General features: G+C 43.2%; 1 protein-coding gene across 1 annotated transcript; it reads left to right on the plus strand.

Moving 5' to 3' along the window:
• Window positions 1–3,085: 3,085 nt before the first annotated feature.
• Window positions 3,086–49,747, plus strand: nkd1 (NKD inhibitor of WNT signaling pathway 1). Its single transcript, XM_061711124.1, has 10 exons — window positions 3,086–3,273; window positions 3,404–3,436; window positions 3,655–3,800; window positions 32,265–32,322; window positions 40,010–40,110; window positions 41,375–41,470; window positions 43,348–43,495; window positions 44,362–44,443; window positions 46,140–46,267; window positions 48,233–49,747. The coding sequence occupies exons 1-10, from the start codon at window positions 3,249–3,251 to the stop codon at window positions 48,766–48,768; spliced, it is 1,353 nt and encodes a 450-aa protein (XP_061567108.1). The 5' UTR covers window positions 3,086–3,248; the 3' UTR covers window positions 48,769–49,747.
• Window positions 49,748–72,089: the final 22,342 nt, after the last annotated feature.

A 72,089-nucleotide genomic window follows, 5' to 3' on the forward strand; every position in this document is an offset into this window, starting at 1 on the left:
AAGATTGTCTCTGAAAATGTTAAAGTCCAGGCCAGGGTTTCTAGGAGACAAATATCAGCTTTAATTCTATGATTTAAAGTTTTTGTAATACTGAATGAATGAATGAATCCTGACACGATCTTAGACTGACTACTATGCTGTGCAATTTTTAATACTGGATTAATTCAACCATGAATGTTTGAATAAAAGAGAGATTGTCAAGAAAAAGAACAAGAAGAGAAAGAGAGGGTATACAAAACAAGTATACAAAACCAAATTTAAGTGGAATCGTCTGAATGTTAAATAGTTTAGATCGACATGATCAGTTGGTAACATGATGCTGGTATTGAGAAGTGGCACCCAATTGTACTCTGTAAAATATAACTTTTATTAAGACAAATTTACAAGTAGCTTGCAATAAAATCAAAGGTATTAGGGAAGGTACGCTGGGGCGTCTCCAAATATGTCAAATGGACTTCTGTCACCGTTAAAGGTTCTGTGATATTCTGATGAATGTCTTTAGGTCCGACAGGAAGACGTATGAAATCCAGTTGTGTTCTGTGATAGCCATTAACAGAACAAGTCGGCTCTGCCAGCAAAAACACACCCAGAAACCTCTCCTCCCTGTTTCTTCTGTCTTCTCCACCTACCTTGTGCTACCTCACAAAATCCTCATGAGTTCCTCCCGGTTGCATGTAAAAGCTGTCTGGCTTTGTCTCAGAGGCTGTAGGTGGTGCTCCGCTGATCATAAATAATAAAACAAAAAACTCTCCACCATACAGCACCGATGGCTCATTTTGCACGATGTGTATTTTAACAATTAAATAACTTCTAATGAACTTGTTGAACAAAATTAAATCCGATTTTAACCTTTTTGATTCAGAGAAGATTTTCTTTTGACAAAATTGTCTGCATTTAAGTAAAAAAAACACACACTCAGACTGCTGTGAGATACTGCTCATTTATACCATTTAATTAGTGCAAATGCTGTAAAACTATTCATCTTTTCTTCTCGGGTTCCTGTTTGATCTGCTATAAAAATTAACTTATCAAAGAAGGACAAGTGATTATTTAACTTGCTTAAGAATTGCTGTTTTTTGTTCCTGTGCAACAAAATGAAATAAAAAAGGCAAATTTTCCATGTCATGTGTAAAACTAAAGCCGTGTTTTGCTCTCTTTAAGAGATAGAAATGATCAGTTATCAGTTACAGATTTAATGTGGGAGAATTATTTTGAAAATCTGAGCCGATCTGGAGCTACAGCCTTGTTTTCTAGCAAACGTTTGGAAACCCCTGGATGTTATATTACTGAGAAGTGGGACAGTGACGTTTACACTATCTGAAGACATCAAAACCATCTTAACATGCTTTCATCTGCTTCCTCAGTCCAGGAAGACCCTTATTCTTGTGTTGGAGACCCCAGATGGGGTGTGTAGTGGGCATACAGACTCAGTTTCACTGTGACAGCAGGAGGCTCCTCTAAAGGAGGAACATTGTTGTCGTAGCATGGCCTCTTACTAATAAAAACATGATTACATAAAGGTGTACAAAGTACAAAGGAATCCACCTTAGTTTGTGTTTTGCCACAGGTACTAATTCCACATGAATTATTTAATAAATTAATAAATAAAAACTAAAATCCTTTAGATTAAAGGCTACTAGATAACACAAGTGGGTAGACATTGTTGTCGTAGCATGGTCTGTAACTAATATAAACATAATTAGATAAAGGTTTACAAGGTGCAAAGGAATCCACCTTAGTTTGTGCTTGTGTGTTTTGCCACAGGTATTAATTCCATGTGTTTTATTTAATAAATAAAAACTAAAATCCTTTAGATTAAAGGCTGCTATAGATAACACAAACAAGTTAATGGTCCAGGGGAAACGTTCTTCAACTTTGTTCTGGCAAAGTTCTACTTGCGCAGAAAACGTGACGAACTGCACGTTTAGATTTGGACTAACTGGAGGGGGGATATGTGGCCCCAAAGCTGGGGGGCCACCCCTGCAGATATGTGAATAACACGGCTTTAACGCACTCTTGCTGTGGCTGAGGGGGTCGTGTGTAAATACTGACGCTTGAAATGAACATTTTGTTGCCACCTCTTGTGCGCTCTTGACGAGACACTGGAGCGGGGAAAAGTTGAACAAATGCCATCAAGTTACACTTTGTGAGGCGCTTTCACACCGGAAGTAGCGTGATTTTATAACATTGTCTCCTTTAACCGAAAAGAATACGAGAGGATAATGAAGGGTTAGTAATATTGAAGGATAAGGTTTGAATATTTTATTTATTTTATTTTTTATTTATTTATTTCAGATCCCCATTAGTTGCTGCCTCAGCAGCAACTATTCTTCCTGGGGTCCAACAGTACAAATATACATTTCTAAAAAACTTTTACAGTACAATATAAAATGTTAGTTAAACAGAATAAAACAAAGTAGATAACAAGTACAAAGAACAACAACTAAAAAGAAAAACAAGACAAAAAACAAAAACTAATAAAAACTAGAGATAGCCTAATAAGAAGCAGAACAACGAAAAAAAAGAAAAATGAAAAAACGAAAATGAAAAAAACAAATAACAACCAAAAACAGATAGATTAAAGATAAATCCAAGTACAACTAAAGATAAATAAGTGCATACTAAATGAGGCAAATACAAAAACAAAAAAACGGCTAAAACCATTAGACACGATCTAAAACAATCAGTTTCTTTTGAACTTCCTTTCTTAGTTTCCTCTTGAAGCCAACTCTGCCACTAGTTGAAATAAGATTTTCTGGAAGTCTATTCCAGTAAGTAACTGCCCTGTAAATTACTGTTCTTTTTAGTGCCTCGGTTTTAGGTTTGGGCAGGGTGAAATTAATAAAAAGTGTTTTTTATTTATTTGTAGTTAAATTATTGGACCTTTTATTAGGGTCAGGTGTTTTATTTTGAAAGGTCAGAGCGGAAGTCATCCCGTCATTTACAGATCAAAGGATCTCTTGGCTCCTTGTTGCACGGTTCACACACACACACACACACACACACACACACACACACACACACACACACACACACACACACACACACACACACACACACACACACACACACACACACACACACACACACACACACACACACACACACACACTGGCGGTCCCGTGTAGAGAGTAGTCTGCTGCCGGTCTCCACGGACGCGTCTCCTGTCTGGATATCGCTGTCAGCCTCCTTTATTTCTCTGGATTATCTCCGTCGGATGGTTTTCAACTCCAACTCGATGCATAGAAATGGGTAAACTGCACTCGAAACATGGTGAGACGTCTTATTCCTGAGAGAAATGATCTTATTCCATCAGTGCGATACTTTCTAGTAACACATACATCGCCTCTTTTCTTTCTTTCTGTCTTTCTCCCGTCCTTCCTCTCATTCTTTTCCTCCAAAGCCGCTATTTGTAAACCGAGGGAGAGTCCAGAAGGTAAGCACACTTTAGTCTCTATAGTTTTCTCCTTCTTTTTTAGTGTTTTTTGTGTGAACATTTGGTTCAGTTTTGAGGGTTGCACGGCCGGGGAGTCCCGACTCTGGGAAGCGAGAGACCCCCTTTTGGGGAAAAAGAAAAAGAAAAGAAAAGAAAAACAAAATATTGGCTGAGAAAATGCCGTTTCCAGCGGTTGATAATGCGCTTATTTGTTGCAGGCGACAGTTTTGTAGTGAATGCCTGTGTGGCCAGGAAGGGCATCGACGACTGGCTGCTGAAGCAGAAGTACTACTGCTCCGGCTCCGGCTCCGGCCCCGGCCCGGAGCGGCGCGCCTGTCACCTGAAGAGCGGCTGCGCTGCGCGGGTGAGTGGCGCCCCGGCTGGTACCGGCATCAAGTGCTGCCTGCTTTGGAAGTGTCTCTTCAACTTATTATCCAGTTTCTTTGAGCGCTTTTATTTCGCCAAGGAGGCGGTTTTTCTTGACCTCAGCACGAGGCTGCGTTCACAACCCCGCGTCTCAATGCGCTCAAACTTTCCCGAACCCAGGCTGGTTATTATTGGGATGCATTCTCATATCAGTCTTAAGAAGTGAACGCGGGCGGGTTTATTGTCCATAAAAGGCTGTTAAAGGATCGTTTTTCATTTAAATCTCTTCATTTTAAAACTCCTGAGGTGACGCACCAAGACAGCTCAGCTCGTTTGTGCGTCTTTTGCAGCCTCAATAGTCCATGGGCCAGAGCCCAAAATTTCACTTGTCAGTACCACTCAAGGTGACCAAACTTGCTTATAATTTTTGAAAATATCCATGTCTATAGATGATATTTTGGTATGATAACCCTTCCTGAGTGGCAGCTGTATCATAGTTATCAGCTCATGAAGTTACCCACCCCCTTCAGAAAATTACATTTTAGATGCTGCTGCATATCCTGGTTTAGACTCATGATATCTGTCAATATTTCACAATATTGTAAAAGCATTCATTCAAGCTAAGATGTGATACATTTCCCGAATCCTTATGCTCCTATGAGTATTCCAATTTTTGTATTTTGTGTTTCAGTTGTTCCTAGATGACACAGGGATAGAAAAATACTATATCATTTAGGCAAAAATTGTGTAAAAATGTGTGTTGTATCTAGTTTAAAGAGCTGCAGTGACCTCTATGTTGGTCAGAAATATTCTTAGCTTGAATGAATGCTTAAAATTATACCAAAGACAATATTGTGAAACATTTACAGATATCCTGAGTCTAAACCAGGATATGCACCAGCATCTAAAATGTAATTTTCTGAACTTCATGAGCTGATAACTATGATCCAGCTGCCACTCAGGAAGGGTTATCATACCAAAATATCATCTATAGAAATAGATATTTTCAAAAATTATAAGCAAGTTTTGTCACCTTGAATGGTGCTGATATCTGGCCTGGCCCTTGGACTACAAGCCTAAATCATGGTTCCGCGTTAAATCGACGCAGACCCTACGCCGTAGGTTACGGTGTAGGGTACGCGGCGACGCGCAGGGTACGGTGCGCGTCGCCGCGTACCCTACGCCATGGGCTCTGCGTCGGTGTAACGCGGAACCATAAATCAGCCTTCACTTGTGTTGCTACGGCAAACATCTTTTGTTATCAGCCTATTTTTTCCCACTGATCTGAGGTTGTTTTGTTCTGTAATTTAGGTATCAATAGATCCAGTCAGAGTTGAAAGCATTCTCCGAGTGACAGTCTGGTGACAAGTGTGCATTGTAAAAGCTGTGGAGAAATGTTGGAGGGCATGCTTGTGTTGTGTTTTGGCAGGGAGGTAAACAGTGTGCTGTTGTTGTCAAGTGGGGAAATCCTTTGGAATTGCTTCAGAGGAGCATTTAAGCCTCTTTGGTTAGAGATGCCTTCCTCAAAGGCAACATGTTTGAGGAATTGAAGCCCATCAAGAGAAAACGGGAAATCACTCCTCCAGCCATGAATGATCCAGACATCTTGAGCAGGAACGGATCTTTTTATTGAAAGCAGCCCAAAGTTCGGGATCTGCTGGATTTTGAAAACACTGAATCTGCTGTACTATTCTGTTTTGATGCATCATTTTCCCTTAAAATTACTTGACATTTCCTTCGGTTTCCTGAACGACACCCTGCATGCTGCTTGATGCAGTCAACTGATTTTTATTATATCTCCTCTTTACTGTCTCTTTATTTATTATGAAATCCACACACTTGCAGCACATAGCAGTTCTTGAGTAAAGGTCATGTAAGACCCAAATACACATTTAAACTGATTAACATGCAAGCAAGGCACAAGTGCACGTAATTGGTTGATAAAACTGTTAAGATAATGGCTCACTGGAAAGGTGGCAGACATGGAAATTGAGGACCGCTTAAGGAACATACATTTGGTGCTTACATTGTCTGATCAAGGTTCAGATGTAAATTGATTATATGCATTGTTGTGGAAAAAAGTATCTAATACCTCTGTATAAACACATTTAACCACTCAAAGTGACTGCAATACCTGGAATAACTCAAAGACCAGATGAGTCTGCACTCTCTGAGCTCATACGGGAGGTCATAACGGCTAAGACTGATACTTGCATCACATGCATGTTTGGGGACGCTACGTCTGCAGCTGCGGTAAAGCTACTCCGTCCACATTTGTGCTCATGTGTCATTTGTGCGGTTCAAACGTTCTGGGTGATATAAGCATTCAAAACCATGTTAATAAATGATTAACACAAAGAGAAGCATTCAACACTTTGTTTGGCAACATTTTCACATGTTTCCTTTCTTAACAAGGGTGGCGTGTAAAATGTTTTGCATCGGGATGGAGCGAGAGGACGCTTGTGAACAGTTTGGTCTGAATGAATAATTTGAATCTTAGTGGCTGAATCTTCTATATTAATATGTCTTTTATAGCTTATAGTGTTTTTATAAAGTGAATACTTTAACTGCCTTTATTGCACTTTTGATAAATTCTCAGTCAGTTTATTCTTGTGACCAGTCCGATCTCATACGGTTTACAAAAAGCATTGACATATTATGTTTGGAAGGGTTATTCTAAATGAGCTGATATTTTAAGTTTGAGGCATCAAAGGTCACGACATTACCTGAGCATTGAGTGAGTAACCATGAGATGTGAAACCCAGTTTTTCTTTTTTGAATCTATCCAAGTGATCCTGAATCTTGAGCTATGAATTATTATTTAAATGAAATCCACTTTCCTTTCAGGTTATTATATGCTTTTAGTGTGAGTTCAAAAGCCTGATCCCACTGTGCTTTCAAACACTGAAGCTAAGATCTCACGTGAGAGAAAACAAGAAGACTCTTAGCTTTTAAAGTCGTCTCTGCTGTATAGAATACCTGGGGAGAGAGTTATTCATGGCCGTTGTTCTTTAAGCTCCCCTCCCAGCTGAACCGGGCTCCAGGAGAATATGGGTCGGGTGTCAGCGGCGGGGAGTCCACGCTTGAAATTCTTTTGATCCGATCTCGGCCACACAAATTCCTGATCGGGAAAAGGCATGTTTTTAAAGAAGTCATTTGCTGGGTTAGCAGTTGAGCGTCACGACCGGTTCTGAGTAGGTTTCCAGTTGTTTGCACGCCGCCCGTCTGTCGTCGGATGCTCGGTGGACGTTGAGCGAGTGGATCTGCAGAACTCGGGTCATGTGAGTCTCTGCACACTTTCCCCTCAGTGTTCACGTCCACCCATACATTTGATATGTTGCTTAACTCTCTAGAAAAATGTTTTGGCCGTTCTTAGACGAGGACACGGGGGAACCTTTTCACAGGTTTTGACTTTTCAGCTGGAGCTGCTGGGAGCTGATTTACTGGGTGGCGTCCTTTGGCTTAGAAATGATATATTGTAATGACTCTTCTCACAAGTCGTCCTTTCAATTCAGCCCCTCTCCCCATCCCCACCACCTCTTTTGGTCCTGTCCTTTCTTCCTTCCTGCCCTCCATCTGTTTGTCGCGTTTACCCCGTGGCCTTGTGCAGCTTGCGGTTGATGAAATGAGGCTGCATCTGAAGTGGGCCGTGCAGGGAGGTGTTTGTGGTGGCCGTGATGGCCCCGCCCCCTCCAGCGAGGCCCTGCCCCCCTGACCAGTCAGAGCGACCCCCTCCACCTCCGGTCCTTTCTAGCGGCTGCCTTTATAATTCCCAAGCTTCAATTTTTATCTTCAACTGTGAGGGATGTGGACAAAAAAAAAAAAAAAAGAAAAAGACACCAAGAGGTAAATCTGACCACACAATGCAACTCAAAAGTGAATCGTGGAGAAAGTTATCCCCACGTCACCCCTGTCTCACAGCGGGCAGCGTGGTCTTTTATTTCTTTTTGTATTTAGTATTTTCTTATTTTGAAAGAGGCCTCCAGCCTTTGAACACACTTCCTCGGCCTCCAGGTCTGATAGAAAGACATGGCAGGTTTTGTTGCCGCCTTCGTTTTTCCTCTTCTGCTGTTGTGCTCTTTCTTTTCTCGGTCAATTTTCACAAAGACAGGGAGCTTTGCTGGAAGCTTAGAGCACCTTTCAAACACATACTCCTCTTCCTCCCCTTCTCTCCTCCTTCTGTCCTCTCTCCCCGCGCGAGTTCCTTTCCCACCGGCTGGCCTCTTGTGCATGCTGTGTGACGTATGCCCTTCTCCCACCGGGCTCTGCCCCCTCTGTGGTCCCGAGGGATCCGGGGCCTGTTGTCGCTCTTTGAAGAGTCTGGGAGAAAAAGTTTGGAGCCACACTCTAAAGAGAAGAAAAGAGCCGGCCTTTGGGAGGAGGGGTAGCACCTGGCCATTGAGAGGCTCTGCGAGCTGCTTTTTTTCTTCTCATGAGAAGATGCGGTGGACGCCTTTGGGTTGACATCAGCGTAGCTGGCAGACTGGGAGGTTCCAGTTTGTGGAGGTGGCTTTAATGTCACAGCGAGGGTTGTGTGTCAGATAGATCACTAAATGCTGGAGGACTTACTCAAGTGTCACAAATCAGAGCGGATAACAATCAGTTGTTGTGAATGTTGCCCTCTGGTCAAGCTTCTCGGTTGACGGATGGTCGTTTGGATTAAAACAAAGTAGTAACAATGTGACATTTGATCATAACTGTCCACCTTTCTTTTTTAGTTATAGCTCCTTTTCTGCTTCCCGTGCATTTCATATTAGTTATTATGTCCAAAATACCAATTTCTAAAGAAATTCCAAAGGAATTTGAGGGAAGTTTCGCAGCACAAGTATCTGAACACGCTTTAGTTTGTGGAGGGAGTGATCAGCTGTCACTGTAGACGCCCTGAGAAATAAAAGCATATCTGGCGTATTAATAGTCTGAGTGGAATGCTTTTGTTTGTGCAGATCTGTTCATGCGTGTGCATGCAAGTGTGCAGTGTGTCTGGAGTCAGCTGTCCGGATGCACTCCCGAGATCAAAAGCTTCTCCGGGAATGTGCTCTGAATCTCAGGGGATTAGCAGTTGAGGTTGTGCTTTGTTTCCCCAAATGTATGCTCCGTTTGGAGCAACAGATAGCTGTTGATCAAAGTGTGTCTCTTGGTTGGAGCGTTTCGTTTCACACTTGAAGGAGACGCTCATTTCACAACTGCAGAACAACAGATACATTTAAGAGATGCTCTGCTCTGCCACGCTGAAACGGGACCTCATTCTGATGTGTGCATTTCACTTTCCTTTACTGGAAATGTTACGTGAAATGTGAAGTAGTTAAAGTGAGAGATAATTGCACATTTGTTGCAGGCAGTGTGATTGATCAAGATCTTTTTGGAGCTCAAAAAGGCCACATATAGGTCATTTCCACTTGTACCTGAAAATGCAGCGTCACCAGGCTGCAGGCCACTGATTGGCCAGAGATTAACGTCTCTCAACTCCTTCAAACCCGCCATATTTAAAACCCCCAGCGGCCGCGATATTTACTTCACAACTAAACTTTGGAGCTGCCACAAATGCAAACGGTCTCCGTGGTGCGATGAGGGTTTCTGCACGTTTCTGTGCCTCTTCCCCAGCTGTCCGGACCGCCTTTCGTTGAGGTTGTACTGAACTGCAATTGAAAACGAATGAGACCGAGGCGAGTCGACAACTCTATAAACGAAAAGTTGCTTTAAACCCGTTAACATCTGTCTTTTGTCCACAGTGTGAGCGGACAACAGTGCAATCGTCATTAAATTACAGCTGAAGGCCTCAGTGGCAGTCTTTGGTGTGTGTGTATGAGCTGCAGCTCTGATTGGCAATGATAGAAACATGACATGCTTCTTTTTTCTTTTGAAGTGTGATCATAGGAGCTGTGGGGGCAGTTTTTATCTCTGAACAATCGGTACGACTCAGAAAATAACTTCCGTCGCTCTCTGTTCGAGCTTCTAACATTGTTCAGCTGCTGATTGAACTGATTTTGTAAAGTGATGAAGGGTAAAACTGCAGCTGCTTTCCGCTGCTTCCTCTCCCTCTTTTCTGGTTTCTCTTCCAAGATCCATCGTGACGTAAACAAATGTATCTGCTGCTAATGAAATGGCTGTTTTTTTAGTTTTTTTTAGCGCACATTTACAAAAACCGTCTTTCATGCAATATTTCTGATGTGAAAGTATAGATCAGACCACAGTTTTCAGCTGAGTGTTACGTTAGTAGATATCTTGATGACACGGCATAGTAATTCGCGACCCCATACCATCTCTACCCAGACCTTTGTAAATAAGATAGAAATACTGGAATAGAAAAAGCACGTGTATAAGATGAGGTGGTCATAGATCAGTGACAGAGGAGGCTGTGTGTGGGTCGGTCTGGGAGAAACTGGAGGTGACTGGGGCCCTTGTGGTTGTTCTGGGCTTTCTGTGGGAGCTCAGCGCTCAGTTTAATCACCCACTTAAAAGGCCCTGCTGAAGTGGGTGTTTAAGTGTTTAAACCCCGAATAATTCTCTGTTGTTTGTTTGTCGGGTTCCCCTGTGGGTAGCGCGCCGGCCGATGCAATAAATACGGCATAATTTGACTGAGCACTCAAAGTGGCTCTCAAAGAGGACAAGATCAAAATCTGCATATAACTGCTTTCAAGTTCTCGTGAGACTGTGCACGTGCAGGGGGAGCGTGCATACCGTGAAACGCCGGCACTCTCACATATACATGCACACATTACCCTAATATGTGAATTCATTTATGGCTGTTAACAGAGTCCCAGTGTGAATCCCTTCGTTTGTTTGTTTGTTTGACGTACCGGATCGAGGGGGAAACTGGAGCGGCGGTCTCCGCAGTAGGGGTGGGTATTGGGAAGGACCTCAGGATACGATACGCATCACGATACTTGAGCCACGATACGATACACATTGCGATATCCCGATTATGCGATATCCCTATTATTATATTCTACATAGTTCACCGAAAAATGTAAAAATGCATTACACATCTTAAAATCCAAGTTGTATATATGTACATCAGATAATAGTGATGGATCTTAAAATCCAAGTTGCACGTTCATCAGATTATAGTGACAATTCATGGGACAAACTGAGTCAAAACAATGTTTTATTATAACTATACAAGCTAAAGTTACAACATATTTGTATATGTTTTTCATATAATTTACATCATATGAAATTAACATTAAATTTAGTATTAGGTTGCTTTAATTATGTGGCAAATGATAATAAACACAAGAAAGATGGGTACTAAAACCAAGGACAGGCACAGTGATCAGTCAGTATAGATATAAATCCATAAATAAATAAACCTCTGTCCATTATTTTTCATTTTTTAAGGACAGGCAATTGTGTTATATAAAAAATAAATTATAAAATGAAATAAAACGTGAAATAAAACCTGAGCTCAGTGCAGGGCCCTCCCAGGGTTGATAGAGAGTGGCAATGCCCAGGACTGTCACTTATAAAAAAATAAATAAATAAAAAAAAAAAAAAAATCGATATTCAAATTTTGAATATCGATATTGAATCGGCTGGAAAAGTATCGCGATATATTGCCATATCGATATTTTTGCCCACCCCTGCTCCGCAGCGCCCGTGAGCCGCGCCGGTGTGTTTATCCTCCCCGTGTTTGCGTGCCTCGGTGACCGGGGCGCTGAAGGCCACCTGAGGTGGAGGGGATGGAGGAAGTGGATTTAGGTAAACAGAGATCGGAGAGCATTGTGCCGCTCCCTGACGGAGGTTTCCAGGGCCGCCGGGCTCTTCCTGTGGCGCCGGCCCAGAGGAGGTCTGGATTGTCTGTTAGGGGATGTTTTCAGTGGAGGGCAAGCTAAACAGAAGGTCGGCCCCACTGAAAGGAAAGCTGTCCTCCCCTGGTGTGTTTATGCTCCACAGGTGCCACAACCCAAAGAGGACCTCATCCTGTAGGTCCTCAATGGAGCCGACCGAAGCTCTGCCCCCCTGAAGGGCCATTTGCCTCGTCCGTCAAACCCACAACTCCTCGCCTCAAATGTTAATACTCAGCCAGATGTTTTGGGACTTTAGGACTTTAGTGTCACCTTGGAAGTCTCTTAAAGCCCACAAACCCGTCTGAAATCTGACGGCTTGCTTAGTTTTGCTTCTAGGTCAGTTCAACATATGTCTGTCTTGTGTTTCACTTGAAGTGAATTGAATACTCCTTTAGTCATCTTCAAAAGAAAGTCATATTTTCTTTGGGTTATAATAGCCTGCGAATGCCTGAGATGCTGACGTCACGCGCAGCATCCGCAGGTAACACCGGTGGAATTGTGGTAGAGGGCGTCATTGAAACGCTGTCCTCTTCACTTCTTCAACTTTTAGTTGGCTTTTTTCTGTTTCTGAACTTTTAATTAACCCCCCCCCCTCCCACCGTTTCTGTCAATGCGGTGCTTCCTCTCTGCTGATAGGACGACTAAATCGCTGGACAAATAGACAGTGCAGCTGATGGTGTCAAGAGAAGGTTAGGCACTCTTTAATTATCTTAAAGTTTTGACACTAAACGGCCAGAACCACAGCTTTTTTCACGAATACGGTTTTCTGTACTTCTTCAAGCGTATTCTGGATTGTAATATCTGACCGTTGCTTGCAGAATTTGGTTGCCTTCTCCAACTCTGCTGCAAGTTCATTATGGTGAGCAGTGACACAAGCCACTAATTCCAGTCAGCTATGAATAGAAATGCGCCTCTGGCACCGGCACACTTGTATCTAGTAGTTGAAGTGTCTATTTCTGCTGCTATGTTTACTTGCTAAGTTGAAACACTCTCTGTAATTATAGAGATTTTAAGTCCACAGTTAAAAGTTCAGATGTGAGTGATGTTTTGAGGCAGTGGCTTGTGGCCTGCAGGACGTCTGCTCCAAACATGGTGTGTGTGTGTGTGTGTGTGTGTGTGTGTGTGTGTGTGTGTGTTTGTGTGTGTGTGTATGGATCTGTGTGTGTGAGTGCAGGCATTTGTGTGTGCCTAGGAAGCTGGGAAGAATGTGACCACCTTGGTGTGTAGGCCAGTCCCATCTGGACAGCATGCACACGTCAGAGGTTTTCATGACTGCCACCTACTACTTGGAGCCCCACGTTTGATTGCAGCACTGCAGTTAAGTAAGTTCCTTTGAACCAATGTTATCGCCAGCTGTCATTCAGATCGGTTCAACCGATCTGATTGTGAAGATCTGATTTACTGCCTTCTTCTCATCCTCACTTTCATGTGAACAGTGGCTGGATTGAGCTTAAACTGCATGCATAAGACACTGCTTACACTGCAGAAAACTGATTTGGCAGATCAGATAAAAGCGAAAAAAGAAAAAAAAAGGATCTATTTCATGCATTCTAGATTTACATCTAAAATGCTGGAGATGAGATAATAAAACCCAGATAAAAGAGAAGGCTACGGTCCTATACTGTGATGTCCTCCTTCAAAAACACTACAAGCGTTCTTACAGTGCATGTAGGAAAATAATCGTATTAAAACAGGATAGAGCACAGTATCAGAGTATAAGCTAGTGGAGATAGAGGCCCTGTTGTTGCTGCTCACATATCAAGTCAAAGAGATGTATCTTCCAGCTTTCGGTTAAAGGTTGCAGAGCCTATCATTTACCTGCTGCCCTCGAGGCAAAGCTTCAGACTAATGGCGCTTTTATACTAGTACCTACTCAGTACCGACTCGCCGTGGGTGGAGGCGTGTCGAGTAGATACTTTTTCTGTATCTATCCTGCCGAGGTTCTAAGCGTGCTGAGTCGGCTGTATCTGATGTCATCACACTACACGCCACCGATTGGCCAGGGGGCGGGGCGTCAGACGTCTGAGTCCCGAGGCAGAAATCAGCGAAAGAGCGACTCGCGGCTTCTTCCTCTTATTCGACCAGCAATGGGAGCGCAAAAGTCTGTTTGGTGATCCAACTCTGAGGTGCAGATGTTCATAAACCGGGTGGCTGAGGAGAGAATTATAAAGGAATCTAGACGGGCGATAAGGAACGACCAGATCTACCATGAGCTCAGTCACTTCATAGCTGCTCGTGGCTCCAGCTGACTTTTCAGCAGCGCCGAGACAAACAAACAAAAAAAAAAGAAGCGTTGCAGCTTGAAGCTTCTTTCAATCTAATTTTTAACTTGATATCGAACACAAGTCACAGACCCAGCAGCACATATATATCATCTCCTCCAGGTTCTACATCTTTAGTGTTGTTATCTTCTTCGTTTACATCACACAATCAAATACGTCACAGCAGCTTCACTCCAACCCGCCTACTTCTCATCTGGGTGTCTGAAAAGAAACGAGGGCAAGGCGAGTGGAGGCGAGTGGAGGCGTGGCCAGTCGAGTCGAGTCGCGTTGAGTAGGTACTAGTATAAAAGCGCCATAAAACACTGTTGTACTGAAGGACTGCCCTTTTAAAAGAGCTTTTGGCGCCTTTCTACTGGCGGGAGTTCTGGGTAGATTTTTGATGTGTGTCTTCGTCACCAGGAACGACCCTGCAAAAGTGGCTTTCAGGAACTATTGCGGGGCAAAAAAATTGTTCTTGTAGTAGGTAGGTACTCTGGTTGGCCTAAAGGATCCTCCTGGAGGATGTTCAGCACTCTACGTGAACATAAATCACATAAACACAACTCATCTGAAACTGTTCGACCAGAAACATTTTGTGGCAAGTTGATGGATAAGAAAAAACGACAGATGGGCCGACGAGTCGGTCCGACGGGGCGGTGAGGGGGGTTCTCTTTGTCAATCGCGATCCACTGGATCCACTGGAATAAAATATTTTTCCTCGCTGCATAAGTAAGAATACAATACAGCCTCCTATTCTGTTTTGATGTTAGGTGTTGTCTTGGGAGGCCCAATACGAGAGATACGGGGTCCACCTCCAGTTTTAAACCCAATATATTTTCTATTTCAGATAGCACATTAGACCAATACATTTGCAGTTTACAACATGACCAAAAACAATGAGTTAGGGTACCAATTTCTATCTTGCATTTAAGGCACGTGGGTGAGAGAGTAGGATTGAAGTGATGTCCACGGTTGGGGGATATGTGCATTCTGTGTATAATTTTTAACTGTATTGCTTCGGCACGATTGCAAACTGAAATTGATTTAGCATGTCTCCAGACATCCTTGTATTCTTCATCATCAATTACGATGTTTAGCTCCTTCTCCCATGTGCCTTTAAGCTTGTCACTGCGGTAGGGCTGAGCGATATGGACCAAAAGTCATATCTCGATATTTTCTAGCTGAATGGCGATACTCGATATATATCGATATTTTCTCTGTGCCATAATTGGGGTTTCCCCCAAAGCATTATAGCATAGCATCTCTGTTAGCTTCATTTTTTCTGAGGCAAACCCTTAAAAAAACAGTCAGTTTTAATACAAAGCCTCGTGCCAAATGTCACACAGGTTCCTTTATTAACAGAGGCCTGCACAATATCAAAATGTATAAAACAAATGAAATAAAAATAAACTGCCTGCATATATAGAATAAAAATGCTTCTTGAATAAAATAAAACAAATATCCCTTTCCTGCATAACAATTAAATTAAAATACACTGTGCAATTAATACAATGTAGACAGTAACAGGCAGACTTTTCCACTGAGGTTGACAGTTGTGCAAATAACAAAACATTTGTGCAAATCTCAAATAAAACATTCAAGTCAATTTGTCACAAAATAAGCTATGTCAAAATCATAAAAAAAATGTAAAAAAAAAAAGAAAAAGCTATATCGATATAAACGATATTGTCTCGTACCATATCGCGTTTGAAAATATATCGATATATATTAAAATCTCGATATATCGCCCAGCCCTACACTGCGGCGTATGTTGAAAAAGCAAACAAAACCCAAGTAGCATCCCTTGTTAACATGATTCTTCTTCTCTTCTTTTGTTGCATTCTGCTTTTTTTTGTCTCCTTTTATCCTGCCTTACCGCCAGTCTACCCAGAACCCCCACTAGTGTAACACATCTTTTCTAGTGATTTCTAAGACTATCTGAACCAGTGGTTCTGAAACTTTTCGTGCCCCCCCCCAACTGTACAAGCACTGTGTGTTTCGATGGAGCTGAAAATCATCATCCTCACGTCTCTAATATCATGCATCTGTTTTGATTAATTAAGATATGAAGATATATTTACAGTATTTACAACTGATGAATACAGCTGCACATGTATGATGAGGAGACCAAATCTCCTAAATCCATTTCCGACTATGTAAGAAAACTTTTCACAAGTTTAACCAATAGAAAACAAAGTACATTAAAGCTGTTTCCCAATAAAGGATGATCATATTATTCCTTTTTAAATTGCATAGTGAAGCTCAGTAGGAAACAATCCCAGTGTCAAAATATGTAGGAGCTGCTACCTACCTGCAATACACACCTGAACTAGAAAACAAAACGCCACCACCAGTAGGGCCAAGTTGTGCTGTGCTACACCGTGTAATGGAAAAGGATAATTAGACTCTTGATCCTGACGCCTCGTATCCTCCCTCTTGACTTTTTCTGGTGAGGTACAGCTTTGATAAACTGTGTGATAAATGTTAATCACAGTGGTTACATATTTTACAAAAGCTAATAAAGGCTGTTACCTTGAGTCCCAGGTAGGGCTCGGTGCCCGGGGGACTCTCGGAGTTGTAAAAGCTTATCGTTGCAGGTGTAAAAGTTTTGTAAATGGGTCATTAAAGTGTTGGCCAACTTCACACATGAAACACAAAAAAGCGAGAGGGGGAGGGAGATTACCTCAGATCAGCATGTTTCTGAGGCTAGGAGATGAAGGCTGTAAATCTCTGCTAATATTCCACTGAGCCTTTCAGAAGGCAGCCTTTGATGTGAGTGAGGTAATGTGACCAGCAGTGTATGCAATGTTAATCTGACGTGCAGAAATGACGGGTGGCTGTATGCTATCTCTCTACAAAGGAAAGAAGGCGTCCAATTCCAGCTCATGCTGATCCTTCAAAAAAAAAAAAAAAACAATTCAAAGAGAAAACAACTGGTTCATTTCTGTTATTTCCACCGCTTCTTCTGCAGTGATTCTGGGTTCAATTTTTACAAACATGTAATCTTACTCGATATACGTAGCGTACACAGCCCAAAAGCGTGCTGAGCCACTCCGTCTCCTCCTCCTCCGTGTGTTTTGGGCGTGTATGTATGAGTGTCTGCGTGACCTGTGTCGTGGGCTAGCATTAACACGGTAAACCCCTCGGGGCCGGTGCAGCCTCCTCAGACCTCTCAGCTTTGTGTGTTGCTGACCGTGCACGCTTTAATCATAGAGCTGCTTCCTCCAACCTGCTCGCTGATGGATCCTAAACGCCACGGCTATAATTTCCTTCCTGGGGTGCAGGAAGAGGGGCGGGTGTGCCGTGACTGAAGGGTGTCAGGGATGGGGCCGCTGAGTCTGCAGGGAAGGTGTCCGTCTTTGAAGCTCAGACGTCAAATTATACATTAGCCGTCATTATTCGACAGAGTTTAAGGATATTAAACCATCCCATTAATTATGTAGCTTGTTATCCATTTAATTTAAGTGCTGCACTTAGAGGCGGACAAGTGGTAAAAAAAAAAAATCTATGAAAGTGATTAGAAAAATGTTGGCGTTTTAGCTCCTTTTCCCATCTTTTCCCCTCCGATTAAGCCCTTTTGTCTCACTTCTTTAGCATTTAACTGATGATTCTTCACGTGAAAAAAGGTCCACAGGATAGTTCGTGTTTTGGTTGCAGGGCGCAAGTGAGTGGCTCAACATCAAAAGATTTACGACGCGCGACCTCTAGATACTTTCTTATCTGAGGCGTAAAAATGCATTGTAAAAGAAATGAGATAGGATTTTCTCTCGGCAGTTCAAACTGTTCATAAAAGAACCAATTGGGGGGGTCGGAGGATGGGGGGATGGCTGGAAGGGGTTGGGGGGGGTTTTGCATTTGTTTGATTTGTTGCAAAGTTCTGACATCTTTTTGACATTTTTCAAAAGCATAGGAGCGGCTTCAACAAAGTGCCCGAATGCATGATTTCACGATGAGCTTTGTAGTCGCCCTTTTGAAAAAAAAGAAGGGTAGAAAAATAGATTTATCTTGTTTTTAGGGCAAGAAAAGGCAGAGACACTCACTTGCCATGACTCCCAGTGTGAACATGTTGCCTGAAAATTGTCACCGTCTCTCATTCCTCCGTAAATGGGAGCGTCTCGCGTCAGCTTTGCTATGCCATATGATTATCTGAGATCTTTATTTCATGTGTGAAAACCGATCCCCTTTGAAGCCTCATGGCTCAGAGGCGGCGCGGCGCTCCGCTACCTCGCATCAACACGCTCTATCTCGGCTCCATCTCGGGGCGTCATGTTTTAATGCTGCGTGTTGCTTTGAATGGGGCCGTTAAATGTTGCTGGAAGGTGAGGACCACTCCAGCATACAGACCCCCCCCCACCCCCGCCTGGAGCCAGGTCTAATGTGCTGCTCCGTGATAACCGCTGGTCCGTTTAGCACACTTTGCAGGGTAGGAGGCACCGCTCCAGATTCCAGGAGTTGTGCAGCTCAGTCCTTTGAAAATTGCCTCTGGTGTATCTCAGTTTACTCTTTGGGATGGTGCAGAGGGGGGTTGGGGGGGTGGGCACTTCCTCTCACGAGGACTTCTGCGAGTAACACTATACCTATAAACTAATTCCCACCTCCAAAACTAAAAAGAAGCCGTATATTTCTTTTGTTTTTGGGGCTATAGTTTTAGGCCTCTGAGCTTTGGAGGGGTTTCCTTGAATTACAAGAGTTTTCTTTTTCCTATTAACGATTCCTAAACTTTTGCTAATGGCTCTTATTTATTTTAATTGCCTTGCCACAGTGCACTTGATTTATAGGACGAAGGAGGATGAGAGCCTCTTTGTATCTAAGCTCGCACGACACCTTCAACCGAAGCATCAAATGCTTTGCACATCTATGCATTTGACTGTAATGTTTGTGGTCTCCAGCCTGCATACGTTTCGTTATTGGACATGCTGTGGCTGTGAACATGACAGAGTAATCCCCTCTCACTTTCTGTAAAGCTTTTTCACCCTCTGGAGTGCTGGATGGCTTTTATGTGAATGTCAGCGACCTCAGCCAACCCCTTTCAGAGGTTCGATGGAAGCAGACGTACTTTGAGAGGAATTGCTGCTATTCTCACATGCTGCCTCGCCTCCGTTAGCGCTCCCCGCCTTCCGTCCGTGTGTGCTGCTTCCCATTTTTTTTTTTGCGGGTACCATCACAGATCCTGGAGGTGTTTTCTCGCACCGGGGTGCAGGACAGAGCACTCTGCGAGGCGGCCGCAGCCTTAATGAGATTTTTCCCGGGTTTTGATGGGCTGCCAGCAGTGCTGCCGCTGCTCTCCGGGCCTGCCTCCACTGAGCCCTGGCGCGCGATCAGGGAGAGCTGTCGTCGGCCGCATAAATTGTCAGCCTGTGTGGTGGGTCAGGAAGGCAGACAGCATAGAGACTTAGAGGCCTTGTGGGACTTTCCCACAATCACACACAAGTACATATTACTTGCACTTTAATGTACCCTTTTCCTTCAGTCACAGACTGAGAGAGAAAAAACTTGGCCCAGTGGGTCCCCGTCTGCAGTGGCAGAGTAAGAATGACGCTAGAGGCAATTTTCTGTCTCAACTCAGTAAGTCAGCACTGTGCCAGCATTCGCTCACCGTCTTCCTCACTTTCTCTTTCCCCAACCGCCCTGTGCAGGCGGATAACATAGAAATATTACAAGTTGCAAAGTCAAATGGCAGGTGCTTTTTTATCAGACCTTTTATTAACTACAAAACTACTACTTTATCTAGTACTGGCTGGCTGTAGCGCTGTTGGATTTAGGGTGAAAATATTATCGCGATTATTTTAGTCAATATTGAAATCACGATTTTTGAAATGATTATTTCTTAGGAACATGATGCATTTATTCAGTATTTGACTCTTGCTGCCTGAAGTGACTTCCAAGGCTGCGCTCTTGCGAGTAATTAACGTGGTATTAACACCCTTACATACCAAAAGATACTGAGCAAGAAAGTCACATCTGTAGTTTACCTTAGTACCCAGTCTGCTGTGTAGGTGGAGACATACATCTGTCGTATATTTGCCAATTAAAAATAAATACTTTTAAAGAATAAACAGAAGGTTTTAGCTGCCGCTAAAGGAGAGGATATAGAGGAAACATTGGCGTACATTTACATACATTTTAGAATATGAAAAAACAGTAGGTCTACAATTAAACTTCACTAATTTTCACATGGCTAATCGCTACTCACCTGTGGCCAGGTGGAGTCTGTGCCTGAAACATTGGAGCCTCAGCCATCCATTGATTTCTGCCCACAGCTTTATGTTAGCGGCATCATCAGTGCTGATGCAGACCAGCTTTCCTTCACCCAGACCCCGTTCCACCAGAGCTTTCCTCAGTCCATGGACGATGTTTTGCCCGGTTTGTTTTTTCAGGCATGAACGCGGTTTGGAGACACTTCACTTTCAAGTTAAACTCTTCGTCGATGTCGTGCAACGTCAGGCTTATGTGTGGCTCTGCTGTGCGACTGTACCAAAGATCTGTCATCGCCCCGAAGTGATACGCTTTCAACACTTCTTTTTTAACTTCTTCCCGACACTGACGATACAAGTTTGGCAGAACCATTCTGCTGAAATGCTTCCAGGAAAGCAACATATAACATCCATCGAAAGCACGGAGCATCTTTTTGAAACCATTGCCCTCAACAGTACTGATAGGTTGCATGTCTTTAGCTAAAAAGTACCCAGTGGTAGCTGTTAAAGTCTTGTTCCTCTCCCAACTTGTTGGATGAGGAATGATTTGTGGGTCTGCGTCTGGCTGGTTGTGGCACTGGCTTTGTGTTTCTGCGTCTTTAATAATTTGTTGTGAGGGACTTTGTGCTTTTGTTTCAAGTGATTAAAAAGGTTTGTTGTATTGCCAGGAGGCGCGGATACTACCTTGTAGCACATCTTGCACATTATGGTTCCTGCTCGTCATCGGATTCCTCGAAGCCAAACTGTTCCCTTGCAAGAGAACTTATTATGCCCTTTTTTTCAACCGACTCTCTCCTCCCTCTGCCATCTTTTAAACCTCACTCACTCAAAATTAAATCAATTGAACAGCCTTAGTTGGCTGCTCTGAGTGATATTTCTTGGAAATTTGTGTTTTAGCACAACTACATCATATAAATGAGGCCAAAAACAGCTGGAAACTAGATTTTGACGGCTTTAAATAGATCAATTATGTTACATCCAGTGATGGCAGAGATGTACAAATGTGAAAAAAGTGTTTCCATTACACATTTGCGATAACCTGAATTATTGACACGTCTATAAAAATCATCTTGTGAGTTCATAACAAGGTTTATGCTATAGTTAACTGTTATTGTGTAATTATAGGTGTCTCCATTACAGGTTTTCCTTTGCGTTATTTAGTTTTGCCTCAAATCTAGGTGTAGTGGAAATGCTCTGACGATTCGACATTTGAAGTCATCTCAGTTTTGGATAAAATACAGTTTGGGCATCTGTGTGGTTGTAAAGCTTTTCCGGGGGAACCGAGATGAACATGGAAAATGTGCTAATATGAAGGTTTTTATTAAATTGATCCAAATATATGTCATCTCACACTCACTTTACTAATAAGAATATGAAGTCAGATCTACAATTTTTCCATAACCAACATGGAAAGTCACAATGCCTTTTTAGTTTTTGGTACAACTTCTGTATTAAGCACCTTTTTATGCCAATGTTAAGGTTTGTAATTCTCTCAATTATATCCAGATTTATAGTATTGTGCTGCGTTAGGTTGAAATAAACACTTAAATACATTAAAACCTTTCAGAAAGTTTGCCTAGTTCTGCTTAAACCGTTGCTCTTTAGGCAAAGTGCTTTCCATAATGTAAACAACATACAGTAAGTAAGTAAAGGGGAAAAAAAGATTATGAGTTACAGTTCAATGTCATAGCAAAGAAAGGTTAGACTTAAGCTAGAGTTACAGTGAAGTACTGAAATTAACATTGTTTAAAACGAGAAGATTTTCAAGGTTTACATCTTAAATTACTCGGATAAAATCAGTTTACTAGTAAAGTGCAACACTAGGATGAGCGAGCCTTGCTGGGTGTGAGAGTTGATATTGTTAAATCACACAGGATACAAGGGATTTTTAGTGTTAACAAAACCCCCCATATATGATGTTAGAGTAAATATCGCTCTTAAATATTGTTATTTGTCTTGGGTACATCCATATTTATAAAGTTTACCATCTATGAGATTTCCCAACACCTATGGCAGCCAAGCTAAACAGGCCTTCAGGCCAAAGAGCAATATAGATGGGATGTTGTAATGGTGCCGGCACACTATGTTCTGTGTTGTAGTCGGGTAATAAATCACCTTCGGTGAAGGGAATTCCACAACTTTAAAAACACACAGAGGCCACGCAATCCCATGTCCTGAAGGCCCCGAAGAATCTCTGAAGGACTTGGCTGCTTTTGAAAGCAAAGCGCTTCATGCTCTGGTTTCCACGGAGCAGTAAACGTCATGTCTGGAAAATTGTTTTTGCGGGTCCCAAGTGGAGTAGAAAAATGCTTGTTTATACCCTGGACATTGAACCTCTGACCAACGTGACTCCCCGCCTGGAGCTTTCATTTGACTCTGGTTCTCCACCGCGGCGAGGATCAAATGGACCAACCGCAGCAGCACCTAGTTTTTAACCGAGCCGATCGGTGTCGTGTTCATGCACATGTGCACATACCCGTTTCAGTTGTTTAAGCTGTGCTTGTGGCGCCAGCGCTTGGAGAGTGAGGAGGCTTCTCCTCGTCAAAGTGCACTCTTACAGTGACCTCCGACCTCTTAGCTGAGCCTGAACCCAGCAGAAGCCCATCACCGGCCCCTGGCGTGACTCGCAAGACTGATGGCTCTTTTATGGTTATCATTTTACACCCATATAGCTGTCCAGATTGTTGTGAGTACTCACTATGCATGCAAAAGTCTTTTCAGAAACATAGACAGAAAGGGTTGTTTCAGCTTACATTAGGAGTGATGAAACACATTATTGGAAATAAAGTCCAACATTTAAACTCATTAAATGTTTTGTAAGGGATGCACAGTGACTTTTATTATGGTTTTGACCAATCCAAGCTGTTTAACAAACTGGACGATTCTTTATGTTTTGTCATACATATGTAATAAAGCAAGTTTAGGCATCAATTATGTCCAATTCAAAAGATATTCAGTCTTTTGCTGCTTGTTATTAGTCAAACCTTGTCTAATTTTTTTTTTTTTTTTTGCCAAAATTGGAAAAGAAAAGGCGACCTTTCACTTACTCAATTACTGTAAACATGGAGGGTTTAGTAGACAGAACGGGAGATTTAAGCTTCTGTATGTCCTCATTTATACATTTTTATTTTAAAATGTAAAACTTTTGCTGAAGTTACACCTAACATCCAAACAAGCCCAGTGAATTTGACCCCAAAAATACAACAAAATCTTGATATGCTTGCAGATGCTGTTTCAGTTTGTAAAAACAACCATTGCAGTTTCATGCCGATGAGAGCGATCTTAAAGACAAGTGGAAATAATGGGGTACAATGGGATCATTCTTTGAGGAAATGATCTAACCTTCCCTTGGCCAAGCCTGTACCATGTGGCACACCTGAAGCAATGTGGAGAATAAGCAGTCTTAATGTGTGTTTCCATTAGCGGGGATTCAGAGTAAACCCACCAGTTTTTTTTTTTTTTTTTAACATACACTGCTGTGGTGGTGATGGGATTAAAAGAAAACCCACCTCCGGACCTCCACTCGGGCATAAATCGCCAACAAGGCCTGAACTGACTTGCCCGGTCCAGCTATTGTTTTTTTTCTTCTTTCTAGTAATCTCCATCTTCATCACAGGTACTTGCAGCAAAGTGGTTCTGGTCCAATATGTTCAAATGAGTTGTGTTCACATGAGTTTTGGTCACATGAGAGTGTTATACCATTTTGAATTCCCTGACAGGTAGCTAATCTGGGTACCTCTCCTACTTCAGGAACGTTTTTCACCCCGTAAATGGTCATGAAGGCCACTTTTGCAGGACCAATCCTTGTAATGGAAACACGTGTCAACGATACGGCCCCTAAAAACTACCTGGAACTCCTGCTAGTGGAGACGCACCTTTAGTTCGGTTTTGTACCCAGTCCAAGTTTCGCTTTGGTTTTAAACATATGTCACAATCTGGAAAGCACCTGAAAGACCAAAACTTCCCGTTGAGTGGTCTTTGGACCCTGGCTCCGTCGCATTTGTGTTTATAATTCCCGTATCAAAGCGCAGTTCTTTGTTTTTCCTCATTTAATATACTTTGTACTTTCAATTTGCTTTTGATGGCTCTTCATATGGCTGTAATGACAGCACTGACGATGCACAGGTGTTGCTCACCACCCACAGTTGGAGAGTATGCAAACTATTCGTGCAAACTTCTTTGAAATACCGGCAGAAAATGTAACCCATGTTTTTATCAACTGACCGTTATTTATCAAGGAAATCAAGGATGACCTGGAATCTGTAACCAGAGGGACTTTGCTCAGGCAATACCCGCAACAGCAAAACATTTTGCAACTTTTAATGACTTGTTTTTAACTGTTTTAGTTTAGTTTAGTTTTCTTATTCTCTCCTTTTTTTGATCCTAAATGGAAACACCATTTAGGGACATGATCTTTCACATTTTCACCTTCACTGTCGCTGCGTTGAGAGTAATATAACATTACTAAATGGCAGAGGCTGTCACATGCTTTCAGTGTTTAGTATAACAGCTGTTTACAGCTGTTTACAGCTGTCCAGCGGAGGACAGTGGACTGCTGTGACACAAGGCTGTTAGAGAAGTCCAAAAGGTTTTACTCATTATGGTTATATGGCTTCAGGTTCGACTTTAATGACAGTGTTTAATACCAAACCATAAATAGCAGTTAAACTGAAGATTACCCGTGTAGCACTAGTGGAGGATTTAATACAGATGAGCTGGATGTGTCATAGTTTATGCATAAGCACAGTTGTAGGACATTACCCACAGAAACAAACACACCTGTCCTCCCTGTTTATGATTCATGACCACATAATCATTTGGACAGGGTAGTAATTATGTTGGTGTATTCAGATAAGGAGAAGGAATTATGTAAATCCTTGAATCTGAAAGGGAATTTGAGAAGATTAACCTTTAGAGAAAAGTCAGAACAGAGGTGTTACTTCAGCTATGAAAAAGGTTTTAACCTTCTTTTTTTTGCATTCCAAGACATGTCATGAGTGAAGTTAGCCATCAAGTTAAGCTGGTTGCTTTCAGCCTGCAGAATAACATCTACAATCTCTTGAGAATAGAGAGTATGATGTGTAAACTGACACTTGTGGAGTGGTGTTTTATACCTAATTTTCATGCGCTGAGAGGAACTGATGAAATGGAAGACTAGTGCAAGGTACAAGGACACATGATTGCAGGTGAGGAGGACGGCAGAAACAAGGAGGAGAAGCTGCGTGGCGTGTTTTTGATCTGGTTTCAAAGATGGCAGACTTGACACGTTCCATTTATAGCTGTCACAGCTCAAAATGAGGCGCTGTAATCCTTTGTGTCTTCACTAAAGATGTTAAACTACAACAGAACAACGTTCAGTTTATTTGGAGACATCACAGCGTTCCATCAAAAATACCAAAGAGGACAAGTCTCTGCGGTTTTCGTGCATTTCAAATTTAGCCCAAATACAGCTGGGTTCTGCCACTGAACCAATAAAAAAAGATAATGCCATTTCAGATTTTTCTCTGGAGCAACATCAGGACGACAAGCTGGTTTGTTCATCAGCCTGCTTGTGAATAACTGCTGAACTGGGACTTTGACACCTCTGCAAACTCAGAAAATGGCTTAATTGTTCTTGTGACCAAATGGTTGGCGAGGAAGCAGGAAACTTCTTGAACCCTAGAAAAATGTTTGAAAGTAAGATGTTTTCGTTAACATGCGACATCCTCACAATGTGTCACAAGAAAAATACACTTCCGCAAACATGTATTTGTGGGGCATGGGCTTTTCAAATGAGGAGGAAGTGTGTGGGCATGCCTTTGTGTGTAAGTGGGGAAAGAAAGGCCCTTTTTTTAAGACCAACCAAAACAAACCCTGAGAGTGACCTCAACTTACTTATAATACAGTTCTCATCCATCAGCACAGACAACAACCAATTAGTAAATTCCTCTCCCTGCTTTGTTTCATGTTGCTGGCAAATCCCTAAATAAGCGGAGATCAGTCATCAAAAAACAAGACTTCAGAACCACAGAATACAACAAGTATTTATGTATTGTAGGTACAATTTAGGCCACTGCTAATAAACCCATGCAACAGTAATTAGACTTAGATTATTTCATATATATAGAACCTGCTCGTTTGAAAAAAAGAAAGTGAGAGATGCGATTAGAGGCAATTTTAGCTAAAGTAGACCAAAGAAATCTTCTTTTGTCAAAGAAATCTTTAAATTTTGCTGTTTTAGGAGGCTGCGGGTGTTCGACCAGCGAGGTAAAGGGCTGGAAAGAGGTGACTAATGCAGGTGATGCGAAAATGGTTTGATAATAATGTTGGAATTAAAAAAATAAAAACAAATCAGCAGAACTCTCTGCTGCAGACAGTTGCATTGTCTGTATAATTGGAGACCTCTTTATCAGGATTCATACCTGATTGAAACAGCAGCATACTTGTTATATTATGTGTTATATCACTTTGCACTGTGGCAGCCAGTGAATCTGTTGCTTTCTCAGATTTTAAGAAACAAGCGGTCAGAGCAACATTTATAGCCCATTCATTTCCTTCATCCTGGGTTATTTAAAGTTTGTTGGCCCACAAATGTTGTTTTCTTTCTGTAACTCAAATGCATCAGTTTGCAGGCAGATGTAACTCCGGAAACATTCAAATTAAAATAAACGGCTTCGATTTGGGGAATTTATTTCCGTGTTTAAACAGCGTGTCTGCATATTGTGAACAGATGAAACCATATAATGCTTTAACATTATAAACTCACGGGCAATATTCATGCAGACTCTGCATGATTGGACGCAGGAAAGGATTTTATTTGCATCTATGGACTTTTCATGGGTAGCTCAGCTCTGCTAACATTTTCTAAAATGCCAAAACATGCACATATTTCTCTTTACTCACAGTTTACACATTAATTCATTCTTCTCTCGTTTCAGGAATGAGGCCAATTGTATTTTAAAAAAGCTTAAAAAATGTTAAAAGAGAGAAATATAAAACAAACTTGTAGATGTATTGTTTGGTGCGTTCTTCTTACAGCAGCCCTGTAGAAAATCATTAGAGGTGGTTTATTATGCGTTTCACATTTCGGCAAATAAAAGGAAATGAACAAATTAGATATAATTGTAGATAAAATGGTAAGAGAATAATCAATAAACCATGACCTGTTTGAATATAAGCAGAAGACTGCATTAATGTCTTCTAACATAAACTTCATACAGACTTTCTTTACTAAAAAAAATGCATAAAGTTAAATTATTATTAAATTAATGTAATTCTAGTAATTATACTAGATATCAAATAATGACATTCTGCATAACTTTACTTTGACTTTTATCCATCACAATCTTCCAAATAGGAGCCTTGACCCCCACCCATAACACTTTCAAGGCGGGATACTCGAGTCAGTATTTCACTCTGTGGGATGCCTCGGTTCTTACCTGGGATGTTGTGCACAGAAGGGCTGTGCTCTGATGAGGAAATGAGAAAAAAGGAGGAGAAAAACATCCAACAGCATCAACATGTTTTCCTAACCAGCCCGTCTAGACCAGTGGTTCTTGGTCCAGGGCTTTGCAGTTGCATGTGTGACATGTTTGCTAGCTGCAAAACACTTGTTTGAAGTTAAAAAGTTGGAACACAATCATACAGATCTTGATGATGACCCATTCATTTAAATATGTATACTAGGAGTAATTGCGATTAATCAATTACAGGCATATTTAGCACGTTATGTTTTTTAATCGATTAATCTATTTTTTAATCTCTAACTTTACTTTTTCTGTTCGCGAGTTGCCTTTATATTGAAATCTGTTTGTGCGGTGGGCTTCTTGTGCTTGAGTTGTGGGTGGAAAACAACGGTGAGTCCCACCTTGAAGTGGACATTGATTGGTTGTCCCTGTGTCTTGTGTTTAGCAGAGGCTGGTAGGGTCCCATTGTAGCTGGACAGCCATGGGGGGAGGGCGGTGAGTAGCGGAGAAGAGAAGTGAAAATGGAGGTCCATGTCAAAGTTGTCGGTCCAGTGAATGGGGAATTTACATTTCTAAATCGCCCCGACAAGTTTAGCCGCATAAACGCAAAGCACCCGGTCGCGAGCGCAGCCACAGCTAACGTTAGCAGCAATGATGTTAGCAATTCATCAAGCCACAGCAACGCTCTTCTCCAAACAAAACTCGAGAACATCACCTCGCGCATGCGCATGTCTGCGACAGAGGCTGGCGAATGATCTTGCCAAGTGGATTTAAATGGCTACAGCATGTGTTCAAGTCTGTTAAAAAAAAAATTATTACACATAATAGTGTAATTAATTTAAAAGAAAACACTTCCAGTCGAAAGCTTTTTCTCAGCAATTTTTAGGTGAGATTAAAAAAGAGATTAATTAGATTAATTAATTCCAGATTTTAATTAATTAATCGCTAAATTTCTTAAATTGCTTGACAGCACTAATGTATACGTATATATATATGTGTACCGCAATCCAGAACAGACTGTACACAGCCAATCTCTGGTTTCACATGGCTGCCCGTTACCACTGATGTCAGCAACACTTGCACTGGAACCTGAGCGTTGAGTCCAGATTCTGCCTATGGCAGTTGGATTGTAGGGTCAAAGTGTAAGGAACACTATACTGATTGCTGCCCTGACAGAGTAACATCTTTTGGTGGAGGCAGTGTGATGGTGTGGGGCAGCGTCACCCTCTCTGGAAAGATGAGGCTCTTCATCACTGGAGGCAATTTAAATGCAGAGAGATATGGAGATTGTACAACCAGTGGCAATCCCATCACAGTCTGGGACCAAACTCTTTCCTCCAAGATGGCATCGTTCCCCCCCACAGAGCAGGTTTATCAGAGAGTACTTCCAGAATCTGGGAGTGGAGAGGATGGAATGGCCTGTCAGCAGTCCTGACCTCAACCCCCCTGAACACGTGTGGGATCAGCTTGTTTGTGCCAGAGTGACCAACACAATCGGACTTGCTGACTTAGGACAAATGCTGTGGCATGCCATCCCATGACCAGCATGAGGAGGAGGTGCCAGGCTGTTGTGGCTGTGTTTGGTTCCTCCACACGCTGTCTGTTAAATAGATACATTGTTAAATTACCAATTGGTGTTGTTTCTTCAAACTTTAATCATCCAATCCACCAAGCACCAAACAAGAGTCAAAGTTGTTTGGCATTGGCAGAGAAGATCTGGCATTTCTTTCATGGGCGCAGCCCTCATACTCAGCTCTGCTGCTCCTCCCTCAAATGCATGTTTCATACAAATGTGGCACCATTTAAAAGGGAAATAAACAGGCTTTCCAACGGTCTAAGATTTATTGCCAAGAAGCATTGTTAAAACAAAGAAATAATCTACCAAACACAAATGTCTTTACTTTCTGTGCTAAATTTATATTCATATTCTTTCTCAGCTGCTATTTCTCAACATGAATATAACTAATTGAGCTGTTGAACATTTTTCTCTCCTAATAATTCCCAACTATACTGTACTGTACATACGGATATTAAAAATGAATGCATTACTTCATGGCATCAGTCGACAAAATGAAGAGAAAACCCTAATTACTAACTTACCACAGTTAATGATGAATTTGCAAATCAAGAGGTTTCTGTAATTTAGCCCCAGGTTTCTTATTTCTGCATTCTCGTTGCTAAAGATCTGCCCTGTTCCTCTTCGGTCCAGAAGCCATCATGGAAAGCAGTCTTGACACCTAAGCTGTGAAGTTTCAGATGTGCATTAAAAGCACAGGAGCAGGGCTGTAAAGCCGTGATACCTTATACCGACAACAAGCACAACTCAATCCCTGCAAGTCCCGGCTTTAGTATATCAGTCCATCTGCAACAGTTATGGCCATCGCCATCGTCAGAGCTGCGGCACAGCTCTGTCACCAGCGTTAGACGTAGGAGGGAAGGGTCATACATCTGACCTTCTTTCTCCCTGGATTACACCAACATTTCCTCTCGTACGGTAACACACTCAGCGAGCGTAAACTAGCTACGCATGCTCTGTTTATGGACGTTTAGGGACACAAGTTAACGATTAGCTATCACTTGTCAAAGTTAGATTTCACCAGTGATAAGTCTGCTGTAAATACTTTTAGTCACGGCTGGTGATTGAGACGATTGTTCTATTGTTGGAATAATAACTTGCATGAACATCTTTGTCATAGATTGATGTTATTATTGTTTTGTGGCATTAGCGTCCAATTATTCCAAAAGCATTTACTATTGACATTATTTATCATTCATCAAATGTTCATATTCTGCATTTGCCATTAAGAAACCACCTTGTTCAACCACTAGAATGCATCCAGTTTGTAGGCCGATGACAAAGTTGTTGGTAGGTCTTTGCATGTGTGCTGGGAAATGTGCACGTTTATGGGCTTGTCATCCTTTGAGTAATGGTTTTTCTGCCAAATTAATGCAATGCCACATGGATACCTAAGCCAGGCATTTTCCATCGGAAAGCCTGGGGATCGCATGTCGCTCCAGTCTCTGTGGTATGCACCAACAGGCCAGAGAGGGGTCCCGGGTGAAAAGGGCCCTGGGTAAAAACAATCCCCTGAATGTATCCCTGTGGTGGTAGCGCACTAAAATAGCCATACCACCAACCCGCTTTCTCGAAATTCATCGCATGACTGTCAGCAAACATTTGACCTCCTACGACGTTGTGCATTTTTTTAGATATTAGATACTAGACAACAAAACTACCATCCTTGTGTTCAGTGTGCTTCAATTCTAAGATCAACTAATTACTCAGTTTATCAGCTAAAGTCATACATTTTCACTGAAGGGATCTTACCGTTGTGGAAAAACACGTGAAAAAAAACGACTTAGTTGTAAACTTTTATTGACATCATGCAATAACAGTGAACTGTGCAAATACAGTAAATGTTATTCATTTAATGGTCTAAAGGATCAAAGGATTGTGATAAAAAGTAAGTGTAATAACTAGAAGAAAAGTGAACAAACAAATAATTAAACACAAAAATGAAATAAGCATTAATGGTCCTCTAAACTGTATTTAGCAGAAAATGACAAGAATACTCAGCTGGATGTCAGAAGAGAGCAGTTTAATAAAATCCAAATTTGAAAATTTGACAATTGATCAATTAAGAAAAAATGGGCGAAATTTAACTCACATCCTTCTATCGACTAATTTGTGACATCAGCCCAAAATCATTTGCAGAGGTGCGGTCCGGTTGAGCCGAGCCGCTGCGCAGACTCTGCCGATGGAGGTGAAAGTGTCTCCAGGAACCGTCTGGCTGGAGGAGGCTGGTTGCCGGCAGGCGAGAGGCAGAAGTGCTCAGCCCCAGGACTCAGCTGTTTATCTCCAGGAGACTTCGGAGGGAACCTTTGAAAAAAAAATAATAATAAGGCAAATGATTTGTGAGCTGAGCAAAAATTCTTCAGAATATCAATATCATAATGAAATTGGTAAAAATTCCAGGCAAAAGCCAAAAATTGCTCTGGAAGACGATTATTCAGCTAACGATTCTTTGTTGACTTCCACGATTTCTCATGACTGAACTGAACTAAGTGAAAAAGCTGAACTGACCTGGTGAAAAACCTGTACTCGAAAGAACGAAAGAACTCACACAGTTTTATTAGTGGGCTCTGGGCAAGAGCCAATCAGAGTTTGACATCATATATTCAAAAGGGCTGGCTCCGCCCTCTCTTGTGAGGTATATTTATTTCATGAGGATTGTAATAAGACCATGGGATCAAACTTTAAGAGTAACATTTAGGTTTCACAAAAATGAAGACGTTAACTCCACGTGAAGGAATATCAATCTGCATTTCAAGAAACTTCATTCAGATTAAAAGATACCTATTCAATAAACTTATAATTAACCTTATGAAGAAAGTTGACCCGTATTGACCAACTAATAAGTCAGCATAGCTTGTGTCTGCAACAAAAGGAATGTGGATAAAAATTTGAGACTGTGTTTCTCTAGAGCCCCTATATGACTGGGTTGCCATGACAACGCTAAATTCTGGCTTTTAGGGAGTCATATATCCTCCTTTTTGGGTTTCACGTGTCCTTTGTTTAGCAGACGTGATGGTCACAGGCTGGTACCGAAAGAAACACGGTATTCTGGACACCTGGATGTTGTTTTTGTTTTTATGAAAATGAATGTCACGTGAAGGTTCCAGACCTCACGTTCACCACCGTTCTGTGCAACAAAAACTTTTCCTCTTACATGATGAGTAATATGGCTCCTCTTTTCTTGTGTCGTTCTTTGCAGGACTCCATGGCTGATGCCTGCGCAGAAGGGATAGGTGATGAGCACTACCGCCTGGAAGGTAAGCCTCCCCGGGATCAACTCATTTCCCTGATTCGGTTTCCTTTTCTGGTGAAGTTACAGTCTTGAGTTTGATTTGAGGGAAAAACCTGCAGAAACACCAGGTGGAATTGCTCTTTTAGGAACTTGTGTGGCTCTTTGATTCGGCGCTTCATCCTTTCCCCTCTGCTCCACACCCACTCTCTAAGCCCTAGCAATGTGCTGATGATGTCCCCCTTTTACCTTCCCTCCCTCCTCTCCACCTCCTCCGGCTCTCATCCGCCCCTCCCCGCCGGTGCTCTGCAAAGTGCTTCCATGCCTCCAGGTTTTTTTTTTTCTTCCCCCCAATGTGATGTGATCCTGGATTAAGAGCTCTGGGAGGAGAAAGTCTCTCCCTCACATTTAAAGACAGTATCAGACGTGAGGTGCAGGCAGATATGCAGAGTTGAACGAGACAAGCCCGAGAATTTGGAGCCGCCAGTTCACTTTTATTTCAGTTGCACTGCGATAAGAGCGGTAAAGCAGATGGAGTCTAAAGCGATTTGCACTTATTGGGCCTGTTATTGGCCAAACTTGTCCTGCTCTCAAGACAGATGTTGCCATTCAAATCATGCAGCTTTGTTAATTCGTCCAGATTTGCAGACATAGTTCAAGATAACGTGCAAAAAAAAGCACTTTTTGAACGCACAAATTAAAATTGAACAATTTATAAATGTTGCCCGGCTTTCAATGTTTCCTTAAATGTCTTTTAACTCGGGTGCACCCTTACAAAAATTGCAAATCCTTCTCAAATGGAAAGGGAAATTCGTCACTTCTATGATCCTCTGAAAATAACATGCTTTAATGAAAGTTTTCACTGTTTATGTGAGCATATTCCTAAATGTCCCCTAACAATGCCGGACTTTGTCCTAACATTGCAGAGAGCAAAGGATCAAGAAATTTCACAACGCATGAAATTTAAAGGGATAAATTCAGGTTTGCAAAAGCAGAAATTAAAGATGTTTGATACACCCACGTCCTGCACTTTCACGCAGCGAGCCTTTGCACACTTCCTCGTGCTCTTGATAGAAACGGTCGTGACGGACTCATCACCCCTGCATGAACTGAACTGCACTTTGGTTCAGTGATCTCACAAAATGGAAAAAGGTAAAAATGAGAGCAGAAACTGAGATCACAGCACAACAGGACAAGTGAACACATGAAAGACTTCTTTATTCGGGGTGTAAGGAAGCACGTCCAGGGAAAGTTTTGTGGGGATTAAAACAAGGAGACAGACTAACTCAGTGATGAAAGAGTCCCGGGGATGCGGAATATCGCTCCGGCCGGTTTCTTTTAACCTTTTGTTTGCAAAAAGAAGAGAGGAAAGGAAAAAAGGGAAAAGTTAAGTTGTCGACAAAGCCCTATCGCATCCTCGGGATCCTTTGCAGAACTTTGCCATGTTTGTGTGTGCAATGAGTAGAGCGGTACTCTGGCTAAGCCGGCTGTGATTGGTCGCAGTCGGTGGCGGCGCGCCCAAACCTGCCGGCATTTGTGTGTGTGTGTGTGTGTGTGTGTGTGTGTGTGTGTGTGTGTGTGTGTGTGTGTGTGTGTGTGTGAAGCGTATTCGTGTGATGCCGGTCGCGGGAAGACGCCTGGCAAGGCGGCTGCCAGCCTCGACTGCACTTGTCTTGCCCCTCGGATCTTGACGCGCAGCCAATCCTACGACGGCAGCTTCACTCATAAAGAGCCGGTTTATGTCTGACGAGGAAGGGGTCGGAATGGGGGGGGGGGGTGTGGGGGCGATAGCAGATTACTGTTACTCCTCCCGGAATTTCATTAGCTGGGAGATAAGCATCGCACCACCATATTGAGCCTGCTACCAAACAGATTTGCCCTTGCTCACAATGCTCCCTTTGAGCACCTCGGATGATCAAACAGTAGGACACCAAATGCTGCTCCTCTTCAGAAAGTTGGTAAAAGCTCCCTGGGATGATGCCTTTCATTTCTGGCATTTTCCCCTGCCCAGGGATGAGACAGGTCTGCTTTGATCTGTGTTGGATCAGGAGGAAAGAAATTGGGCTGTTGTGTCTGCTCTGTTGGCGGGCAAACAAACAGTGTTTCTGATTTGACTTGGCTTAATTAATTAGTGATTCTGTTTTACAGCTGGTCTGATCCTCATCCAAAAGGTTGGAGAATAGAACTTCAAAGTGAGGAGGAAAGAGGGTGGAGACGGGGGTGTGGCCTGCGCGGCTGCATGGGTGTGTGCAGCCGCCGCGTGTTTGATCAAAGTTAAATGACCCGAGGAGATCAAGATTCTGGGGGGAGGGGGTATCCTGCAAAGCTGTCTACTAACTGCGTTAATACAATTAAAAAGCTTAAATTAATAAATTCTTGTCTTTGTAGCGCACGTACACAAATCGTCATGGCATGAAATTTTAGCTGAGATGAATATTTCTTCAAAATTGGCCGCAAACCTGTTTTGTTAATTGTAAGTTTGGCGTTTTTGTTATTACCTCCAGTAGTTTTGTTACAAATTTAAAGGGGACCTATTATGGCATCTAATACCTATTTTAAACAGACCTTGAATGTCTTAAAAACAAGCTTTTGATTGTTTTTGCTAAAATTAAAAAATTCAGCCTCTGATCCATGTCTTTATCTTCCCAGTCTCTAACCTCATTATCTATGCAGGATTCTGAGTGGGCGGGGCTATGATAATGAGGCTCTGTGCTGATTGGCTGCCTGAATGACGCGATACACCGCTACGAAAAAATGGCGGAAGCTCCGGCCGTTGGAGTTTTTGTTGTTGTTCCGGCCAGAGTTAGTTGTGGGCGTGGTTTCACACGTCGCTCCCGTCGTTACGTAACGACGGGAGCAGAATCTGAACGGCTCGTAGATCCACATGACACTGGATGGCTCATCCGGGCAGCTGTACAGACACTGCAGAATTTGGTTGCTTTCCTCCTTCTCTGAGTTGGCAGGCTGAGGGGAGACCACTTTATATATGTTAAAGGGATTGTGACATGAAAAACACATTTTTCTTGATTTTTTGTGTTTTGTTGGGTGTCTTGACATCAATTACACCCAAAAAACAACAAACTTTTAACATTCAGTGTATTGTGTGCTTTCTGGGATTTTCCGCATAACTATGCAAAAACGGCGCATGTGGTTTGGTGGCGGATCGTTACGTAACGATCCGCTAAATCACCGCCCCCTCCACCCAGCTCCCTGTCTCCTCTCCTCTCCAGCGCACCATAAAGGCTGATTTATGGTTCCGCGTTACACCGACGCAGAGCCTACGGCGTAAGGTTACGCGGGACGCGCACCATACGCTGAACCCTACGGCGTAGGCTCTGCGTCGATTTAACGCGGAACCATAAATGAGGCTTAACAAGGAGCTGTTTAGAGCCTCTTTTGTTCTAATCACCGGAGGAAAACTGCTAAGAAGACCCGCGGCCACTGACTGGACTTAAGATAAGGGGACAGTGCTGCTTGCATGCCTTTATTTTTATGATTGTTTGCTGTGGTTCGCCCTCCTGCTTTTCCGTGCATGCTTCGCCTGTCGCTCTCCGACGCCGCTGTGAGCGTATGGCTGGAGGAGGAGGAGGTTTGGAGGAGGAGCGGAGCAATGATTGACAGGAAAGGGGGGAAAGGAAGCATTTTTCACGGCGCAAAAAAACACTGTAATAAAAAGCCAGGAAAAGAGTACTAGAGTGAAGTTTTTCTTGTTACACTCTTTTAGACACATTTGAGGGATGTTGGCCAAGACTTTTAATAGTGTTAAAAGCATGTTAAAAATGATGTCACAATACCTTTAAAGCAGAGAAAATGTGTTTTTCATAATAGGTCCCCTTTAAGGAAATACTCACCCCAAAGTTATTACGTTCTTCTTTTTAATTTAAAGATTCACGCCTGCATGCAGAGGAGCATGTTTTTATTGTAGTTTGAAGGAATATCTGATTATTTTATTAACTTTGTATTTGTTCACTTTAACTCTTTACTTTATTGGACGATATTAAACACTAGGGATGTCCCAATCAGGTTTTTTTGGCTCTGATCCGATTCCAAGTCATTTGATTTTGAGTATCTGCTGATACCGAGTCCCGATCCGATACTTTCGTAACACATAAAAAAATGGGGAAAAATGCAAAATAAACAAATCTAGGTCATCCCCTATTTTTATTTTATTCACCTTATTTTATCATTTTGCACTTAAACAAATTTTAGTTCTCTTTGAGGTAGCTCGAACTATCAAGTAAAGATAATGCAACTATTAACTAGTAAAAATAGTGCAAATTAAACATAAATTTGAATTAAATAAAAACAGCAGCTCAACTTAAAATACCCAGCAGGTTCGTAAACCAATAAGCAAATAAACGTGTGTCATAAAGTAAGTCAGTAATGTGCTTTTTAGACCGTACTCTTACTTCTTACTGTCCTTTTCTGGCTTAAAGAACAAAATGTTTGTGTTTGAAGTGACCTACAACCTTCCTCGCGGTAGCCGGGGTGTCCATCACGCTGTGTTTAGAAGGCAAGCCCTCGTGCAGGCAAAGGCAGCAAGAACGCGCGACAAAGCCGGTGCCGTTTTCTGAAAGTGTTTTGATCATGTCTGAAGGAACGTGATCGGATCGGGACGTCCTTATTAAACACAATGATGAAGCTACATCCCAGAGCTGCGGCGGACAATCAGAGGCGACTGAGAGACTCCACAAAGATGAAGAATGACATAATGAGACTAAACTACAGTACATTTCTGACAATTTCAGAAAAGCGACTTAACCTCCACGCCAACAGGGGGAGCCGCTGAGCTAAAAAAATATGTTTGTTTTTTTTTGTGCCGCTTTAAAACGTGTCCACATCAGTTTTCTGATAAACCTATAAATAAGTCCATATATGCTGACTGAAACTCAGCTGATCAAATGCACAAAAAAGAATTTGGGACGGGGGGGGGGGCAGCAAAACACTGGAAAGGTACAAATCGAAAACAACTGATAGGACTCTCACTCAGTGCGGTTACATGCACACCTAAATCAAGCCATTGGCAACAATCTAGCTAAGGATTAAACTGGAGGTTCAGAGAAATCCAAGTTTACATGTGCGAGAAGACAATCGATTATTGAGTGAGGTGCATTTGACTCCGTGAGGCTAGGTGGCGCCACACGCACTTTTGCGTTGGCGTTCTTCCGGTTAGTTCTTTGTTGTTTGTGTTTTTCTTCTCCTACTTTGTTGATATTCTGGTTTTCGCCGTGTCGTCATTTCCAGAAGGGGGAGTCCCGGGGCGGTCAGTAGCTCGGCTAAGCGTGGATTGCCGGATTCGGATTAGGACGCATTATCTGGGACTAAAAGCTTGTTCTGAAGAGCTTCATTTCGGTTTGACTACAGCCCAGCAAAGGTGTATACATGGCTGTTAAAACTTCGATATCAGTCGGATTAAGGCATCAATTAGGGATGGGCGGTATGGACAAAAAAATGTATCACGATAATTTCTGGCATTTATCCCGATAACCATAAAAATGACGATAAAAAAAATAGCAATTCAACTCCACCTTTGTAACTATAAATCTATCACCACATTCAGTCTTTGGAGCCTCCAAAACACTGTTCTAAAAGAATACTAAATGCTACTGAACTACACCAATTAAATTGAATTAATAAAAAACAATTGAATGAGTCCACCTGTACTGCAAAACTGTAATGACTCAGATCTGCCATGTTTGTTACACAAAAACCTCATCAACGGGAATTTATTCTTTCTTTCTTTCTTTCTTTCTTTCTTTCTTTCTTTCTTTCTTTCTTTCTTTCTTTCTTTCTTTCTTTCTTTCTTTCTTTCTTTCTTTCTTTCTTTCTTTCTTTCTTTCTTTCAGGCTCATATCATTCCTTCCTTCCTTCCTTCCTTCCTTCCTTCCTTCCTTCCTTCCTTCCTTCCTTCCTTCCTTCCTTCCTTCCTTCCTTCCTTCCTTCCTTCCTTCCTTCCTTCCTTCCTTCCTTCCTTCCTTCCTTCCTTCCTTCCTTCCTTCACATACGTTGTGCGTGGATTTAACACAGAACCATAAATCCGACTTTACACAAAAACATCATCAACGGGAATTTATCGTTTTTTAATAATAATAATAATAATAATACATTTTAATACATTTTATTTATATAGCGCTTTTCAGGGCACTCAAAGACGCTTTACATTAAAACAAAACACATAATACAAATTACAATACACAGGACAGTACATAAGGACACAACATGACACAGGACATTAATCACACATTAAAAGCTGCTCTGTAAAGGTGAGTTTTGAGATGGGATTTGAATGCTGGGAGGTCTGAACAGTCCGCGAACAGTTTACCGCGAGATAACAAATTCTTACCCTGGGGAATTTTTTTGACGGTATATCGTGAACGGTAAAATATCGCCCATTCCTAGCATCAATTAGACTTTCTGTTTCTGTGGTAAAAACTAAGTGTATGTAATCATCTCAAACAGCTGTGATCAGGAGGTGTGGTTACCGTGACAGGCCTACTCATCAGTAGGCGGTAATTGATTAGTGGTTGTAAAAGAGCTGCAGGTCTGGCAGTTTACACGACCAAGAAACTCCCACTCTGAACTGGCCCGGGAGCATCGGTGCACGGTGCCGGGTGGTGGAAGTGTGCCTGGCCTTTTACCTGCTAAAGTGTGTGTGACGGATGAGGTGTCCCTGTGGGCGGCCTGGCCGTCCCCTCAGCCGCTGATGCGCGGTGAGCATCATTCTGAGTGATGACCTCGGCTGCACTGAGGCGGGAACGCGGGCGGGACTCCGGCACACTTTTGATGTTCACATGCTGTTTCATTTTCATTTGCCATTTTCTATCACGTTTCAGGCACGTTATGCCGTTTCGTTTCATGTCTAACATTCCCTGTCAGCCGAACCATCGAGCCGAGAGCTTAAAGCTCTGCGTGGGGCTCGCCATCAGAGAATTAGCGCTGTCACAGCTTCAGCTGCTGTGATATCGCTGCGGTGGTTTCAGGGGACGTCTGCTCACTGGAACGAGACTATTAATCAAGCAGTTACCTAACATGAAGCATTAATCCAAAGTTTCAGGTCTTCTACCTTTATCATTCTAAGGCTAAACTCTTATTTTCAGTCGTTTTAGATGCATCTTGGAGAAAACGAGAGCCACACATTTTTGCGGTTTTTAAAGCCGTTTCAGCTCGGCCCCACATTGTCTTTGATCTGTTTGCTCTGATTGCTGACATGAAAAGAACATTTCTAAACTGTGAGAACCAATCTGCGCTTTGATTTCCGTGCAGCCTGTGAGCACAATCATAAACACTGTAAACAGCTACAAGTTCAGTATATCTGAGCAGGAAAATCCAACTAATAACCTCTGATTTGCAAGTTAGCGAGACTTTGTGTCGAGCGGTAAAGCCGAGCCCATCAAAGCGCTGTACTTCCTTTGAAATATACAACTATTTTTAAACACGATATGAATATAAAAGCACGATTTTTGAGTACAGGCAGTCAAGACAAGAAGGGTGACGAGCTTGGTTGTATTTATTTGCCGCAAGGAGCATTTGAAGGTGTGACACGTCTTAATTGCAGCTGCCAAACATGGAAGCAGGAGCTCACAGGAAACACTGCACTGCCTAGAAGGTGACAACATATCCTCGGGTTATGGGTGCACCCAGCGTTTACATCCTCCGGCTCTCTCTTTTATCTCGCGTGCACGCGTGAGCTCATGCCTGTATGTGTGCCGTTGCAGTGGCTCTGCCCCCGGAGAAGACAGGCTGCTGTGTGGAGGAGAAGATGCAGGAGAGGGACGTCCAACCCGCCGCCGGGCCGCAGAAGCAGCTCCAGTTTGAAGTGAGTGTCGAAGCAGGACGGCTCATCACACACGCATGCATACCTGTCAAGTCTCCCGTTTTGGCTGGGAAACTACCGTATTTTACTATTTTCCCCGTAAATGTCCAGTTTTATAATATAATAATTTTTAAACTGCTAAATGAATTGTCACTAGCCTCGCGAGAACTGCCTCCTGCTGTATCCTGGGGGGCAGTTCTCGCGAGGTTAGTGGCGACAACGGGAGCAAACTCGGAACAACAAATCCGAGAGATGGATGGATGTAACGAAAGTGAAGGCATTTCTGCCAAAAAAGCAAAGACTTCATGTAAATATCTCTAAAAATGGGAACCCAAATTTACTTTTCTAAAGAGGAGCAGGATGGGGAACAGTTACGAGTTCTGAAAGACGCGTAACTGCGTTTTTAGTGTCTCTCATGGGGGAATGAACGATGTCCGTCAGCAGCAGCCACATGAATGAAAATTACAAATAAAGTGAAAATGTAAATGTTTCACTTGAAGACAATCTATATAAACTGAAAATATTTAAAATGAATAAGTGTGCTTTAATTCCCCTTTGTGTTTTCATTTAGGCTCTATTACAGGAATGACATATACAGTATAGGAATGTCCAGAGCATTTCAGTGTCAACAAAGGTCGGCCTATCAGATTCTGACCTCATAATTGTAGTTTGTAAGTGATTGACAGGTAGATATTTTAAATTTCTTGTAAACCTGTCTTAAAATGTAATACTGGAACTCGGTTAAGCTTTTTAAATCCTAAACTTGACAGGTATGGGGGGGGGGCGATGTCCCTCAGCAGCACAGAGCCACATGAGTGAAAATGACAAATTTAAAGAAAATGTTTCACTTGAAGACAATCAATGTGTTTATAAACTGAAAATATTTAAAATAAATAAGTGTGCTTTAATTCTCCTTTGTGTTTTCATTTAGGTTCTTTAAATTTATAGGAACTACATACATAGGAATGTCCACAGCATTTCAGTATCAACAAAGGTCGGCCTATGAGATTCTGACCTCATAATTGTAGTATAAGTGGTTGACAGGTAGTTATTTTAGATTTTTTTGTCTTAAAATGTAACACTGGACCTCAGTTAGGCGGGTGGTGGAAAATGTCCCAATAATAATGTAGATATTTTGGATTTCTCGTAAATCTGGATGGACCTCGGTTGGGCTGGTTGGACAGCGGCGGCAGATTTCCCGTATTTTTAAATCCAAAACTGGACAGGTCTGCACATGCGTACTCACACGTGCGCTGTACCGTTTCAGGAGCTGGAGTGCGCCGTGTCGGTGGAGGAGGACAACAGGCAGGAGTGGACCTTCACCCTCTACGATTTCGATAACAGCGGCAAAGTTACGAGAGAGGTAATGATCTTCAGCTCCGCTGCATCTGGGGAGAGAACTTTTGATCAATGAATAACCCGACACGTAAACAAGCATCACAGCATCACCTGTACGAAGGGAAATACCACAGCATCAAAGATTACCTGACGATGACAGAAACATGAGGATTGATGAGTTTTATGCAACATTTCCTTGACTTGGAAAGGAAACATTGACATGCCTGTCACTTATTGAGGTTCCACGTGAAAGGAAACCTGTAACCTCACCTCCTTCCCCAAGAACTGATCCAGTAGAGAGTGTTTCCCCTCCTTAGAGGCGCCTTGTGCCTGATACAGATCTGAGGGAACATCCAGCCAGGCCTGTGTTGAAGCAGCGAGACTGAAGCGTTCCTCCGTGTGGTTGGGTGCGCCGCTTTCTGGCGTCGCCCGCGGCACCGCGGCTCATGAGACGGCAGACGGCGGCTTGGAGGGGAGGGGGGAGACGCTTTCTTCTCCCACTCTTTTGTTAATCCCTTCACACACAAAAAAGGAGCGTGAAAACAGGAATCACACGGGAAGCTCTCGTTTTCTTTATTTCATTTCTGCTTCATTTCTTTATTTATTTGTCAAATTCTTCTATGTCTGGTACCAGCGCGGCGAGGCAGTCCCTGAAAATGTCATAACAGTCCTTTTTAAGAGTCAGAGTGGCGCTTCACGTGGAAATCCTGGCGCTGGGGTCTTTGTGCAGCGCCGTCTTAATCCTCAGCAGTTGCGTGAGAGAAGCTCTCATCTCTCAGTGTCACCTCCTGACGTAGACGGCTGACTTCTCGGGAGACGCCTGCATCATCCTGGAGGTGGAAACTCTAATCGGTGCAACGTATAGTTTCTAAACAGCTGCAGGAGGCAGCGCTGTGTTATGTGCAAAAAAAACCCAAAACCTCTAAATACGGTTGCATACCGAACTTTTTCAATTATTATGATTTCTTTTCCTCCTTGGAGATGCATTTTTTTCCTCTTTTAGTTTGAATTTGAGGTTTTATGATAAACAATAAACATCTAAGTTAAAGAGATGTTTAACTTTTCTCCACCCATCCTGATCCCTTCACTTGGAGTGATGTCATAACTGTTGCCGGTGCCAGTTCCAGTTTATTTATCGTGCCCCCGGAAAAAAAACTGAAAACTCAGAAATTCATGATTAGATTATTTTAGTGTCCTTCCTCGTAATAATAATTACATATGATAAAACAACTTAATTCAGATTGTTAGAACATTACAAAACAGAATACAGTGATAAATCAGTGGGACACTAGCACATTTTGTGGTTGGGAGTAGCTAAATTAACTGCAGTACAACACCACAGATGTCTGGATTCAAAAGGGGCATTTAGGAGAGATGGCATTAAAAAAAATGACTGTATTTGACCCGGTCTTTGTACGTTTTGACCGTATAGAAACTTAATTCTTGCCATTGACCCGGCCTTTGTACGTTTTGACCGTATAGAAACATAATTCTCGTCAGTTGTGTGAAATAAGACCTGGAAACAGGCATTGTGGCATAGAGTTGTCAAATTGGTTTAATTCCCTGTACAAATTGTTACAGATTACTTTTGTAATACTGTATTTGACCCGGTCTTTGTACGTTTTGACCGTATCGAAACATAATTCTTGCCATTTTAAGAATGAGATGTGTACCTGCTGTACTCTACTGCCCTAACTTTTTAACAACTTTTTATTATTTTACCTCTTTTCTTATCATTTTATTTGTTATTTACTGTTTAATTGTGTCTTGCCGCTTTTAATGTTGATGTAAAGCACTTTGAATTACCTTGTGTTGAATTTTGCTATGCAAATAAACTAAAGTAAAGAACGGTGCATCAGTAATGTCCCTTAAGCCGAGGTGTAACGCTCCGTCTCCCCGCAGGACATCACCAGCCTTCTCCACACCATCTACGAGGTGGTGGACTCCTCCGTCAACCACTCGCCCAGCAGCAGCAAGACTCTGCGGGTCAAGCTGTCCGTGGCGCCCGACTGCAGCCAGCGGTGGAGGAGCTGTGCGCAGGGCGCGGCAGGTAAAGCTGGCGTCAACGCGGTGGGCGGCGTTTGGGGCCTCCCCCTGCGCCGCCTGCTGTCATCCCGCTCTGAGTCGTGTTTGTTGTCGAGCAGAAAGGCGGCCGCTTCAGGCCTGTCACAGCTTTGTTCCTCACATCTCTCCCACTCGATGGGGTTCGTTTTTAATGATGGTGGGGGAAGTGACAGCACCAAGAGACGGCCCCTCCCTCGGCCCCTTAAAAAAAAACCCTTAAGAGATGCGCCGGGTCCTTTTGATAACCACAGCCATTTTTCTTTCCCTCACTTTTCCTTTTTTTTTTTTTTCAAATTCTCCCCCATCTTTGTCCCTCCGTTCTCTGAGCTGCTGGGAAAATACAGCAGGTTTAAACTTAACTTTTCTCACTGACGACTCGGTAAACAAGTCGTCAGAGAAAGATCTCTCCAAAAGTATATATATTCCTGTGTGTTTGTGTCGTATTGTTTTGGCTATAAATATCTGTCAGGAGATTCAGACGGAGCGAGCTTTGAAATATATTGCCTTCATGCTAATTTCAAACCGCATCAGATCTCGCGTCCTTAATAAACTGAAGTCTGCATGTTTTTTTTATCTTACTCCACGCCTTATAAGAGGCTGGGAGTTGAAAATAGAATAAATGAAGTACTGTTGTTTTTCCTCGTCTATAGATCTTCAAAGTGAAACCCTAAAACAAAGGTTGCTTTCTTCTGGGCCTTGTGTGACTGCTGTCGTCTGTGTGTGTGTGTGTGTGTGTGTGTGTGTGTGTGTGTGTGTGTGTGTGTGTGTGTGTGTGTGTGTGTGTGTGTGTGCGTGGCTGCTCTCTGTGTTGCACTCTTTGATAATAGCCTCCTGTCTTTCATGCTTACGCAGATATGCCTTACCCCAGAGAGAAAAACGACAAGTGCATTGAAGACCCCAAGAGTGCAGAGAAGAAGTCCCGAGCGCTCCTCAGGTAACTTCCCCTCAACACCTCCGCCTCCGGCTCTGGAGGTGGAAACATCTTGATTTCTTTATGTCGAGTTCCGCCAAGTCGTCGCCTCTCACAGGAAGGTTTGACACTTGCTCCTGCAGACTTTGCTCTCTAATTAGATGTGGACACATCTAAATATGTCGCTAATTTACACAAGTTCATCCTGCGCTCGTCTTACACTTATACAGTTTAAAGTACTGTTTAGAGTCCACTTTTCTAAAGTTCGACTGTCACAAATCTATCCCAGTATCACTGACAAACGTGACAAATGTCGTGCCTCATCCTGCAATTTAACCCATATGTTCTAGTCTTGCCCACTACTTTCTCGCTTTTGGTTGAATTATTTTGACACCATGTCAAAAATACTTTCAGTGATTATTAAAAGTCTCCCCCCATGTTGCCATATTCGGGCTCCTGGAGGCCTCAACTACACATTTGAGCTTTTACTTCCTTACTGGCAAGACGCCCACCTTTTTCTCCACTGGAAGTCGACTAAGGCTCCTCCAGAACTCAGTGGCTCAACGACACCGGCCTTTTCTGAAGCTGGAAAATAACAGATATTCAGTGAAAGGTAGCTCTAACAAATGTTATAATAATTGGCTTCCCTTTCTTACATTCTTCCACTCTCTCCAGTCCCTGCCCCCTGATTGACGCCCCCCTCTCTCTCTTTTCTCTCTTTCTTCTTCCTTTTTAGTTATTTGTTTACTTTTTCTTTGTTTTTTAGGTTTTTTTCCCTTTGTATTCATCTATTTTTTAATTTATACTGTGTAGCTTTAAAACTTAATTATTACTTAAAATAATTTTCAGTTATTTATTTATCATTACTAATATTATTTTCGTTGAAATGTGTAATGTCTTGTCCTTAAATCAAGAAAAACATCCTAGGAGGTAGACTGTATATCTTTTTCTCATTCCATCGAGATGCACAGTTTTGTTATGTTGTCAAGTATCCTATATATTGTAGAAATAATATGATACTCAATGTAAATGTGTCATTGATTGCTGTTCTACTGTGCCTTACCCCCTAAAAAAAAAGTCTGAAGGGTCTCCCGTAGCGCCTTGTAGCGATCCTACTTAATTTAATAAATTCATTGGGGCACCACCTTTGATTACAAAAGAAAAATAAATTGTATTTATCAATCTCTCATCTGAAAGCAGGTTCTAATCTGGATTGGTTTGAGTAAATTAAATAAACAGCACGACGGATCAATTCAAGGAAAATGTATTACAAGTTCAAATAAACAGACAGATAAATGCAGTTACCTATATATATATATATATACAAAATTCGGATATCAAATACAGGTATATAAAATGACTCAAATAAATCTGGCTGTAGACTGTATATCTTTTTCTCATTCCATCGAGGTGCACAGTATTGTTATGTAGTCAAGTATCCTATATATTGTAGATTGCCATACAGAAATAATATGATACTCAATGTAAATGTGTCATTGATTCCTGTTTTACTGTGCCTTACCCCCTAATAAAAATATATATTAAAAAAAAAACATGTCGCTGCTGCCGTTCACATCCTTCCGGTTGAGGCTCCAATCCGTGATTTTCCAATCACAATTACTCCCCTAACAAGTCCTCTGCCCTCCGCCGATCGCAGGCAACACTTGTTTATTTTCCTCCCGAACTGCTAGCTAATGAGAGGTGCCGCTCACGTCCGCAGGCGCCACCACAGCGACCACCACGCCCAGCCCGGCTGCCAGCGCCACTGCGTGGACGAGAACCTGGAACGCAGGAACCACTACTTGGACCTGGCAGGCATCGAGAACTACACGTCCCGCTTCGGAGCCGGTGAGTGGAGCGGGGCCAGGTTGGCCGGGGGGGAGGTGGGGGAAGTAGAAGGAAGAGCGGGGCCCTTTGAAGCTGCATCCAGGGCCCCTCATTACCGCGGCACCTGTTTAGAGACATTAGGTGGGCCGAGCGGCCCGCTGCGCTCCTCGCCAGCACAAACATCTGGGCTCAGGCAGGCACAATACATCAAGTGTTCAGGGCTGCTGGGAAGTGAAACGCCAGCGGTAATAAGCCGCCGCCTTGATCTGCCAGTCAGCGATGACATACGATTGTTTTAATGCTGCTCCGGTGGGGAAGTGCCAACGAGAAATCCTCCCTGCGTCACGTCGCGTCAGGGTTACCTGAGCGGGGCGAGGTCCTGATTGTTTCTGCTCTCTGTGAGTACGATCACACAAAAACTAGAACCTCTTAAGAATTTATTTGTCTGGATTTCCTTCATGATTGCCGGACTCTGCAGGGCCTCAGATGAGGACTCTCTGGTGTCCGTCCAGCTCAGGGAGTAAAAATAAACACTAGAGACTGAAGGAAATGCAACGCCGGGAGGGATCAGACGCGCTGCTATAATCACCTGCGGTACAGGAAGCAGTTGGATTTGACTGTTGCTAAAAGAAAATTGGGTTATTAGTAAAGTTCAGGAACCGCAAACCTGTTGACAAGTTCATTCATATACAGTAATCGCTCGCTATAACGCGGTTCACCTTTCACCGTCTCGCTGCTTCACGGAACTGCATTGTGCATCGTGTTCTGCATTCTGATTGGCTAAGCAGTCTCCCCGCTACAGTTCTCAAATATAATCGATGGCGGCATGTCGGTTTATTACGGAAGAGTAGGTTATTAGGGCCAGGCAGGAGAAAAATAAAAATAATAATTTAGAGGAAGATTTTTTTTTCATTATGCACTTGGAGAAAAAAGTTGAAATGTCGAGAAAAAAGTCGAAATGTCGAGAAAAAAGTCAAAATGTCGAAATGTCGAGAAAAGATGTCAAAATGTCGAGAAAATAAAAAATGATTATGAAAAAAAAATACAATAAGTACAGTAGGACAAATTGTGACTGGCACGTATTTCACTGCTCTTCTGACTGCTGCTGCATCCCGACTCGCTCCGTAGCGTCTTTCTCTTCTAAAGCCGCGGTGCAGGTGTGTTTGTTCGACAGAAGAACATAGTTATGAGTCGTTGTTTTCGCTCTTTCTTCTGAGCAAAAATATTCTTATAAACTACGGAAGAGTATTAGAGCCATGCAGGAGAAAAAATATTTGAGAGGGGAAGATTTTTTTTTATTGTGCACTTCGAGAAAAAAGTCAAAATGTTGAGAAAAAAGTCAAAATGTAAAAGTACAATTTCGACTTTATTCACTAAATTTCGACTTTATTCATGAAATTGTATTTCGAAGCACGAGGATAATTGGTGCCATGTTTTTGCCTTTAAATATGTTTAAAGGTATGAAAACATTAAAGTTTTCAGTTATAATTGTATACATTGTCTATATTTCATTACTTTATATACTGTCTTGGGGTACATTTGCATAAAATGCTAAAAACCAAATTCTCAAAAATTAAAAACCGAAATAGACCGAAAATGGAAAAAATTTAAATGGAATGTGGGAAAAAATAAAACCGATTTCATAAGTCTCTGTTTGCTGCCCTGGATCTGTTACACAATGTTTCTGAAAGCAGTTCTATCAGCATTTCTGGGAGGTGATTGGTCCTTACAGCATCATTAGCTGCCAATACTTGCTGTTGAATCTCAATATAATACCTGTATTAATATGTTACTAACTACACAGTCATATAATTCATGCAACAGCGCAACAGTTTTAATAACACTAACCCAAATCGATATTGGAAATCGGATCGAATCCAATCTTGATAATCGATTCTGAATCTTAAGAATCAGAATCAAATCGATTCGTGACATTTGAATCGATCCCCAGCCCTAGTAAATACCCCCCCTCTCTTTCTCTCACAGCCCCCGCCGCCGTGGAACCGAGTAAAGCAGAGGCGCAGGCCCGGTCCTCCCACCAGGCCCGTTCCCGCTCCCAGGAGGCGGAGAACGGCCACTCGCACCCCCCCCACCGCCGCCTGCAGGCCATCGTGGAGACGGCCGCCCCGGACAACCTGCACGCCGTCAGGCCGCGGGGCCAGGACTCGGGGAGACACGGCGTCCGCTCCCCCAAGACCCACAGCCGCACGCCGCCGGCGCAGGCGGGCGGCCGGGTGATGAGGAGCCGCGGGGCGCCCCCTCCCCCGGCCGCGCCCAGTCAGACCCCCCCCCACCAGGCCGCGGCGCCGTACCGCAAACACAAGCAGCGCTCCAAGGACGGCCAGGGCTACCGGGCGCTGGGCTCGCTGGCCTCGCCGGGGGCCGTGGTGGAGAAGGAGCAGGTGAGGGACCTGCCCAGCGTGCTGCTCTACGAGGGGGGGCTGGCGCAGGTGATCCAGCGGCACGAGCATCACCACCACCACGAACACCACCACCACTACCACCACTTTTACCAGTCCTGAACTTCTGCCCTGCTGGGGACGGCCCAGCGCTCCTGACCCCCCCTGACCGCCCAAACCCCCACCACAGACGTCTGAGGGAGCAGGAGGATCATGGGAAGGGGCGTCTCTGGGAGGAAATACTATTAACCAGTGTTATTAAAAGGTGGGACAGACTTGGGTGTGCAGCAGCGAGACAGCGGTACGGGACTAACGACCACAACGATGGAGGGGTGGCAGAGAGGGACCCACACAACTAACTCATACCCCCCCACTTCTGACTCTGACCCTCTGGACTCTGCTACTCCCAACCAGCATCACGACCCCTCCCAGGAGGAAGAGGAGGGACGACAGGAAGAAAGACTGTGACGTAAACGATGAAAAATATATGAAGGAATGTGGTGGGCGGGAGAGGGGGCGTGGCCTGTGAAGCTGAAGCCTGAGTGTGTGTGTGTGTGTGTGTGTGTGTGTGTGTGTGAGTCTGGAGTGTCACGACACTGGTGTTTGTTGAGAACCACTTGAAGTGCGCTCGTGGGTGCGTGAGTTTTTAAAACAGGCTGACGAGCAGGTTTGTGAAGATGAAAGCATCGACGCTCGCCGAGCCCTGCGAGCAAGAACGGGAAGGAAAAATAAAAGTTTGCAATGTAATGAGATATCCCAAATCCGCTGCTACCTCTAATTTCATCCTAATTGTTGTTGTAATGGTGACAAAGTATTTAGAAGTTATTTTCTAACTGCTTCAAACTTATTTTTGTTTGTTTTTTTTGAAAGACGAGGAATGGTGAAACGGTCTGCAGCGCTGAAATGTGGAGAAGCTCCTCACGTTGATTACTAACATTTGCTGTACATAAGGTTAATATATTGTTATCGATTTTATAAGCTTTATTAATAACGTGATATCTTTGTATTCGCTATTTGAAGCTGTCATGTTTGTCTTTTTGTTTTTTTTTTGTAACTGTGTTTTATTAAGACCACTAGGAGCCCCGTGAGGCTCCACCTCCGACTGTCCTCGCCGTCTCTCTGCTCCACATCATGACCCTTTGACCGGATCCCGACTCTGACCGCTGCTGTTCACCTGTCCTGTCGTGCTCGAGCCGCGTAGGAATCAGGGTTGTACGGAAGAGTCTTAGGGCCATGCAGGAGAAAAAATATTTGAGAGGGGAAGATTTCTTTTTATTGTGCACTTCTAGAAAAAAGTCGAAATTTAGTGAATAAAGTCGAAATTTCGTGAATAAAGTCGAAATTTCGAGAATAAAGTTGAAATACATTTCGACTTTTTTCTCGAAATTGTACTTCAACATTATTCTTGACATTTCAACTTTTTTTTTCGAAATTGTACTTCAACATTAATCTCGACATTTCAACTTTTTTCTCAACATTTCAACTTTTTTCTCGAAGTGCATAATGAAAAAAAAATCTTCCTCCTTTAAAATATTATTTTTATTTTTCTCCTGCCTGGCCCTAAAATCTTCCGTAGGGTTGACTGTGTTTTTAAGGTTGTCGATTTCTTTCCCTGCATTTCCCAGGATGCAGCTACCTTTTCAAACATACCTCGTAGGGTTTAGATGGGGGGGATCTTCATTAGAATTATAAGACTACATCAGATTTGTTTTCTCAGGTTTTAATACATTTGCAGAAATTGGAGCCTTGTGCATGCAGGGAACAAGAGACGGATCCGTCGATTCAGGAAGATGGAGTTTGGATTTTAATTTAGTTTCTCTGGTGCAGGGACATGTTCAGCTTAATATGAAGGATACACACTTTATCCTCCGCCATTCATCGTTCAGGATAGCTGCTGGCTCTGGGTCGCCCGTGCTCCCACAGCTGCTCGCCCTGTTTCCATGGCATCTTCCTGCCCCCCCCAGCTGTCAGCAGGTCTTTCGCCGTGCCGCCATGTGGCCCCAGCGCTCAGCCAACAAGGCTCTGTTTGTGGTGCGGCCTCAGCTGTCTCATTCCTCTGGTGCTGGATAACACTGGGCCCAGCCCAGCGTCTCCAGTACGCCCATAACTCACCCCTCAGGGCTGCGGTTGCACCGGCGACCGTCGACTTTCACATCCCTTCCCCGCAAAGTCCCGATCTGTTGCAGTCAGAATCAGACGGGAGCAGGCGCGTAAGAGCCGCCGCTTCACCTCGACAAAGGACCTGCACTTGAAGTGCGGTGGGTTTCTGTCAGGGTTTAAGTGCCCTGCCCAAGGGCAGCCCTGATAGAGAGGGAGTTGTCAACACTGTGGATTGTGCAAGGCAAGGCAAGGCAAGTTTATTTGTATAGCACAATTCAACACAAGGTAATTCAAAGTGCTTTACATCAACAGCAAGACACAATTAAACAGTAAATAACAAATAAAATGAAATAAAATGATAAGAAAAGAGGTAAAATAATAAAAAGCACAAGTTGTTAAAAAATAAGGGCAGTAGAGTACAGCAGGTACATCTCATTCTTAAAATGGCAAGAATTACATTTCTATGCGGTCAAAACATAGAAAGACCGGGTCAAATACAGTATTACAAAAGTAATCTGTAACAATTTGTACGGTGAATTAAACCAATTTGACAATTCTATGCCACAATGCCTGTTTCCAGGTCTTGTGCAGACCACACCCGAGGGCCCACAACTGTTCACACTGCATCCTCTGTTTTGCATGCGTGTTTATGATAAGCAGTGATGTGGGGGAAGCAGCCCCGGTCCTAGACCAGGGCTCCTCTTCCTCACCTCACAAGGCTTTTCCTGCGCAGGTCCTCCCCACTGGAGCTGCCACGGCTGCAACTCCTTCATCAGTAGGGATGGGAATTGATATCATTTTTACGATTCAATTTCTATTTTTCGATTCCGCTTAACGATTTGGTTCTTTGTTGATTCGCTTAACGATTCTAATTTGGAAAAAAAAGAACAACAATGAGGCAAATGGCGCTAATATGATAGGCTGTGTTCGTTAGTCAATTAGTTACCTGCACTATCATTAGCCAAAGACATGCTAAAGTTGTTGCTGGGTTGAGAAGTACTGACGTTAGTCCGGAGCGGATCGAAAAGGACACATTCATTGATTGTAATTGCATGCTGTGTCTTTTTTACTGAAATGTAACCAGACTGTCGAGCATTTGTATCGCTTGGGCGCCATGTTTACTGCTGCTGGCTTACACACATTGCTATGCAAACTACGTAAGCTACGCAACGTGCGTGATGACGTCATTTGTGTCCACTGGAATCGAAAAAAGGGAATCATTTGCAAAATTTGCAAACGATTCCAAGGAATTGAAACACTGGGAACCGGTTCCAAACAACAACTGGTTCTCGATTCCCATCCCTATTCATCAGTGCTCTCATGTCACCCAGAGCAGTCTGACACCAGTCATCAAATATAAGTAGTGTGAAAAAGGGCCATCTCGTCGCGTCAAAGGACAGCAAGCGGGCGACTTTTCATCCTGCAGGGTGGTCTGATTTGATCCGGTGAATGAGGGTTTCTGAAGGAATTTGGTGGAGTCAGACTCACGGCCAGGTGGCAATTTTCAAACTCATTTTATCCCGAGAGGTTTACTGAGTGCACATAACCCCCTATTTTATTCCCTTCAATGCCCTGCTCCAGATTCATATGCTTGCCTCAACTTGAACGGGGAGCCTATAATGCATTTTACCGAGGACATGTCGACAGCATTCGTTATGGGTTGGGAGTTATTTCTCTTTTTTTTTTTCCTCATACAACTTTTTTTTTTGATGCCAAACCTCATTTTAAAACCCAGTGTTCTCAAAAATGCTGTTCTTCTATTCAGTGCTGTCACTATCCCTCTTGCTGTTTATCACACTGTTGTAATAGATCTGTATTTATGTAGAGGAAAATCATTTTCAAATGTTTTTTTTATTATTTTTATTATTTGACAACAGTTAAGTCATCTGCTATCTCTCGAACCAGAAGTTATTCTTTTTTATTTTGTATTTTTTTTCTAAAACACCACATGTGTGCTTGTGTAACACACGGTCATTTTCTTTTGTAGATACACCCTCGCCTGTGCTCGAGGACCGTCGGGTTTCAGTCACGTCTTCGTGCTGATGCAGTATCTAATGCACCACTAATTCTCTATAAGGTCCATGTAACATTGGTTTTAATTCTCGTGTACATAGCAGACTACAGAAAGGCTTAAAGAGCACATGTAGAATGAATATATGGCTTATTTATAATTACTGTCAGTATATAGTATATGACTTGCCTACTGTCATCGTGTACCTGTCAGATGCCGGCCCAACTCAGCATAGGAGAATCATCTTATCTTATCTGTCTTTCCCAGCGTACGGGCGCACTCTCATTGGTGCTCGTTGGAAACCTGTTCAACCCTCGTCAAACCCTCCCATTCCCTACTAAGGTTTTTTCATGACTTGGTTTAGTTTATACTAGATTGTATTTGATTAATTGCTTTATTTATTGGATAGCAGATCTGTGCCAAGGGAAGACACCCTTTTATTAAAATATGAACTTGTTAAACTAACTGGCTTCTGAAGTCATTATTTAATATCAGTGTCTGTCATGTTTTTTGGGGGGTTTTTTGTTTTCATTTTTTTAAGTGACAGCTTAATCTTCTGTTAAAGAAACAGTAATATGGCTTATTATGTTTTTGGTTTTATTAACAGAGCTCTGGGTTGTCCTGGAACAATGCAAAAGTTAAACTGATGAGTTTTAATTCCTACCCTCTCTTTACGGTGATCATAGCCCTGATTTAGGCCTGCTGGCAGCTATGTGCATACGTTTACGTAGCCCACTACGCCGTCATGACTTGTGTCTCTGTAATTACACCTCCAACCACTAGATGGCAGTGTGGACTATTTTGTGCAGTGAAAGGATGTCATACAGTCTGCGACATCCAGGCCTACATTCGCTTCAGTGTCCTTCCAAAAACCATCCGGCTATCTTTGCAGTGCAGGGAAGATGCATTGTATATTTTCTAGTGCTGTCAGGCGATTTAAAAAAAAATCCAATTAATTACAGGATTTATAATTAATTAATGGAATTTTAATCTCATATCTGCTAAAGGTCCCAAAATAAAGAATTCAAATTCTAGGACATTGCAAAATTGCAGTGCATGACTAATCAATTGAATACACTAAGAAAAGAAGATTTGAAATCCACATTTTTATTGGTGAAGTGTGTTTCATAAATGAAATTCAAAAGAAAAAGCTCAAGTACATCAGCAAACCAATTAGGCCAGGTGCATTATTCAAAAATGCCAAGCAAATACAGTTAAAGAAATACAATTCAGAAATAAAATAAGGCTGTTTCAAATAGGCACTTAAAGGTAACCTATTATGGCATTTAATGTATATTTTAAACAGGCCTTGAATGTCTTAAAAACAATCTTAAAACAATCTGTTTTTTCAGTTTGGCTTTTTTGTGGAATAAATCCTTCTGTTTTTTGAGAACTCCTGCCTCCAGCCTCCCTCTCTCTCCTTGCGTTTGGGTCCTCAACACCACGCCTTGGGACAGAACGGACCGACCAGCATGGACCCAGCAGGAGAGAGTGCATCGGCCCCTGCTCCGGTGATGGTCCCGGACCCCCCACAGCCTGCGCCTCGGACCCGGGTACCCCCGCAGCCTGCGCCTCGGACCCGGGTACCCCCGCAGCCTGCGCCTCGGACCCAGGTACCCCCGCAGCCAGCGCCACGGACCCGGGTCCCCACTCGGGCAGCTCCGGGGATCCTCTGCCCCCCGACGCCGGCTCCCCGCATCCTGTCTGCCCCTGTTCCGGCGCCCCGCATCCTGTCTGCCCCTGTTCCGGTGCCCCGCATCCTGTCTGCCCCTGTTCCGGCGCCCCGCAGCCTGTCTGCCCCTGTTCCGGCGCCCCGCAGCCTGTCTGCCTCTGTTCCGGCGCCCCGCAGCCTGTCTGCCCCTGTTCCGGCGCCCCGCAGCCTGTCTGCCCCTGTTCCGGCGCCCCGCAGCCTGTCTGCCCCTGTTCCGGCGCCCCGCATCCTGTCTGCCCCTGTTCCGGCGCCCCGCATCCTGTCTGCCCCTGTTCCGGCGCCCCGCATCCTGTCTGCCCCTGTTCCGGCGCCCCGCATCCTGTCTGCCCCTGTTCCGGCGCCCCGCATCCTGTCTGCCCCTGTTCCGGCGCCCCGCATCCTGTCTGCCCCTGTTCCGGCGCCCCGCATCCTGTCTGCCCCTGTTCCGGCGCCCCGCATCCTGTCTGCCCCTGTTCCGGCGCCCCGCATCCTGTCTGCCCCTGTTCCGGCGCCCCGCATCCTGTCTGCCCCTGTTCCGGCGCCCCGCATCCTGTCTGCCCCTGTTCCGGCGCCCCGCATCCTGTCTGCCCCTGTTCCGGCGCCCCGCATCCTGTCTGCCTCTGTTCCTGAGGCGGTCCCGCCGCCCATCTCTGTTCCTGAGGCGGTCCCGCCGCCCATCTCTGTTCCTGAGGCGGTCCCGCCGCCCATCTCAGTTCCTGAGGCGGTCCCGGATGGATCTGCCCAGCCCCGAAAATGGCCCTCTGGCCGGTGTGCCTGGCCCCGAGTCTGGTTCCGGTGTTGGGCCCCCAAAATGACTCTCCGGTTGGCCCGGCCCCGTCGGCGTCCTCCGGAACTCTCTCGCCGGTCTGCCCGGCCTCGAGGACGGCCCCCGGAACGCTCTCGCTGGTCTGCTCAGTCCCGAGGACGGCCCCCAGAACTTTGGCCGTGTGGGGCCTGGGCCCCCTCTGCCCGCCCTGGGTGTGGACTGTTGGGACATCTGGGATCTGTCCCTTGAGGGGGGGGTACTGTCAGGGTTTGACACTTCCCCCCAGTTTGAGTTTTAGTTCTGTCCCTCCTGTTTCCCCTTTGCCCTGATTGTGTCTGCACCTGTGTCTCGTCGTGTCTCGTTATCCCCTGTGTATATCTGGTCTTGTCATTCCTTTGTTGCCTGTCGGTCCGTACTGTTTGTTCCCTCCATGTACTCCTGGTTTTCGATCCCTGTATACGTGAGTTGTTTTTGATCCTGCTCTGCAGCATTTTAGTTTGGCTTTTTTGTGGAATAAATCCTTCTGTTTTTTGAGAACTCCTGCCTCCAGCCTCCCTCTCTCTCCTTGCGTTTGGGTCCTCAACACCACGCCTTGTGACACAAGTTGTATATAAATAACATTAATGCACTATTGCTGGCTCAAGGAAGGACCATGCGTCTTCTGAAGGTGTCGTTGAACAGCTTCAGGTGCATTGCTTGGAAGATCTGAAACCATGAACAGAAGAAAAATGTATTACTAATAGAGCTCCGGTGTTACTAACACTCCGTTAGGTAACACTGGAGCTACTGGAGCTGCTCACCGGTCCGGTCCGGTCCAGTCTGGGGCTCCGGTGCTCTGGAGCTAAGCTAAATACTTAGCCCATGCAAAGATCTTACTTGTAAAAAAATATAAACATAAAAAATTAACGTCACTTACCGCTGACTCGTGTGCAGTTGCCGGGTCCGTACTCTGGGCACTGATCCTTTTATGAGGGTAAATGTCGATGCAAAACCTAATTTTTACTGTCCCCTCGCTGTGTAAACAGCCACCGCTTCTGAACAATGGCGGACGCTCCGGCCGGCGGAGGTTGTGGGCCTGGTTTCAGCAGCGGAGGCCGAACCTCTGCGCCTATGTGACGTCACCATAGGCGCAGAATCTGAACGGCTCGTAAAAGTCACATGACACTGGAAGGATCCTCCAGGCGGGGTGAACAGACCCTGCAGAATTCGGTTGCTAAATTCCTTCTCTGTGTTGGCAGGGTGAGGGGAGACCACTTTATATATGTTAAAACAAGAAAAAACGTGTTTTTCATAATAGGTCCCCTTTAAGCAGACTCTTAATTCAAAATTAAAACTAAAGCTGACTCAATACAGCAATTCAAGTACTAGTACCTGTAACGTTTACAGTGGAACTTGTACGGACATGTTTAGCGTTTAAATGATAATTCAGTCTGGAGCAGCTCCGGTGATAGGAAAATCCTTTTTTAGAAAATGTACAAATCACCGCATTCTTGTTGATAGTCCCGTCTTCTTTGTTTTTATACATAAACTTGCCGTTCAAAGGCCCTAGCAAAGATTTGCCGGCCTCGCTCGCCTGAGTCGCGTCCATGTGTCACCATGCTTTGTTTGTTTGAGTAGCAACGCAGATGGGAAGTGACCTGCCACTGCCAAGTGGCCTACGGGTCCCTCAATGGGCCAAATTTAAAACGCTCGCGCATTTTGCCATTCATAATTAATTGCGTTAATTTTCATAACGCGTTAATTAGCAGTATAATTAATTAATCTAATTAAACTGACAGCCCTAATATTTTCATGACTTCTTTAAAAAGTCACTCATCAACTTGCTTCATCATTATCACTTAATCTTGACTTAAAGCTGCCAACAGAAACAAAACTATTTGTTGTACCATTTTGTTTCTACCGTAAATCTGGTCGGGCTGAAACATGGGAGTCATCAGAAATGGACTCACCTCTAGCGCCAGCCTCTAGTGGCCATTCAGAGAACTGCACATCCGTATTGACTTCAGAAGGGAAAACCGGAGATTGCCCCCCGGATGTACCCTGGATGTATCCTGGATGTACCCTGGATGTACCCTGGATGTACCCCACCAATGTGCCAGAGCTGTTATAACATCAAAATAGGTTAACTAAACGTTCTCACGTTTTGCTTCTGCAATGGCTAAATTCTTCCTGCTCCTTGCAGTCCTTCACGCTCGATCTACTACGCAAGTATACCCTCATAATAACAAAGTTGTGGGGAAATGCGTTTTCACAGTACCAGAAATCTTCTCTCCACTCTGCATTATCCAGTGGTATCACAAAAGACTCACAAATGTGGCTGACCACAGCCAGCTGCTCACCATGCCACGCTCTCGACACGAACACACTTTCATCTGCAGCTTAACAGCTTATCTCCGGTCATGGAAACCGCAGAGTTTGCCTCTTGGCAACACGATACGGCTTCCTGTCACGAACACGGTTATTTGTGTGAGCAACTATATCATAGTTATATATGACTTCTATTCTAAAACAGCTCCCCAAGTTATTATTACCGCTGCTTTACATATCTCAGCTTTTAAAAGCAACAGGTGTCCATAGCAGGGGTGTAAAGTAATTGGTTACAGTTATAATAGAGCAGTCTTTCTAAAGGTTGTAGTAAATAGCAAGATGTGGATCCCACAGACAGCTCAGTCATTTTTATGTTTGCAGTTCAGATTTATTACAGTGAAAGAATAAAAATCTGTATTTTTTGGAGCTTTATTGTTTTAAAAAACCCATAATCGGTTGAAGCACCTTTGGCAGCAGTGACCACTTGAAGCCTTGGGAAGGATCAGCGAGCCTGGCACACTTTAGCTGTGAGGTTTTTATTCTTTCCCTAGGCAGAAATAATCACACTCGACCAGCTTGGATAATCAGTTGATAGCTACTTTCACATATCCACCATGTTTCCTCGGATGCAGCACATCCAAGTGTCCTCGAGCGAGGGTTTTTAAAGTATAGGGAACATTTTTACCGAGCGAGCCTCATTCAGGATGAACAGCAAAGTTCCAACTCTTTCCTGAATCCAGACACTTGACTGTGTGCCAACCAACAGGACACACTCAGCATGCTTATTGGGTCAAATACATCAGAGACACGCGGCAACACTGCGGCCCGAATGGCTCCTACCACGTGCTTCACCAGTGGAGAGTTTGGTTCAGCAAGGAGGAGGAGGAATCTCCGTGGGCTTCCTGCTCTGCTTCACCGCTGAAAGGCTACTGGACGTCTAACGGACTTGATGGACCACCAAGTGCTGGAGACAGTTATAGTTGATATCAATCCCAGTGATGTACAGGCAACTTCAGTAACTCACAAGCTTATTAAACAACAGCTTCTGTTTTTATATGGTAACAAATTTCTTTAACTCCAGACACAAAAACAACTTATATTGTGGGGTTTACGTAACACCGCTTGATATGATATGCATCCGTTGAATCAATCTTTCAGTGCTGTATGTCTAATTACGTTCTTCTTTTCTGCTGATTAGTCTCATTTCTGTCACAAGGCGTGGTGTTGAGGACCCAAACGCAAGGAGAGAGAGGGAGGCTGGAGGCAGGAGTTCTCAAAAAACAGAAGGATTTATTCCACAAAAAAGCCAAACTAAAATGCTGCAGAGCAGGATCAAAAACAACTCACGTATACAGGGATCGAAAACCAGGAGTACATGGAGGGAACAAACAGTACGGACCGACAGGCAACAAAGGAATGACAAGACCAGATATACACAGGGGATAACGAGACACGACGAGACACAGGTGCAGACACAATCAGGGCAAAGGGGAAACAGGAGGGACAGAACTGAAACTCAAACTGGGGGGAAGTGTCAAACCCTGACAGTACCCCCCCCTCAAGGGACAGATCCCAGATGTCCCAACAGTCCACACCCAGGGCGGGCAGAGGGGGCCACAGGGAACAGGGGCAGACAGGATGCGGGGAGCCGGAACAGGGGCAGACAGGATGCGGGGCGCCGGAACAGGGGCAGACAGGATGCGGGGCGCCGGAACAGGGGCAGACAGGATGCGGGGCGCCGGAACAGGGGCAGACAGGATGCGGGGCGCCGGAACAGGGGCAGACAGGCTGCGGGGCGCCGGAACAGGGGCAGACAGGCTGCGGGGCGCCGGAACAGGGGCAGACAGGCTGCGGGGTGCCGGAACAGGGGCAGACAGGCTGCGGGGCGCCGGAACAGGGGCAGACAGGCTGCGGGGCGCCGGAACAGGGGCAGACAGGATGCGGGGCGCCGGAACAGGGGCAGACAGGATGCGGGGAGCCGGCGTCGGGGGGCAGAGGATCCCCGGAGCTGCCCGAGTGGGGACCCGGGTCCGTGGCGCTGGCTGCGGGGGTACCTGGGTCCGAGGCGCAGGCTGCGGGGGTACCTGGGTCCGAGGCGCAGGCTGCGGGGGTACCTGGGTCCGAGGCGCAGGCTGTGGGGGGTCCGGGACCATCACCGGAGCAGGGGCCGATGCACTCTCTCCTGCTGGGTCCATGCTGGTCGGTCCGTTCTGTCCCAAGGCGTGGTGTTGAGGACCCAAACGCAAGGAGAGAGAGGGAGGCTGGAGGCAGGAGTTCTCAAAAAACAGAAGGATTTATTCCACAAAAAAGCCAAACTAAAATGCTGCAGAGCAGGATCAAAAACAACTCACGTATACAGGGATCGAAAACCAGGAGTACATGGAGGGAACAAACAGTACGGACCGACAGGCAACAAAGGAATGACAAGACCAGATATACACAGGGGATAACGAGACACGACGAGACACAGGTGCAGACACAATCAGGGCAAAGGGGAAACAGGAGGGACAGAACTGAAACTCAAACTGGGGGGAAGTGTCAAACCCTGACAATTTCGTTCTCATATCGTTTGCAACGTGTATTATTGTTGTTCAGGGCGTTCGGTCTAAAACAGGGGTCGGCAACCCGCGGCTCTAGAGCCGCATGCGGCTCTTTAGCGCCGCCCTAGTGGCTCCCTGGAGCTTTTTCAAAAAAGTTTGACCTTTTTTTTTCCTTTTTTCTTCTTTTTTTCTTTTTTCCTTTTTTTCCTTTTTTTCCTTTTTTCTATTTTTTTCTTCTTTTTTTCCTTTCTTTCTCTTTTTTTTTCTTCCTTTTACCTTTCCTTTTTAATCTCGACATTTCAACGTTTTTCTCGAAATTTTGACTTTTTTCTCGACATCTCGACTTTTTTCTCGAGATTGTACTTGAACATTAATCTCAACATTTCGACTTTTTTCTCGAAATTTTGACTTTTTTCTTGACATTTCGACTTTTTTCTTGAAGTGCATAATGAAAAAAAAAATCTCCACCCAGTTATAACTAATATAGATTCATGCAGCATGTGTTGCCTTCATTCTAAGGCTGATACAAGACTTTTCATTTTTTGCGGCTCCAGACATATTTTTTTTTGTGTTTTTGGTCCAATACGGCTCTTTCAACATTTTGGGTTGCCGACCCCTGTACTAAAACATCGCTTCCCTCAAGCTTGTGCTCGGCTGTGAAGCAGACGTCGCCGCGGCCATGATGAAGTTTCTCTTAGTGGGCATGGACTTCTGATTATTATTATTTCAAAGGAGAACCAGAAATTACCTTTTAAAATAACATGAATTGAAAGTTGGATGATAAAACAGAATGAACAGGGATGACAAAAACAAAAGAAAAATTCTTATTTTTATATTTTTCATTACTCATATATAATTCTTAATTCGCAAGTGTTTTAGCACTTCATTTTTAAAAATACTTTTCTTAAAAAAAATAAATCCCAGCTCTGTGTTTTGTTAATCATGGTTCTATTTTTCTACCATTGCTGTTTAAATCAAACCACGCTTAAATTTATCAGCTCACATGACAATAATAACCATAACCACTCCTGGTTATATTTACCTGCATTTTAATGCTCCCATTTTAAAGTCAAATAGTTATATATATGTAAACATGAATTGTGCTTTTGCTGCCAAGCAGACGCCACCTTGGCCACATTCAGACAGGAAGCTGTTTGAGGTGGGATTTGCCAGCGGGGGGTTATTTTTCCTCGTGTGCCTCCAGTCCTGTTCTGTTTCCACTGGAGCACATCTGGAAAATCTGGAAAAATGAAATGCATCAATGGCAGCTTTGCACTGGTGCACAGCATCGTTGCAGGAGGAAGTAGATAAAATAACTGTCGGCCGCTATCTTAACGGCAAAAGGCCTTTAAGTGCTGTGAAACGGAAAGGAAACTTCAAAGTTATACAGGTTGTCATGTCTCGTGTTGTCTTGGACTATGTTGCAGACCCAAGCCGTGAAGATGAATGTATGCTAACATGAAGAGCAGGGTATGAGTACTGTCACAAATACATGGAAATCATTTCCTTCTTTTTTTCACTTCACACTTTAGAAACCGGAGAAAGAGAGACTTCTCCATTATTTGTAAGGTTGACAATTTGATTCCCGGTCTGTCCAGCCCACCTGCAAAACCTAAAATTAGAAAACAGATAAATAAAAGAAGTCACATGTCCTCCAACGTGTGACTGTGGCTGGATCCTTGAAGCCTTTTAGGTGGTTGGAAAACAGGAAAACCAGCAAAGCACCACATAAATGCAACTCCTTTAAAGTGAGGGATGGAGCATGCCGTGATGGCTTTCTGATAGGTCACATGACTCGCTGTTGCTGTTTATGGCCCTGGACTGAGAACAACATTTAGAAATGTAAATGTTATTAAAAGCGGGCCACATTTTTAGGTTGCCCCGTTTGCAAACAGCTTTCACACTTGAGCCCTTCTCTAGTGGGCCGCAGGCACGGGGGAGACGAGGGAGAGGCGCTGGCGTTCGGAAAAATCAAGTCAAACACGCAGTCAGTCGGAAAAGCTACAGTGGGACTATTTTTTTGGAGGAGAAAGGAGTAGTGATTTCTAATGGAAGATGATCATTGAAGTCATATATCCTCTGGTTACTTCTTTTCCCTCCTCGGTCAAGTGCTTGTTGTGTGCAAAGAAGCTCGCCAGCATCAACACTTCCTCCACACTTAGGCTGTACTGTCTTTCACTTGTCAGGAGGATGAAAGCCCAGGCACAGCCAGGAAAGACCACCAGGAACAAGCATCTTTTACTTGATAGCAGATCATCCATCATGACATCTTATATTTGTTTATAAACTCTATCAATTGAGAGCTGGGTTAAGCCTCTGTAAATATGGCGGTGAGATAAAGGGATCTGTCTTTTGTTCCAGGTGTGTTTGCGTTCACGTTTCCTGCAGCACGAGGCAAAAGTTTTGCCTTTCAGATCCTGAACGTCAGCTGAGTCGAGCGGAAACGGGAAAAGCTGGAAGGCAGCAGGCCGGCCAGGCGTCGTGATCCTCGATTGGGAACACATGGACCTCAGTCAGCACGGAGGCCTACGTGACCGTCACCATCTCCAGGATGAGAGAAAGCAACCGTGAAATGGGCGCCGAGTCAGTTTCTTTACGCTCAACACGCAGCTGGAGCGTATTTAAATGAGGCTGCTGACATGGCGGCAGATCCAAGATGTTGGAAAGAACCGTAGCTCTGGAATGAGACTTGTATATTGAACACAATATGAAGCTGCTACAACCCAAACAAACAAAGGTGACTGCTTACGTCAGAGAAGACGTTAATACTGATGCAAAATGGGAAAATGATCAAAGTCATTTCAATGCAGGAATTCTTCATCAATCAATGAAGGAAAATCATTGAAAAAAAACAAACAAATAAAACATCTTGCTCTTGTAAATACTCCATCTGTCTCCGTTTTATGTCACAGCCCACATGACCGGTGCAGGTCTACGCCATGTCTCGTTTTCTGCGGATGGATTCATGAATATGTAAATGGTCCCTCCTCCCACCTCTGCTGCCCGCGCGTCTCTCCGTATCGTCTGGGCCGCGCTGCTCTGGCATAATTTAGTCATACGTGTTAGAGTGGGAGGATGGCTCTGAACGCCGTGTACGAGACGGTGTGTTTCACGCGTCACTCTGGCGGCGAGGAGCCGCCGTGGAGCCGCCCGAGGATTCAGCTCCACTCTGAAAGGAAATAGCTAATAAGTAGATAATATTATAAAACCTTATTCCCCAGAACAAAGGTCTGTCACCCTGCAGGATGCCGTTTATCGTGTTTGTCGTGTGTGAAGCGCTTCCTGTCAGGATCAGACTTCTGAACCAGTCCTGCCTGCAGGTGGATGCTGGCTGCAATTACAATGAAATGAATACCTTCACCTTTTGAAATGATGACAAAGTAGATTTTTTTTTGGAAGTCGTAATGTAAACAACCCCCACCCCCTCTCAAAATAACCAGGTCACCAGCAGCGCAGGAGACACAATGCTGTCACCTGCGGATGTGTTGGATGGAAGGATGAAGTGCACTGAATGGAGGGAGCTGACGGGGTAACTGGGAGAAGGTGGGGTGTGTAGGAGTGATACAGGGAGCAATCACAGGGAATCAAAGCCTAAAAAAAACAACATTTTACACAACAAACCACATGTGAGTCAACATTTGGTTTAATCGGTGTCTTATTGGATTGTTTTTGTGTGAAAATCCAAATTCTTCTTCTTCTCCGCTGCTGCAGGATCTTCTCTGCAGCCCCGGCGTGACACCTCTTTCTTCCTCTTCATTTTCTTCCCTCTTCCCTTCTCCTGTTCTTTCCCTTTTTTTTTTTCTTTTTCACTTGTGCTTTGATCTTCACATAAGTCAGCAATAGCTTTGGTGTTGGTGGAGATTTTTCTCCTCTTGTGCAGCGGAGGGATGGCTGGAGACCGCAGTCACACCTCCGTCTCAAACCTGCCCAGTCTCTCAGGGTCAGGAATCTGTCGTCCAAAAGAGTCTCGTGTGGAAAACAACATTTTATGTGTTCAAACTGAACAGATAATTTAATTTAATAACCACGGGGGAAGATAAAAGTCACTTTCCAGACACTGAAGGGTCAGTTTTAGCAATATCACTTTTATTTCAGCGGTTATCTCTGCAGTGCTGCTTGGAAGAGTGAAGAGTGTAACTCAGCAATCTGCTTTTGAAGGTTTGGTTTCTGACTGTAGATGTTGTCTTAGGTGTGTTATAGCCCTGCATCTCCTAGATGGGGGTGCATTTTAGAAAACACATCCTGTCAGCTTCAAAACATTAAGTCCAGAATGCTTCTGCATAAAAAAGGTCTTTCAAAAAAAGCAAAAACATGAAAGAGGAGTGGGGGAGCGCTGATGTTGGGTTGCTGCATCGCAGTCGTTGCTCCTTGACTGTTTCTGTTTTTTGCCTCCCATTTGTTGATATCGTGGATGAATCCAAATAGATGCATTATAGTTTTCGGCACAGAGCGGTCATTAGTACGGAAAAGAGGAGTGACTTGGCCCTCCATTTATGGTCCGGCGTGAGGAAAACACCGATTCGAGTTTTGCATCATGCCACGCCATCCTCAGTTGCTTTCTAGTGCGTATGTCAACAAGCCGCTGCAGACGGAGAACAGATCTTTTTCTCCGGAGTTTATGTGTTAAAACACTCACGTAAAGTGCTCTGAGATTACCTTTTGTCATCTTTTGAACATCCAAACACAGTGAGAGAAAAGAACTTGTTGGCCTCTTAGAGGGTATTACTGTAATGTGAACCCTATAAGTATTTTTGTTTAAATGACTCCGTTAATTAACTTCCTTTCAGAAGAGGCTTATTTTTTGTTGAATATTGATTGTTAAAGTTAAATTTAAAGTTTAATTATTTTCCTTTTTTTTGCTGCTTTTTTATTTCACAGGAAACATTTCAAACACACGTGGAATGTAATACAATACAATACTGTCTCTTCATTCCCCCCATGATTTTGCTTTTCTCCAATAACATGTATAATATCCTGTATGATCTTTATGACACAGAAATGTGCCGACTGACTGTTTTCTGGTTCTTGGGAGCTCGCGGGGCTTTATTGATCGCCGTGTTGACATTTCCTTGAGCCTTGCTGCCAGACCTGAAGGTCAAGCTCGTCCACAAGTCGCTTCTGATCTCGACCTTTACACACCTGGATCTCCCCAGATTCCCTCGATCTTCACCCGGTAATAAAAAAGTTAGTTCTTTGCAGCTTTTCTCTAAAGACATGTATATGATTCCCTCACGGAGTTTGGTATCATGTGATGACCATAACTCATCGTTAATTTGATCTTTTTACAGCCGACTCTGACACCCGACACCACTTGAACATTCTTTGAACATCTCTGCATTTCTGTTTTCTTTGCCTCTCTCGCCAGTTTCCAGTGACTTGCGCACATAGAAATGATTAGATTTCTTAAAAATGTCTTCTTCCAATGAAGTTCGTCACTTTCGTGCTTAAAAAAAGTGATAACGAATGAGGATGAAATTAACTTTGTTTATTTCTTTTCTTTACATTTATTTCCGTATAGATTAATTCTTTCAAGAATATTAACCATCTCTTTTGTTCTTTTTTGTAAAATATTTACAGCAACAAAGAGCTAACTGCCTGTCAGCGCCGCTATGACAGGGCTGTAATCGGATAAACCATTGCTGTGCACGTGTATGCTGTTGTGTTTGTATTTTTGGGAGACGTGGGTAACAGACAATTGCAACGATATTAAGTTAAACATGAGAAATGAGAGGCTGCCACAATGTGTCCTGCGTGCTTTGTCTCCAGCAGATATGCAGAAAGCTTTGAAGTGTGGATTGGCACAGCAGGGGACTTGCCTCTGTGCAGGCGAGATGCTAAACGCTAAGGGATGAGAGGGACATGAGGTAGCCTATTACCGATACAGGACTGAAGATGGGTGAGAAAGAAAAGAGGGAAAAAAGGGCAAATCCAATGATAAAGTACATCTGTTCCAGTGAATTCATGAGCTTTGAACATTTTTTTTTCATGTGGGATAAGTGGATCCTTTTTCTTACAGTATCTCAGAACTTCAAAGCAGATTTGCTTTGGATAATGCAAATGATCAGAATATGCGGGTTCCTGCCTACTCAAGAGCATGAAAAGAAAGCGGGAAAAAGAGAGAATTAAAGCTAATTGCCGTGGCAGTCTTTTATGTGTGGAAAGAAGGGCAAAAATAAAACACTTCAATTATTGTCAAGTTCATTTGATTAAGAAACCAGCTGACAAAGTGCTGAAGTTCAGTGTGTCTGATCCAGGGGCCATTTGCATTAAATGTCACTTTTAATAGTCGACAGTCCTTTGGTTGTATCTGATGAAATTATAATTAGCAGGATTAAATTCAGTCTATAATCGCCAACTTTGCACTGGAAAGAGAGGTCACTTTCTTCTCCTCTGGTATCTCGATCATCATAGAGCTCCACAGTACTTAGACCATCAATCACGACAAGTCCTAAATATCTTCAATTCAAAAGTAAAAGATGGTCAGTGGTCCTCAAGACATATCCTAGTCTAAAGATAAAGAGGAAAGACATCAGTAAGGATCTTATATAGAACATGGCAGCAAGGTTTAGATTTCCAAAGTTGCACACATCATAAGATACACAGAACAATTAACTTTTAAACAGACCAAACTGGAGATGTCTGGCAATAACGTTGCACAGCACTGTGTTTGGTGAAAATGAAGCCCCTCACCCTAACTGTGGAGGATGGAGGTGGACCGGTGAGGATCTGGGCTTGGTTTGGTGCCAAAGGACCGAGGCACTAAGCTGTTATTGGGTTCCCCGCGACCACCACTGGCAACCACAGTGTCCAAATGTGAGGCCATCTGCCCGGCAGCTAAAGCTAAAGCTGGGATGAAACTGGACAACAACAGCAACTCTGCAACGGAGTGAGTGAAAAATAATGGAGTGAAGGTCTTTAAAAGTGAGCATGTTAGCTCGACTGTAACAGTGTGGCGGGACTTTAAACAAGGTTGTTCAGACGTAAAATCCCATAAACCTCCATAAATTGAACCACGCTGTAAAGACAAGTTGCCCCACAAAGCGCAGGACTGCTAACATCATGCAGGAAATGAGGACTGTTGTTGTCAAAGAGAATACAATCACTTTACCTTACAAAACCTGATTCTGCAGTTTGGGATTGTTTTTGTTAATAAACATTGTCACGTGTGTTTATCTGACGTATGTATAGGATATGCTTGCTGTCAGCCCTTTGCACATGCACTATACTTTAATCTCTGGGACAATACAGCATCTTTAAAAGATGTGGCACACGACTGGACATTCTACGACGAGTATTAGGGCCAAACTAAGACAAAAAAAAAATTTAAATTACGAGAATAAAGTCATAATATAATGAGAATAAAGTCGTAAAATTACGAGAATAAAGTCATAATGTTGCGAAAATAAAGTCGTAATAGAATAAAGTCGTAATATTACGAGAATAAAGTCGTAACATTACGAGAATAAAGTCGTAATATTACGAGAATAAAGTCATAATATAATGAGAATAAAGTCGTAAAATTACGTGAATAAAGTCATAATGTTGCGAAAATAAAGTCGTAATAGAATAAAGTCGTAATATTATGAGAATAAAGTTGTAACATTACGAGAATAAAGTCGTAATATTACGAGAATAAAGTAATAATATAATGAGAATAAAGTCGTAAAATTACGTGAATAAAGTCATAATGTTGCGAAAATAAAGTCGTAATAGAATAAAGTCGTAATATTACGAGAATAAAGTCGTAACATTACGAGAATAAAGTCGTAATAGAATAAAGTCATAATATTATGAGAATAAAGTCGTAATATTACAAGAATAAAGTGGTAATTTATGAGAATAAAGTCGTAATATTACGTGAATAAAGTGGTAATTTATGAGAACTCTAACAGGAAGAGCATCTTCTCCCTGTGTTAAAATGAGGAATATCTTGTGAAGTTATATTTATATATTATATTATATATTACGACTTTATTCTCGTAATATTACGACTTTATTCTCACAACATTATGACTTTATTCTGGTAATTCTACGACTTTATTTTCATAATTTCCATTTTTTTTTTGTCTTAGTTTGGCCCTAATACTCCGTCGTAACATTCAAGAATGTTACGACAAAAGAAATAAATGCCATCCTGCTCTTTTTCCACTTTATATTGCGAAGAGAACAGTCTGACTCCAAATCTGCCGTCTGGACTTTCAGAGACTAACTCCAGACTCCTAGACATAGCAAATGAATAAAACAAGGCTTCAAAAAGTTGCATTGGTTTTTAGCAGATCATTGGAGCTCTTTCTTTTTGGAACATCAAAGGCAGCCGCAGCCCTTTGATGTGGCAGCATGCTGTTTAAGGTACAGACTGAATGGAGAGATGTCAAGCTGCAAGGTGCCTCAGTAGTTTACACTGAGTGCTGCGGAGAGCTGCAGATGAAAGGAGCAAATAGAGTTTGATAATGAATGTCCAACAAGTAGGAGCCATCTCAGACCGCGCGCACTCCGCGGGGTGCCCGCGCTAACCTTAAGCGCGGCACCCCGAACCCGGGGCCGGCGCTGGAGACCAGACTCACTCAACTCGGCTCGTCCTGCCGAAAGAAAAGAGGCGCTCTGAGATGTGAGCTTTTAATCTTCTTGTCAATTAAACCCTGATTGACAAACACACCTGCAAACGCGTGGTCAAGCTCCAATGCTCAGAGGTGTCAAGTAACAAAGTACAAATACTTTGTTACCTTACTTAAGTAGACATTTTGGTTATCTATACTTCACTGGAGTAATTATTTTTAAGACGACTTTTTACTTTTACTCCTTACATTTTCACGCAATTATCTGTACCGGTACTTTTTACTCCTTACATTTTAAAAACAGCCTCGTTACTCTATTTCATTTCGGCCTTTAAAAAAAAACATCCAGTTAAATTGCTCCATCCGGATTGAGTGAATTTGGTTGTGGTTGTTTCAGATGTTCTTGTCCAGTTTTGTTCTTACATCCGTTCCCTCAGATTCCTGCAACTAAACTTGGATGTACATTCCAATAAAGGTTAGGATAAAAGATAACATGCCTCTGAAGTTTGACTTTTTGCACCATTACAATACTTATAGGCAACTAGTCATCATATCTTCTGCTCTCTGAAACACATGTTAATGCTCAATAGTACACATATATGGTTCTTTAATATATTTGCCGCATTCATTTTCAATGGCTTTTGTCCTTAATGGCTTTTTTCCCCCTTACATTACTTTTACTTTTATACTTTAAGTAGTTTTGAAACCAGTACTTTTATACTTTTACTTGAGTAAAAAACTTGAGTTGATACTTTAACTTCGCAGTGCCTCATCCCAAACCCATGGAAGGCATTCCACTCTTTTAAGATTGATAACCATGGTACCAGATTTGGAAATGCTGACTCTCCTCCCTGCTACTTTACACTCGGCCAGTGCAAGTTGAAAATCACCACCTGATGAACCCAACAGGAACCACACCATTGGGAAAAAGCAGAGATTTACCGGTAATCCTGAGGGCACCAAACCAGGGGCCTGTACTACGAAGCGGGATTTGGGGTTAGCGAGGTAACTTCAGGTTTAACCCTGGGTTTTCAGGACTACGACGGTGGTTCACTTCTTACCGGGGTACATCGCCATGGTAACTTATGCTGAACAGCTAACCTGCTCCGGAGCAGGTTATGTTCGAGATACAGATCGCCGGGTATAAAAGCACCGCCCACTGACCAATCAGCTCTCTTGGAAAATGGCATGCCCTTTCGAAGAGAATCCAGTGGAGCTCGGTGCGCGGATCGTGAGGGGATCCCTCCGAAGAGAACGCGTATTCAGGGACCACCAAAACCCCTTTGCTTTCCCTGATGAGTACCTGTATGAACGATCCAAAAAAAAAGAAAAAAGAGGTGGAGGAGAAAATAAAAAATAAATCAATCAATGAATAAATAAAACAAATCATCACCCAAAATCCGATGTACAGTCAATCCAAAACTAATACCAATTAAATAAATAAATCAAGAAGAAATCAAAAAGAAGATGCATTTGTAAGGGGATAGCAAAAAAGGGATTTTCAATTTCGTCCCTCGAACATTCTGAGAAGTCACTTTAAAATACTAAATACCCCCCTCCTGAAAAAATAAAAAATTAAATAAAATAAATAAATAAACCCAATTTTTTGGTACAGCATCAGCACAAGTTATCGGTCAACAACAATACTTATAGAACCAATATATACAGGACTGTCTCAGAAAATTAGAATATTGTGATTTTCTGTAATGCAAACACAAAAACAAAAAAAATGTCATACATTCTGGATTCATTACAAATCAACTGAAATATTGCAAGCCTTTTATTATTTTAATATTGCTGATCATGGTTTACAGTTTAAGATTAAGATTCCCAGAATATTCAAATATATGTTTATATCCCTATGAACTTATGCATTTATACAGTCAGCGATCTTTTGCCAGCTGTCTTTCCTGGATTTTGCAGCTGCAACTGTGTTGCTTTTTGCCTGTATAATATTCCTATACTCATCGTATTTCTGTAGAATTATAGTTTGCTCTTCACTGCTGAAGTAAGCGGCTCTGACAGCGGACTTCTCCATGCTTGCGATTGGTCATGCGCTGAAAACACTGCCCCTTTTATGTGCACGCGCTCATATCCAGATTGGAGAAAGCTGGGTCGATCTACCGAGTTGATAACCACCGTCGTGTGACCGCTTAGCGTGATTGCAATTGTCCCGCTTAGTGAATCTGGATAAGGAAAAGATATCCTGGATATGTTGAACTTGCTTCGTAGTACAGGCCCCAGGACTCGCACCAATCCTTGGCTGTGGCTTGTATTCATAAACATGATGAGCATAACTAGTGAGGAAGAGCAGTCCAGGAGTATTTTTAAACTCTAGTATCTATACTTCTACCTGAGTAATGAATGTGAATACTTTTGACACCTCTGCCAATGCTTCCCTTAACCACCGGGCTCTGGAATAGATGCCATCCAGTCCCGCTGGTGCGCAGCGCTGTCTCTGGCTCAGATACGCCTTTCCTAGTTTTACATCCACGCTTCCAAGGTATGAGTCAGTCCGTGCACGGATACGGTGCTCCCCTTACAGTTAATGTCTCCATTAATCGAGTGACGTAATTGGGATTTATTAGTCCCCCTCCTGCTCATATCAGAGGAATATGAGGTTACAGGATTTCCCCACACAACTTTACGCCAGTAAAGCAATTGAGATCTTCATTTTTAAGTCGTCTATTATACAAATAAATATCATCATCCTTGTATTGTGTTTTATGTCCTATTTTATACTTCAAGAGATGGATTAATTAGTGTAGTAGTATTCTTTGTGAAGACATTTGAAATCCTTTTTTCCTAGAATAAACAGTATATTCAACAATAGTTAGTTAATATGTTTGTGTCTGACAGATAGTAAAAGATGGTAAAAGAAAAGAAAGAAAAAGTCAAAACATGTCAAATCTGCTGTAACAAACAACTGTATTAAATCTGATCTGAATATTCCTCTAGTTTCCAGTCCTGTTGTAATTTCTCAGAACATAACGTTTGGTTCCTTTAAAGGCTTTGTTCTTACTCAATACAATTAATGAAACTTTAAGGAGAGAAAATGAATGAAAATGATCAATATTAAAAGCGTCCAGTCATGTGACCAGTCTATCTGAAGATGTATTTATTTATTTCCTTACCCTGCAGCACATGAAGAATGACTTTAATGGAATAGTGCCACAGGAACAAGAAAAACACAACTTTTTTTCAAGAGTTAAGCTCTTTTTTCATACTCTGAAGGCCTCGTAGCACTTTGACGGTGTAGCCGGCGTGTTTTACGCAGTTTAAATTACGGGTAGATTTCGTCTCAGTTAAGAGCACACACTAGCACTAGCATGCATCTTAGTACGGCGAGGTCATCGAAAACATTTACTGCACGCATAAATTGCTCTTCACATGCCAGTTAACGGCTCATATGCACCTCAGACGGAGGCCAGAAATGATGCGATCGAGACACACATTACTTGTAAGTTACTCATAA

This window comes from Cololabis saira, chromosome 2 (genome assembly GCF_033807715.1).
Source record: "Cololabis saira isolate AMF1-May2022 chromosome 2, fColSai1.1, whole genome shotgun sequence".
NCBI classification, from domain to species: domain Eukaryota; kingdom Metazoa; phylum Chordata; class Actinopteri; order Beloniformes; family Belonidae; genus Cololabis; species Cololabis saira.

Bases quoted from the DNA above. Each gene is read 5' to 3' on its own strand.
- nkd1 (XM_061711124.1), top strand. From the start codon at position 3,249: ATGGGTAAACTGCACTCGAAACATG. The intron at 3,274-3,403 runs GTGAGACGTCTT...TTTCCTCCAAAG, and splicing joins TAAACTGCACTCGAAACATG to CCGCTATTTGTAAACCGAGG. The intron at 46,268-48,232 runs GTGAGTGGAGCG...TTTCTCTCACAG, and splicing joins CACGTCCCGCTTCGGAGCCG to CCCCCGCCGCCGTGGAACCG.